The sequence below is a fragment of the Microtus oregoni genome, unplaced genomic scaffold, assembly GCF_018167655.1.
Source record: "Microtus oregoni isolate MIOR12 unplaced genomic scaffold, Mior012 000079F_000, whole genome shotgun sequence".
NCBI lineage: Eukaryota > Metazoa > Chordata > Mammalia > Rodentia > Cricetidae > Microtus > Microtus oregoni.
In genome coordinates this window covers 2,022,771-2,094,859 of record NW_024544152.1, presented here as the reverse complement: position 1 = coordinate 2,094,859, position 72,089 = coordinate 2,022,771, and positions in this window count along the sequence as shown.

The window sequence follows — 72,089 nt, the reverse complement described above, 5'->3', positions numbered from 1 at the left end:
TGTTTGATTTCTTTTGTTTGTTGTGTATTATATCTATTAATCTTCTGTCAATGGTATAGCTTGGAAACATTTTGCCCACTTTTCTCATTATGTGGGATCCATTTTTATTCAGCTAATGATTTCCTTTGATACACTAAAGCTTTTGAGTTTGATGATATCCTATTTATCAAGCAACAGTCTTATTATCTATGCTACTAGAGTCTTCTTCAAAATCTTCTTTTCGGTGTCTGTCTATATTAGGGAATTAATGTGATTTGTTTTCCTCTAGCAATTTTAAAGTAGCTAATTGTACTTTGAGCTTCTTGGTCCATTTGGAGTAATATTTTATTCAGTATAAGATAGATGGTTTTTTTCTACTAGATGTTGATATGCTGTTTTCCTAGAATGATTGTTTGAATATGTTTTTTTTTCTTTCATTGTGTATTTTTGGCATCTTTATAAAAAATCATATCAAGTTGTGAGTGAACTTCTGGTTGGAGTCTCCATTCTATTCCTCTGCTCTATGTGACTGTCTTCTGCAGTATCATGCTATCCTGTAACTCTGTAGTGTAACTCGATGTTAGATATGGAGATGCATTTTGTGGTATTTTTTATTAAGTATTATTTTGACTGTTCTTAGACTTTTGTGAGTCTAAATAAATTTTAAGTTATTCTCTTCATATATAAAAAATTTCCTTAGTATTTTGAATGGGGATCACACTGAACTTGTAAATTGATTTTAATAGAATAACAATTTAATCAAGATTAATTCTATAAATCCATGAGAATGATATCTGCATTTTATGTCCTGGCATTTAACATAGAATGTTGTTGAATGCCTATAACTGTAGCAACTTTAAGGTCTCCATAGGGAGCATATGGAAATCAAGGAAGGTTGGGTTATATAGGTAGAGTATATTCAATTTAAACAATAATGATATGGTTTAATAATGATATAGCCATCTATCTCAATGGCACATAATGCATTTAGCATGTGCAAGGTGCAAGGTCCTAAGTTCAGTAAAAGTGTGAATATTTACACATAGATATAATAATTGCATTTTGTGAAGTTGCTCCAAATATCATGAAGATTATTCTCTTTGGAAGTATATTTTTAGAAAATGGAGACTTCCAAAATGTACCTTTTACTTTGAGGAGAACACATTTATCTAATCAATAATAATAATTTAAGATACTATCTCTGGGGGGCTGGAGAGATGGCTCAGAGGTTAAGAGCATTGGCTGCTCTTCCAGAGGTCCTGAGTTCAATTCCCAGCAACCACATGGTGGCTAACAACCATCTATACTGAGATCTGGCGCCCTCTTCTGGCGTGTGGGCATGCATCAAGGCAGAATGTTGTATACATAATAAATAAATAATAAATCTTAAAAAAAAATACTATCTCTGTTGTACTTGAAATTATAGAAAATAAATATGAGAATATTATAGTAAATTACTTAAAATGGTCATGTACAGGTTAGAAATCCATTAATCATATTTCTTTTTTGTCAGTAAGCTACTGTAACACTATTTTGTCATTGCCATTCCTGCTCTATCATTTCTTTATATGTATAATCATTCTGTCTTCCTTATTCTTAATATTTCTACATTTCCCCACCATTTTCCTCTTCTTTCTATTTGTGAATCTGGTTTTTAAGTGTTATTCCACTCCTAGTTTCCTCTAAGTTGTTCTATCATTATCTTTCATCCTACAATAATATCATGAACTAGAGTTTAACATATTGGCACTAAGAATATGGATCTATGGTAAAGTACTTGTATATGCAAAGCCCTAGTGTTCATACTATTTTCTAATATTTAGTTCACAACTATTTTTAGTTCATTTTTTCTTCTTTCATGCAGTGAGGGTTACATGACCGAGATATTTGTTACCCCATTGTTCACCAGGGTTCTATTCACTAATCTGGCTACCCAGATGGATGTCCACTTCTACCATCACCATCCCATATGAGTCTCTCCTGAAGCTCTGTGCTTTGAGGAAGAGGAAATAGTTTCCTGAAGAGAAGAGAACTGGTCTCTGATCAAGAGTATGTAAGTAGCTCTGTTCTCCAGTTAGAACCTTCAAACAAGATCTCAAGATCCTTTTGTTCACATATTAAAGTACATTTCTCCATGTTTCCAACTCTGAACCTAAAGTATAAATTTGAGAAAACATTTGTGATTTTTGATATGCAGTCTAGGTTTAGCTATATAATGCTCCTGGAGTGTTATCTGCTTTAAAAATCTTCATTTGTTTCTTATTATGGTAGTTTGAAAAAAAAATACTCCCAAAGATAATGCCATTAATAGGAGTTGTAGCATTATGAGAATAGGTGTGATCTTGTTGGAGAAAGTGTGTCACTGTGGAGATGGGGTTTGAGATCTCATATAGGCTCAAGCCACACACACTGTCTCAGATTATTTTCTGTTGCCTATAATTCAAGATATAAAAACTCTCAGCTCCTTCTCTAGCACCATATCTGCCAGTATTCTGCCTTGCTTCCCACTATGACTATTATGGACTAAACTTCTGAAATATCAGTAAGTCACCACAATAAAATGTTTTCTTTTAAAAGAGTTGTCAAAGTTATTGTGTATCTTTACAGCAATAGAAACCCTAAAAAAAAAAACCACAAAATTGGTACCAGGGACTGGAGTATTGCTATAAAACGACTGACTGTGCTTTTGTTTAGTGGAATTTTAACTTTGGTACTTTGGGTTAGAAAAAGAGTGGAACACTTTAAGCACTGATTAGTGTGTCATACCAGTAGGAGCATGAAAGACATTGGTGCCAAGTGATTTGAATTAGGGGAGGGAAGTTGGCTCATGGGTTTGGCTCATAATCTTAGTATGGTCCTAGAAATCATTCTTGTGATATTTTGGTGAATAAAGTTGCTAATTTTTTTTGCCCTTGTCTTAAGTTTGAATTAATTCACTTGGTAGAGGAAATCTCCACATAGCCTAGTATAGACTCTGTTATGTGGTTACTAGTTTTAACTCGAATCAAGGTACATAATAAAAATGAGTAAGCTCAGCAAGCAAAATATTTGAGAAGAAAAGGAACACCATAATGTGAAATGGAGCCAAATCATGTATGCAAGGGAATAACAAGATTAAGTAATGGGATAAAGTAGTGGTGACACCAGGGCAAGATCCCACCCAGCTAAGTTTACAATTTGTGAGGAATTAAAGAAAAACTTAGAGTTAGTTAGGTATTATGATTTACAACTTTAATCTCACTACTGGGACAGTAGAGGATGATGGATCTTTGAGATTGAGACGTGCATGGTCTGCAGAGCAAGTAATAGAACAGTCAAGCTTAAGCAGTGAAGAAAATTATTGAAAATAAACAGCTGTTGAAGATTCAATTAAAGATATTTTATTTCAAAACCAGTCTGGTCTACAGAGCCAGTTTAATGACAGTCAAGCTAACTGTCTTGGGAGTGAAGTTAACCATCCAAAGCAGAAAGTTGGTGAAAATATAATTGAGTGAGGGGACCATGTTCCAGCACCAGCAAGCTACAGTACATGGCAGCTTTGGCCATGTGGTTCTGATTTAGGATAGAAGAAAAGGGGTAAGGATTTTCCTCTCTGATCAAGCAAAGCTTCTTAGGGCAGGCATATGTCAGTAGTGTTCCTGAATGACCTAGAAAGGTCATTGCATGTGGTTTCAAGTTGAAGACTAGATTATCTTGAAGCCCCCAAATGTTGGAGATTCCAGAACTTTGAGAAACTTGTTGATGAAAGAGGCTAACAGGAAGCAGAACCAGTCCAAGAAAAAAAAAGTATGTTGCAGTCAACAAAGCTGAATGGAGTTGGATATCTGAAGAGCACTTTGACATCAGACATGGTGATGCAGAGTTTGGTGTTTCCTACTTGAATTTTGGTCTTGATTTGTTCTATTTTTTCCTCTCTATGCTCCCTTCCATATGTTTTGGAATGATAGATTATATCCTATGCCATTATATGATGGAGGCATGTAATTTGCTTTTTTATTTTAATTTTATAGGGGATTACAGTTAAGAGACTGCATGAATCTCAAGAGACCAAACTTTAGACTTTGAAACAAGGTTGAGACTGTGGTAGAGTATCAGAACTTTTGACATTAGAATAAATGTACTTTGCATTATCATATTGTTACAAGCTTTGCAGAGGCAGGGAGTGGAATGTGGTGTTTTGAAGGAAAATGCCCCTAAACGTGAATGGAATTATTAGGAGGTGTGGCATTGTTGTAGTATGTATGGTCTTGTTGGAGGAAGTGAGTCACTGTGGAGGTAGGCTTTGAGATCTTATATATCCTCAAGACATGTTCAATATCTCAGACCACTTACTACTGTCTATGAGTCAGGATATAAGAACTCTCTTTTCCTCCTCTAGCTCCATGTCTGCCCACATGATACTTGCTTCCTACCCTAAGGATAATGGACTTAACCTCTGCAATGTAAGTGAGCGCACAAAATTAAATGTTTTCCTTTATGAGTTGCCATGGTCATAGTGTCTCTTCACAGCAATAGAAATGCTAACTATGACACTCTTACTCAAATTTATTCCCATCATATTCAATATATACCACAAAAATACTGGGTATATACATTAACTCAAATTGCTAGGCACAAAATTAATATAAGAAGCCACAGACATGAGGAATGGAATATTATGTCTTTTTTTTGCTACCTATTAGTTTAAACTCTGCTTTATATGGACATTTCATCTTGAAAATGTTCTGTTTTTTTTTTTCTGGACAAAGATGGTATCAAAAGAAGTTAGTTAAAGCATACTTTTTATTTTTTTATTTTTGCCACATCCTCTTTTACTTTAAATAATTCATGCAAAATATCTTAATCATATTCTTTCCTTTTCCCAAAGTCCTCCCAGATCCTTTCCATCTCCCTACTCACACAACTTCCTGTACTTAATTATCTCTATCTCTCTGGCTATCTCTGTCTCTCTGCCTCTTTCAAAAAATGAAGCAAAACAAACAAAAATACTCCAATAAGACAAAAAATAGCAAAAAGAAACCACTCAAAAAGTATGGGGTATATTTTTTGTTGGGCAACTATTCTTGGGCCTGAGACTTGTCCTGGAATGTAGCTGATAAATCCAATGGCAGTTCATTGCAGAAAATTGATTGTCCCTTTTTAAGTAGGTATCAGTTGCAAACAACTTCCTTTGAAGTGGGACTTTTGTCCTCTTTTTCGCTATGCTGGACTTTTGTCTCATTTAAATTTGCACAAGTCTTGTGCATGATGTCACAGTGTCTGTGAGTTCATATGTGCATCAGTTCTGCTGTACCTGAAGGATGCTATTTCCTTAGAGTCATCCACAGTCTCTCACTCTCAGAATCTCTCCACTTCCTTATCTGAGTCTTGAGGAGAGGAATTTGGTAAAGACATAATTAAGGTAAAAAGTGCCAAAATTTTCTCACCCTTTATACATTTTTCAGTCGTGAATTTATGTGCTAATGACAAACAATGACAAGAAAAAGCTTTTCTGATGAGGGTTGAGTGATATACTGATCTTTGAGTATAGCAGCATATATTCAGGACTCATTTTCTGTGTCCCTTGCTTCTATATATGTATTTCCAATTTTTTGTATTGGGATTTCCATTTATAAGTTCAATAATAATACTACTCACATATTCCCACCCCAAATAAAACTATAAATCTATATTATATTTAACTAAAATAATATATATAATTTTAGTTGTCTATATAATTACTATTGTAAATATCAATAGCATTTTATGTTATTAATGATATTAGTGTTATTAATATTTTCTATTTATATAATTACATGTGATATATAGGTGAAATTAACAGGAAGTACAGAGGTAAAAATAAAAATCACTAAGTTCAGACCCTTATTTCTCACAAATAGAATGGATAACAGCATATAAATTTTGTGAGAAGTCCAGAAATGTTGTCGCTTCTTCACCTATGAATAGTATGCACCCAGGCAATCATTGTTTCCCCCCTTTGTTATGGCTCCATGTGACAGAAATCTCAGCTACAATGCTTTCCTTAGGGAAATAAAATGTTGTCCTAAATCCAGGAAGATTATTCATGAGTTTGATATCCTCCTAATCTCTAGTGTAGTATTCATGAGAGCAGGGATATTCGACATGCCTAGAGGTTTGTAACAGCCAAAAGTGACCAGATGACATGTTGTTGTTCCAGAGTAATCATGTTGTGACAGGCTAAAGTATATAGAGTTCAGTGAATTTTTTCTTTGTGGGGAAATAAGAGTGGAATATATACATATAAATGTGTGTGTGTGCCCAGTGTTTGATTTTTTCGCAGACTTGTTGATGGATAGGATTCTGTGTTGTCTGTCTCAGAATACAATCGGGTTCTGGCATATTTCCCCCTTAGGAACTGCTGAGAACATAGTGTGCTTTTGTCCCAGTGAACCTGCAATGCAGCAAAAAAGCACCAGAGGGAGGTAGAGATCACAGGTGTAAGATGAAAAGAAACAAACAAATGCTTGAGACTAGGAATCAATGTGCCTATATGTGAAAATGATTCACTCACAGGAAAGTTTAGATGACAAATTTGTAAAGGATTTTATTTTATGCAGTGAGTATCTAAAGATTGTTAGGGGATGAGATTTTCCCAAAGATACAGGAAAAATTAGCTCATGATGAATACAAAAAATACCCACAGAAACTGAATCTAAAAGACTGGTTAAATTATTATATCTTCCCTTTATCCAATCAATAGTCACTCAAAATATTTATCCCAATGCTTTGTTGAACTAAATCAGATGGAAAGAATTGCAACAAATTAAAAATAACATAGTAAGCTTAAACAAAATATTATCAAGTCACATGAACAAAATAAAACTATAAACAAAATTATAGTTTATAAAATAATCTAACAAAACTCTCAAGATGTATTATTTGCTTTATGAACTGAAAAAAACCCATTAAGAATTTGAACAGCAAATCTGATTAAGCACAGTTATAAAACAGTAGACTTATAACAAAGAAATATAATCTATAAGAAAGAAAAAGTATTTAAGATAACACAAGACTCAGAATACTAAAAACACAATCACAAAAGTCAACATAAGACTTAACGGAAGTCTCAGGAGAAGAAGACAAAAAGAAAGGGTGAGAAGCTTATATAATATGAGAATGAACAAATCTACAAATGTGGAGTGGATAGAGAAAGAAGAAAACCAAAGGATCTTTTATAACATGGAACTGCAAGAAGTTCAAATTAAGATGCATTATAATAAAATAATCAAGTTAAAGACAGAAGGAATTTTGAACAATGAATAAGAGAGGTGATATCCCATACAGGGGCATTCCATGATACAGTTAGAGAATTTCGCAGAGAATCTTTTAGGACAGAAGAAAAGAATATTTAATACTTGAAGAAATAAAGGACAACAATTGCCCACAAATAATAAATATCATCTTTTAGAAGATATTTTAAGATGAAGAAAAGGTAAAAATTTTACCTATCAACAAAAGTCAAAAGCAATATTAACCATTAAAATAAACAGATTTTTCAAGTTAAAAGGGAAAAGTATTAATCAACATGTTGAAAGCATAGAAAATATTAAACAGCATATGATTGAGGCAAATGAAAGTATAAAACTTACATTTAAAAATGGAAAGACGGATGGATGTATAAATGAGTACAAAATATGCTAATACTGGGTCACCAGAAAATAAATCACAATTGCTTCTAATATAGATAAAATACAAAACAACAGAAATAGCAATTATAAAATATGGTAATAAATACATGATAATAATATGAAATTAAAATATTTGTACACAAATGAAGTTATCAGTTATGAATTATTTAATATTTCCTCTATTTCTTATCTTATGTTTGATATTATGAAATAATTACAACATTTCTTTCCTCCTTTTCCCCTCACCAAATTCTCCATATACCCCATCCCACTCTCCTTCAAATTCATGGCCTCTTTTTTTTTTTTTGGTTAATTGTTACTTTATACAAATATCAATGAATGAAAACTTTTTTTTGTAATGTGGGGATGAAATTTTGATTTCTACACATATTAGCCAGTTGGGCTGCTCCCTGAAAGCAGGAATGGGGGTTGTCATTCATTGGATATGGTTTCATTTTAAGAAAATGAAAAAGTTATAGACATCTACTATATAGCAATGTGGTGATAGAATTCTCTACTGTACGTGCAAGTTTAAAAATAGACTTCATTTTGTGTATGTAGCAGAGAAAAAGGAAAATGAAATAATAAAAGAAACTAGTAATAAAAATAGTAATGTGTCTATGACTCCTAGTGCCCTGACCTGAGTTAGTACAAACATTTTACACTATTAAGGTACTAGCTCTTGCTCTGAAATTAAAATTAAACACATTTGCTCCCAAATCTCCCTGACAGTGGTCTCTTTAGTTTGCTGATACTTCAGTAAAGATAGATAAAACAGTCCTTAAAATAGCAGGTGGGCTGAAATACAATTTATAATAAAACTCACATAATACAATAGTAAAAAACACAAAGGACCACAATTTTACCTAAAAATAATCATTTATTTCTGCATAAGCTATGGAAGTTTAAACCCAAGGGGCTCTTCATGTCACATTAGTGTAATTAGTTACTTTCTTTATTTTCCTGTGTAAATGGTTGGAAAAATCAGATACTAACTCTAGAATAACGTTATTATGTAAATAAAAATCAACAGTAAAATATTACAATCCAATCACATTAAAAAATCAAAATTTTTAATTTTTAATTAATTTATTATAGAAGCATGTTTTGTCTTAAAATTGTGATATAGGAGTTTAATAAGATTATTAACACAAAGAATAGTGAAAATAATTTGAAGAATAAGATAATTTAAGGAAGAGAACAAAATTAAGGAAATATGAGAAAAGAAAAGAACAAAACAATGAAAATGTGACCTTTAAATTTCTGTTATTTTCCTTCTATCATATCTTTAATAAAAAACTGTATTTAATTTTTATTATATCAATTTTTGGTAAGAACCTTGCAAATATATTTGAAATTAGAACTTTTAAAAATTAAAGTTGAGACCTTTACTGTTCTCTCACAAAACATAGTGTATAACATTGAAATCCATAATAAAAAATATTTATTTCTATTACAGACTTTTGTTTGTAAATCCACATCAGTACATATGCATTAGTTTTCTCTTTATATTCCAAAACTTCCATGTAGAGAAAACTTTTCTCATATTTGTTTAGCTATTTTTCTGGAATATCTTTAAATGATCTTTAGGGTAGTCAGAAGAAGAATCATCTGTAGAACAAAGGGAATTCTGGATATAAGAGACATCAGGTCAGACTGAGTCCTGGGTTTACAGATACATTGGTCTGAAAGTGGTCATCGAATCCCTTTTTCAAGAGAAAGTATAATTCTTCAGTTGGGTATCTTGTATTTTTTGACAAAATAAAATGTAATAAGATAAAGCAAAAGGCAACATATAGATGTTGGACAAGGCAATTCAGCAGACGTAAAAGAGGCCACAAGCAGATATAGGAAGCAGAGGTCCCCTCATTCTTACACTCAGGAGTCCTATAAAAATGTTAAGTTAAAAGATATACTATGTAGTCAGAGGAACTGGTACAGACCTAGGTAGGCCCTGTGCTTGCTGATTCATTCTCTGTGAATTCATATGCACCACCTTAGTTGTTGTGCCTGTGTGCCCCAACTTCTCTGGCTCTTTCACTCTTTCTGACTCTTCTTCCATGGGAATTCCCTGAGTTCTGAGGGGAGGGGTATAAATTAGATATCTCTTTTAGATTCTCACCCTGCATAATGTCTGACTATGGGATTCTACATCTCTTCCCATCTACTGCCAGAGGATGCTTTTCTGAAGATAACTCATGAAGGCAGTGATCATAATGGCTATTTCATAGGTATTATGGATCTGGACTACCTCACTTAGGATTATTTTTATCTAGTTCCATCCATTTGCCTTAAAATTTCATGATGTCATAGTTTTAACAGCTGAGTAATATTCCAATATGTAAATTTGCCAAACTTTTCCATTCATTCATCTGTTGAGGTCTATCTAGGTTATTTCCTGTTTCTGGCCATTATGAGTTCATAAGTTCACAATAAATATGTTTGAGCAAGTGTTCTTGGGATAGGATGGAATATTTGATTATATAGCCAAGACTGATAAAACTGGATCCTGAAGAAAATAAATTCCTAACTTTCTGAGGAAACACCATATTGATTTCTTAGTGACTGTAAAAGTTTGCACTTCCACAACCAATAGATGAGTATATCCCTCATGACCCCTCTTTACCAGCATGAGCTGTCACTTATGTTATTGATCTTAGCCATTCTGACAAATGTACGATAGAATCTCAGGTTAGTTTTGATTTTTTGTTTCCCTGATGACTACGGATATTGAAAATTTATTTAAGTGTGTGTCATTTGTTTATGGGAGGGATTGTCATTTTGTATAAAGGAGAGATACTGTTATTTATTGCCTTTATTAAGCTATATATTTTTCTCTGCTCTCCGCCATTCCTTCCCCTCCTCTTCTACCCTTTCCCATGAACCTCATGTTCCCAATTTACTCAGGAGATCTTGTCTTTTTCTACTTCCCGTGTAGATTAGATCTGTGTATGTCTCTTTTAGGGTCCTCTTTGTTGTCTAGATTCTCTGGAATGGTGAATTGTTGGCTTTTTTTCTGTTTTATGTCTAAAAGCTACTTATGAGAGAGTACATATGATATTTGTATTTCTGAGTCTGGATTCCCTCACTCAATATGATGTTTTCTAGATCCATCCATTTTACTACAAATTTCAAGATGTCATTATTGTTTTCTGCTGTGTAGTACTCCATTGTGTAAATGTACCATATCGTCTTTACATTCTTCAGTTCAGGGCATTTAGATTGTTTCCAGGTTCTGGATGTGATAAATAATGCTCCTATGAACATAGTTGAGCACATGTCCTTGTGGTATGATTACGCATCCCTTGGGTATATACCCAAATGTAATTATTCTGGGTCTTGAAGTACGTTGCTTCCTAATTTTTTTGAGAACTCACCATACTGATTTCCAAAGCAACTGTATCAGTTTGCATTCCCCCCAGCAATGGAGGGGAGTTCCCTTTATGCCACATCCTCTCCAGAATAATGTCATCAGAGCTTTTTATCTTGGCCATTCTGACAGGTGTAAGATGGAATCTCAGAGTTGTTTTTATTTGCATTTCTCTAATGGCTAAGGATGCGGAGCATTTCCTTAAGTGTCTTTCAGTCATTTTTGATTCATTGTTGGGAGTTTCCTCTTTAGGTCTGTACCCTATTTCATTATTGGATTACTTGTTCTTTTGATGAACAATTTTTTGAGTTTGTATATTTTTGAGATCAGCCCTCTGTCTGATGTGGGGTTGGTGAAAATCTTTTATTAAATTGATTTTTATTGAGCTCTACATTTTTTTCTCTGCGCCTCTCCCTGTCTCTTCCCTCTCCTTCAACCCTCTCCCAAGGTCTTTTCCCATTCAGTATGCTGCCATTTTGTCTTGTTCACAAAGTCCCTAGCTTTACAGAAGCTTCTCAGTTTCAGGAGGTTCCATTTATTAATTATTCAGTGTCTGTGCTATGAGGGTTACATTTAGTAAGTAGTATCCTGTGCCAATATGTTCAAGAGTACTTACTACTTTCTCTTCTATAATGTTCAGTATGGTTGGTTTTATGGTGATGTCTTCGATCCATTTGGACATGAATTTTATGTATGGTGATAGATGTTGATATGTTTTCACTCTTCTACATGTTGATATCCAGTTATACCAGCACCACATGTTGAATAAACTTTCTTTTTTCAATTTATATTTTTTGCTTCTTTGTCAAAAATCAGGTGTTCATTGTTGCGGGAGGTTCTCCCACTCCTCCAGCCTATAACCGCTGAGATACCAGCCCATTGGGGCGTAGTCTCTCTCCCTTTAAAGAAGCGGCCACTTCCCTTTCCTCTCTCTCTTCACTTCCTGCTCCACCGGCAACTAGACTCCCTTCCTGGTTGCACAGAGGGCTGTGATCTGTAAGTTTTTCCCCTTTAAATAAATACCACCCTATTAATCATAATTCCAAACTGGTGTGGCATTGTTTGTGACTTACGCCTTCAGTTCATCAGTGTGTGGAATGATATTTGGTTCTTCTATTTGCTTCCATTTGTCCTCTAGTCTCCTTTTTATGCCAATACAAGGCTGTTATCAGTACTATAGCTCTGTAGGAGTATTTGAACTCAGGTACAGTGATGCCTCCAGAAGTTCCTTTATTGTACAGGATTGTTTTGGCTATTGTGAATTATTTTTGCTTTTCCATATGAAGTTAAGGATTGTTCTTTCATGGTCTGTGAAGAATTTTGCTGGGAAATTGATGGGCACTGCATTGAATCTGTAGATTGCTTTTGGTAAGATTGCCATTTTTTTCCTATTTTAGTTCTACCTACCTAAGAACATGGGCAATCTTTCCATTTTCTGGTATTTTCTTCAATATCTTTCTTCAAAGATTTAAAGTTCTTTTCATACAGGACGTCCACTTGTTTGGTTAGCATTACTCCAAATATTTAATATATTTTGTGGCTATTTTGAAGGGTGATGTTTCTCTGATTTATTTCTCAGCCCATTTATCATCCTTGATTTTTATTGTTGTTTGTTTTGTTTTGTTTTTCAAAACAAGGTTTCTCTGTAGACTTGGAGCCTGTCCTGGAACTAGCTCTTACAGACCAGGCTGGTCTCGAAGTCACAGAAATCCTCCTGCCTCTGCCTCCCAAGAGTTGGGATTAAAGGTGTGCGCCACCACTGCCTGGCTATTTATCATCTTTTAAGAGGAGGGCTACTGGTTTTTTTGACTTAATCTTATATCCTTCTACTGTACTGAAGGTGTTTATGAGTTGTAGAAGTCCCTTGGTAGAGTTTTGGGGGTCACATATCATTAGCAAATAGTGAGAGTTTGACTTCCTTTATGATTTGGATCCTCTTGATCTCCTGTTGTTTTCTTATTGTTCTAGCTAAAACCTCAACTACTATACTGAAGATATGTGGAGAGAGTGGATCACCTTGTTTCTGATTTCAGTGGGGTCACTTTGAACTTCCCTGCATTTAATTTGATGTGGTTGCTGCCTTGATGTATATTGCCTTTTTTATGTTTATGTGTGTTCTTTATATCACTTCTCTTTCCAAGACTTTTATCATGAAGTGAGGTTGTATTTTGTCAAAGGCTTTTTTGGCATCTAATGAGATGATCATGTATCATTTTTTTTCAATTTGTTTACATGGTGCATTACACTGATAGATTTTTTTTTTTTATGTTCAACCATCCCTGCATCTCTGAGATAAAGCCTAGTTTATCGTGGTGGATGATTTCTCTCATGTGTTCTTGGATTCTGTTTGCCAATATTATATTGAGCATTTTTGCATCAATGTTCATGAAGGAGACTGGTCTGTAATCTCTTTCTTAGTAATGTCTTGGTGTGGTTTGGGTATCAGGGTAATTGTAGCCTCGTCAAGAGTTTGGTAATGTTCCTTCTCTTTCTATCATGTGGAGCAATTTGAAGAGCATTTGGTATTCTTTGAAAATCTTTTAGAATTCTACACTGAAACTATCTGGTCGTGGGCATTTTTTGGGTGGAAGACTTTTGATGAATGTTTCTATTTCTTTAGCAGTATGTGTTCATTGAGAATTCAGGTGATATTCTGATAGGATTGCCTTTATATGTTACTTATTATTTTTCCTTTGCAGCTATTAATATTCTTTCTTTATACCGAATGTTTAGTGTTTTTATTACTATGTAGTGAAGAGACATTTTTTTTGTTCTCTTTGGTCTTCTGTAACCTTCTTGTATCTTCATATGCATATCTTTCTTTTGGGAAAGTTTTCTTCTATGATTTTGTTGAATATATTTTATGTGCTTTTGAGTTGGACTTCTTTTATGCCTATTATTCTTAGTTTGCTCTTTTCATAGTGCCCCATATTTCCTGGTATTTTGTGTTAAGGTTTTGTTAGATTTAACATGTTTTTCACCATTGAATCTATTTCCTCTATAGTGCTTTCAACATGTAAGATTCTCTCTTCTATCTTGTATTCTGCAGTTTTTGCATGCAGTTGTGGTTTCTGATCATTTTCTCATATTTTCCATTTCCAGTATTTCTTCAATTTCTGTTTTCTTTATTGTCTCTAGTTTGGTTTTCACATCTTGAATCATTTCTTTAAACTGTTTGATTATTTTGTCTTGGTTTTCTTTAAGGGACTTGTTCATTTCTTTCAATTATTTTTGTTTGCCTTTTCCTCCATTTCTTTGAGAGAATTTTCTATTTCCCCTCTAAAGGTCTCAAGCGTTCTCCTAATATTACTTTTTAGGTCATTTTCTTCTGCCTCATCTGTATTGGGGTGTTCAAGTCTTGCTGTTTTAGAGCGACTAGCTTTTGTTGGTGTTGTGTTACTCTTTGTGGTGTTGAGTGTGTTCTTACCTTATTTATCCATCTTTTCCTCTAATTGATATTGCTGTGGCCATGTCTCTGGTGATCTCTCCTCCAGGTGCCATTGGATCCAAGGCTCAGATAGCTTATCCTTATGGTGGAGTTGAGGTCCCCGGTTCTAGTCACACTGGAGGTCACTCAGCTTTTCCGGGTTCTTTTTTCCCCACTGTCTTTTTTTTTATTGATTTTTATTGAGCTCTACATTTTCTCTGCTCCCCTCCCTGCCTCTCTCCTCCCCACTTCTGCCATCCCCCAGTTCCCTATGCTCTCAATTCTAGAGGTTTTTAGGTACTCCTGGATGTCTCTCTTTAATCCTGGGGTTTGTTCGGGCCTGTTTCCATGAAGATTTCTTGCTTGGACCTACACTCACAGAGTTTGCTGTCTTGGGCCTGTTCCCATGGAGGTCACTGGCTTAGGCTAGGTCCCACAGAGGTAGATGGCTCAGGCTTGTTCCTGTGGAGGTAGGTGGCTCTGGCCTGTTTTTGTGGAGATAGGTGGCTCCTTTCTGCTCAGGAGGAGGTCACTGATTGGTCCTGCTCACTCAGGCCTGCTTCAGAGAAGGTCGCTGGCTCTTGTCTGCTCTGACAGAGGTTGCTAGCCTGGGTATGGTCCCATGGAGGTTGCTGGCTAAGGCCTGTTCCCACTGGGGCCTCTGACTTGGCCCAGTCCCACAGAGATCCTATTTTATTTTTAGTTAATCTTGTATCCAGCTTCTTTGCTGAAATTCCCAGTGAAATTTTTATGTTCATTTGTGTATATCATCTGCAAATAGTGATACTTTGACTTTTTCCTTTCCAAATTGTATCTACTGGTTCTCCTTTAGTTGTTTTTATTGTGCTAAGTCTTCAAGTACAATATTTAGTAGACATCAAGAGAGTGGACAACCTTGTCTTGCTCCTGAATTTATTAGAATTTCTTTGAGTTTCTTTCCATTTAATTTGATTCTGGCTATGGGCTTGCTGCAAACTGAATTTTTGTGTTTAGGTTCATTTGGTGTATCCCTAATATCTCTAGAACTTTTATCATGAGGGGTGTAGGATTTTGTTAAAGGCTTTATTTTGCATCTAAGGAGAATATCATGTTGTTTTCATCTTTCAGTTTGGTTATATGGTGGATTAAATTTATTGACTTTTGTATATTGAGCTATCCCTGCATCTCGGAATAAAGCCAACTTGCTTATGGTGGATGATAATTTTAATGTTTTGGATTAAGATTGCTGAATATTTTTGCATCTATGTTCATAAGGGAAATTACTTTACAATTCCATTTCTCTGTTGGTCTTATGTGGTCTGTGTATCATGTTAACCATGGCATCATAAAATGAATTGGGCAATGTTCTTTCTGTTAATATTTTGTGGAATAATTTGAAGAACATTGGTATTAACTCTTTTTTGACTGTTCCATAGAATTCTATGTTAAAATCATCTGGCCCAGGATCTTTTTACTTATTTATTTGTTGGTTAGGAGACTTTTAGTTACTATTCACATTGCACTAGGGATTATGGGTCTATTTGCATTTTTCAAATGTTATTGATTTAACTTTAGTAAGTGATACTTATTGAGGAGTTATCCACTTCTTTTAGCTTTTCCAATTTGGTGGAGTACAGGTCTGTAATATATGCATTAATGACTCTCAGGATTTCCTTAGAGTATGTTATTATGTTAGCCTTTTTTTTCTGATTTTGTTATTCTTTATCTGCTTTTTAGTTGGTTTTGCTAAGTTTTGTTATCATGTTCATTTTTCCAAAGAATAAACTCTTTGTTTCATTCATTCTTTTATTGATCTCTTTGTTTCTATTTTACTGATTTCAGCCCTCAGTTTGATTATTTCTTGTGATCTACTCTTCTTTCATATACTTACTATTTTTATTCTAGAGCTTTCAGCATGTTAACATGTTAGTATGAGATCTCCCTATTTTTTTACATAGGCACTAAGTGCTGTGTACTTGACTGATAGAACCACTTTTGTTGTGTCCAATAATCTTGGGTATGCTATGCACTCAATTTCATTGAATCTAGGAAGTCTCTATTTTCTTTCTTTATGTCTTGACTCATTTTTTTTCCATTCAGTAGAGAGTTGTTCAGTTTCTATGACTTTGTAAGCTTCCTGTTGCTTTTGTTTTTGTTGACATCCAACTTTAGTCTATGGTGGTGTGATACAATTTTCTTGTATATGTTGAGACTTGCTTTGTGGCAGAATATGTGGCCAATTTTGAAGAATGTTCTGTGAGTTGCAGAGAAGAAATAATATTTTTTTATGTTGGGAGTGTGAAATGTTCTGTCAATATCTATTTGGTCCATTTGATTTGTAATATCTATTTGCTTCAGTATTTCTCTTCTTAGTTTTTGTCTGGATGACCTCCCTGTTGGAGAGAGTGGTTTACTGAAGTATTCCACTATCAGTGTGTGAAAGTAATATGTTATTTGAGCTGTAATAGTATTTCTTATATAAAATTTTATGCCCTTGTGTTTGGGGCTCAGATATTAATAATTAAAAATCATCTTTGTGAATTTTTCCTTTGATTAATATGCAGTGTCTTATACTATCTCTTCTTGTTAATTTTTATATGAAGTCTTTTGTTATATATTAAAATGGCTATACCAGCTTGCTTCTTAGGTCTATTTGTTGGAAATATTTTTTCCAACAATTTTCCTTGAAATAATGACATTTTTGATGATGAGATGTGTTTCTTGGATACAGCACTATGATGGACCCCATTTTCACATCCACTCAGTTAGTCCTTGTATTTTTATTGGAGAATTGACCAATAATTGTTCATTCCTGTTATTTTGGTGGGGTTTATCTTAGTGGTGGTTGTGGATGGTTGTGGTGGTTGTATTGTGTGAGTCTCCATGTGTGTATGTGTGCTAGTGTGTTTCTGAGTGTTTGTCCCTTCTTTTGATATTACTAATCTGAGAGTATATGTTCCCTGTGTCTTCATGGGTATACTTATATTCTTTACGTAGTAATTTTCCTTCTAAAACCTTTTGTTGGACTGTATTTGTGGAGAGATAATGTTTAAATTTGGCATTACCATGGAATGTCTTATTTTATCCATTATGGTGACTAAAAGATCTTCTGGGTATAGTAGTATGACCTACCACCTGTTGTCTCTAAGAGTCTGTAGCACATCTGTCTGGGTTCTTCTGGATTTTTGTGTCTTCGTTGAGAATTCAGGAGTAATTCCAATAGTTTTGCATTTATATGCTAGTCTTTTTCCTTTGAAGATTTTAATATCCTTTCTTTGTTCTATAAATTCAGTGTTTAGATTATTATGTGCTGACAAAATTTTCTTAACATTGTCCAATCTATTTGATATTGTGAGTTTCTTGTACATTTACAGGCAGCTCCTATTTTATGTTAGATAAATTTTCTTATAAGATTTTGTGAAATATATTTTCTAGGCTTTTGAGCTAGATTTATTCTACTTCCTTGATTCCTATTATTCTTATATTTGATCTTTTTAACATTTCCTAGATTTTTTGTATGTTTCATGTAAGGAGATTTTTAGATTCAACATTTTCTTTTACTCACATGTCCATTTCTTCTATAGTATCTGCAATACTTGATATGAAATTTTTCATCACTTGTATTATGTTGGAGTAACTTGCCTCTACAGTTCCTGTTTGAATTCCTCAGTGCCCTCTCTTTTTGTTTTTTGTCTGTTTAGTTTTGGTTTTGGTTTTGGAGTTTTGTAGCCAGAGATTATCTCTATAGCCTTGGATGTCCTGGAACTAGACCATCCTGGCCTTAGACTCAGAGATCTGCCTATTTCTGCTTCCCGAGTTCTGAAATTAAAGGAATACACCACCACCATCCAGCTAATTTGTAGTTTCTTTATTATTTATTGTTTTTTTCTTATTTTGGCCTCAAACAGTTTTATTCTTTTCTTTCCACATTTATTTTGTGCCTTCTTCAATTTCTTTAAGAATTTTTTGCATTTCTTTAAATTATTTATTTATTTATTCATCTTTAAAGACCTCTGTCATTTTCATATATTTGGATTTAGTGTCATTTTCCCTGACTATTCCAACATAGCAGAAGGAAAGGAAAATGACAATAAATAATAAAGAAACTACAAACTAGCTCGATGGTGTGTGATTCCTATCTTTCTGGCCTACTCATCTGGTATGTTCACAAGAAATGCCTGTTTGCCTATTTGACTCAGCTGGTATATTCTCAGTGAATGCCTGCTGGTGTTGGAGGATCAGATGATGGAATGAATTTGGCAAGCAAGCTGAAATAGAAGATCCTTGTGGTCTGATGTGTGATTCCCCTCTGTATGCTGTGAATACCATTGGTTAATAAAGAAACTGGCTTGGCATGATAGGGTAGAACAAAGCTAGGTGGGGAAAACTAAACTGAATGCTGGGAGGAAGAAGACAGAGTCAGAGAAACCATGGAGCTGCCACCAGAGACAGATGCACTGAAAATTTGCCGGTATGCCACAACCTTGTTATGCTGCACAGATCAATAGAGATGGGTTAAATTAAGATGTAAGAGTTAGAAAATAAGAATCTAGAGCTAATGGGCCAAGCACTGATTTATATAATATAGTTTCTGGGTGATTATTCTGGGAGTCTGAGCAACTGGGAAACAAACAAGCAGCCTCCTTAAAACAAATTTTCACTGCAACAAGGTCGACTAAATCCACATAAAACCCGAAAAAGCTTAAAAAGAAATCCTAGACACTGAAGAACAGAGATAAGCATAGTTTGGTAGCAGTATTTTCTTGAGTGGGCTCCATTAGCTAGACGCAAGCAGAGGCATGGCTCCTTAAAGAGAGGTTTTCCTGATTCATTGGTAGCAGAAAAAGTCACTGTTTTGAAACTGCAGCTTCCTGGGTCATGCTGCCAGTGCGAACTCTGAAGGAGGTCTGGTTATGGACCATTTAAATGGGTTTTATGAGCAGAGTGCTATAACTTGCTTAAAGACAACATAGACCTTCTGTGTGCCTGAAAATGGGGCAGGGTGCATGGCTCTCAGAAACAGCAAACATGTCTCCACCATGTTAGAGTGCCTGGAACAAGCAGGCAGGACTGTGGAGTTGGTCTTAGCCATGCCCACTTAGCATTAAAAAAAGTTCTTCTGATCAAAAGATAATTACAGATATGCAATAAAAACAAACTCAAATATAAAAGACTTCTAAGTGGGTCACAGTGTTGAATAAATGTACATAGGCTTGGGAGAGAAGAAAAGGAGTATAGATAGTTGGCAAAGAAGTAAATGTTTTTTTTTTAAATAAAACAAAGTCTTAAAAGAGACAGAGTACAGACAGCCATATATTAAAAAATAAAAAAAAATCATGTAAATATTAAAAATACATAGAGAGTCTGGATTATGTATATTATTATATTTTCTTTGATTCTTTGACTGCAAACAGACATTTGATTCTAGGGATTGCTAATCTAAACCAACATATATACCTCAAAGGTATCTTGATTTGAAAATATGGATCTAAGGCTATGTTGCTTTGGAAAAGCAGATCTTTTTTTTTGTTTCCATAGAGGATGAGAACCTATGGAATCCCTCCATACTTATGTGGTTTGATAGACGAAGACCCCAGGACAGGTCACCTTAAACATGCCTAAAAAATTACTTCACCCAAAAACAGCAAGTTTATAGAGAACTAAGCCCATATTCCCAAATATTTCTTGTAAATATTTGTTTACATTTAAAGGGGAATATGCTATAGAGATTTGCTGTGGTATGGATCTTGGTTTATTTATACAAATTAAAGGACAATTTTGTTACATCATATATATATATATATATATATATATATATATATATATATATATGCTCTTGATTAAGATATTGAAATTTATGCAGCTCATTTAAAAACTATATTGTGCCAGGCGATGGTGACACATGCCTTTAATCCCAGCACTCGGGAGGCAGAGGCAGGAGGATCTCTATGAGTTCGAGACCAGCCTGGTCTACAGAGCTAGTTCCAGGACAGGGTCCAAAGCCTGTCTCGAAAAGACCAAAAACAAAAAAAAATAAAAACTGTAATGTATAATTAATAAATATAGGTTAGTAGATAATCATCTATAATAGTAAAGCTTATAGTTATGTTACTTAAGTTTCCTAGATATATAGACGTATATTTCAGTTAGATAGGTATTTTTTCAAATCTTTCAGAGACCTTCAGAATATGGCATTTAAAATGTTTCAATAAATTAGAACTTTTCATGACAGTGAGACACATCTGCTCCTGGCAGCACCAATAACTTCAAGAGGAAGATGGGCATCGAAGAGATTTCTTATGGAGTTGGTTAGTCATTTGAGCAAGAAACTGCTGTTGCCTGAACAGTTTGATGAACTGGACATGCAGGACCCAGAGAGAAATGACTGTTGAACTTGCCTAGAGGTGAGACAATCCTTCAGGGTTCCTGCTTCATGAAAGAGTATGCTAGATATTCTGAAGGACACAGAAGAAGGTGACTGCTCATATAGGTGGAAATGTCTTCAAAATTTCCTACTTCATGGAAAAGTCTGCCAGATGCTATGGGCCTGAAGGTTGATGATGGATTCCCCAATATTACAGAGCTTTGGATGACTGAACAGGCAGAGAGATGTCTCTGACAATTGTAGAGCTTTGGAAGTTGCTTAAAATGTATTTCCTGTTTACTTAGGTAATATTATATGGTGCTGGAGTCCTTGATAGAGATGAAGAATATATAGTTATAGTTTTCCTTTTATGATTAAAGATGATGTAGATATAAATATTGTACCTGTAATTCTTGTTTGATACCTGTTTTGTTATATGTAATTTTACTATGTTAAACTTAAAACCTTCCTTTTTATTTAAACATAAAAGGGGAGGTGATGTAGGATTCCCCTCTCTATGCTGTGAATATCATTGGTTAATAAAGAAACGGGCTTGGCATGATACGGTAGAGCAGAGATAGGCAGGAAAAACTAAACTGAATGCTAGGAGGAAAAAGGCAGCATCAGAAAGAAGCCATGGAACCACCACCAAAGACAGATTCTGAAACCTTGCCAGTTGGCCATAATCCTCATGATAAATATAAAGTAATGGAGATGGGATAATTCTAGATGTAAGAGCTAGCTAGAAATACTGTCAAGTAATTGACCATGCAGTGATTTAAATAATATAGTTTCTGTGTAGTTATCTCAGGGCTGAGAAGCCAGGAAACAACAAGCGGTCTCCTTACAACTGTGGTCCACTGGTACTGATGACATAGAGAAGAGGAAGACTTGTAACAAGTGTTCTGCCACAGGGAGGCTCTAGAATTATTTTGGAAAGCTGATGTGCACACCAAAAAAGTCTATAAAATAATTTGTCAATTAATTATATGACAAACGCCATTTTCTCTTCAACTCTACCTAAATAATCTGATATTTTATACAATGCCAAATTATTCATTATTTCCTAAAAATAATAGATAGATAACAGACTATTCATACATCTTCTAGCAAAAATTTCAATTCATGGAGTAAGATGATATAATTCACACTGGGTGTGTTATTAAAGATGTACATAGAATTTTTGAAAAATATGTGAGACCACTTTGACTCTAGTTTCTCCTATTCTACAAGTGATTCTACATTCTCATTCAACTAATGGTGCTAATTAAAAAGTCAAATATATGACACATTCACTTTGTCAACATAAGAATAACTACACAGAATCCATTTAGAAAATCTAAAATATAGATAAAATATATGCCCATCAATGGATAAATAGATAAAGAAAATATTAAGCATATTTTCAATTGGATCTCAATCAGTTGGCAAAGAAAAACAAGTTTATACTATTGGTTGGATATATGGACAGAAATGGATGTTTATTTAATTTCATACTTCCTGGTTTCAGACTGATTCTCATGAACGGAAGTAGCTTCCCTGTATACTCAATTCAAGAGAGCAGACCTATGAAAATCTAATCCTTGGTAATCAGGTAGTATTGATACTTTTAATTGGTTACATGAGTTAATCAATTGCATATTGACTGAAAGCAAAATGTTGGATGTGATTGTATATCCCATTTTGTAAGTGAAAACCATGAAGGATGTAGAAAATCATGTCCAAAGTCATGAAGCATTTGGTTAATAGTAGAGTCATCTTTATAGTGTAAGCCCAGGAAGGATCAGACTCCAGATCCTGTAATCAGTAACTAAGTTATACTTAAATAAGAATATAAAAGTAATTGACAAAACACATTTGAAGAGGAGCCAAAAACTACACAAAAAAATATAAATGAAGAATTCTTTATTTTGTTAATGTATATATGGAAATGATTTGGAATGATAACATGGCAAGAAAATAAGAGGACTGAGGATAGATTAAGTGATGAACCAAGTCAAAGGTCAGGATATCTATATTTTACTGTGGTCAGACAAACACATTGAGCTTTCCAGGTACATCTGTGCTTTTCTGGTTTCAGATGGCATCAGGTAGCTCTCAGCATAGGGAGTCAATTATTTTTGACACATCACCTTGTTATATCTCTGATTTCAGCTACTATTTTTATTTTACTTCTCTTCTTCTAATAATCTCAAACTTCTAAATGTATTGTCCAAATATCTCACTTTAACTTGTGTTTGTAAATGGAATAAACATAGAAGGGGTGAGAAGTTTTAAGATATGTGTCAGGTTTAGGTGTCTAATTCATCTTTAATGTTCACTTATAACCTTGATGTGGGAGTGATTTCTTATTAATAAAGAAACTGCCTAGACCCATTTGATAGGCCAACCCTTAGGTAGACAGAGTAAACAGAATGGAATGCTGGGAGAAAGAAGCTGAGTCAGGGAGTCGCCATGATTCTTCCACTCCAGGCAGATGCAGGTTAAGATCATTCCTGGTAAGCCAGCTCATGGGCTACATAGATTATTAGAAATGGGCTAGTCCAGGTGCGAGAGTTAGCCAAGAAAAGGCTGGAACTAATGGGCCAAGCGGTGTTTAAAAGAATATAGTTTCCGTGTAATTATTTCGGGTAAAGCTAGCCGGTGGTGGGACACAGCCCGCTGCTGCTCCTATTTCAACAGAGTGGCACCCAACATGCTAATGAACTCCACGTAAAACCTGAGAGGGCTTAAAAAGGAGAGAGAGAGAACTTAAGACAGCTTTTTGCTGTTTGTGGGTTGCATGCCGCAAAGAAATTGTCCTGACTCAGCAGCAGGAAAAAACTGGCTATTTTAAAATGCCGGCTTTCTGGGCTGTGCCGCCATTGCGATCTCTGTTTGGCTCCTGTGGGAGACAGAGCTTTTGAAAGGAGCATTTGGAGTAAAGCTCTACGGCTTGCTTGATAGCAATGTGGACTGCTGTGTGCCTGGAACTGTGTGTGGCTCAGGGGCACCAAATGGCTCTGAGGCAGGAGCGGCTTGGCTCAGCTCTGCCATGCTGAACTGTGCTGGTTTCAGGCAGGAATTACCGTAATTACCATAAAAACAGCGCAGTTAAGGTTTCAACTGGGCAGGACACAGGTGGTACCGTATTACCTGTACATGGCGCAACTTAAGTTTTTAAGAACTGCTTAACATTTTAAGAAATGCTCCTGGATAGTAAAAAAATGTTACAGATTCAAACATAAAAGACCACACTGTTGGATGAATGTACATAGGCTTGAGAGAGAGAAGAAAAAAATATAGAGAATAAAGTTAATGGTTTAAAAAAAAGGTAAAGTCTTTAAAAAGACAGAATACAGATAGTTAAGAGATTAAAAGAAATAAAGAAAAATAAGCCACGTAAAAATGGAAAATTCACAGAGAGTCTGGATTATGTACATTGTGTTTTCTTTAAAATTTTTGACTGTGAAGGAGCTAAGTACAGAGAGACATTTCATTCTATGGGCTGCCAAGTGGAACCAAAACGGATATCATGAGGGTATGACTTCAGAATTTGGGTCTAAGGATATGATGCTTTGGAAAGGGTCTTCTTTTGTTTTCACAGAGGACCAGACCCTGTGGATTGCATCTATCCCGATATGGTATGATAGACCACGACCTCCGGAAAAGTTCCTGTGAACACCCTCAAAAAAATTACTTCACTCAACTGGCAACTGAGATAAACCTGGCACACAGGTTACACCCTAAATGATCTGGTTAACAGCGCCCCCATTCAGCAGGAAGCAGTTTGGAGAGAAAAAACTGTGCCCATGTTCCCAAAATATTGTTTGTAAATGTTCCTTCACATTTAAAGGGGGAAATGATATAGGTATGAGTAATTTGCATTGGTGTGGATTTTACAGTCAATTTTATTATATGTATATGTATTTCTGATCTTGATTAAGGTATTGCGATTGTGTAGTTCATTTAAAAATGTAATGTATAATTAAGAAATATAGGTTAATGGTTAATCATCAATAATAGTCAAGCTTGTAGTCATGTTAGTTAGATTTTCTAGATATATAGAGATACATTTCAGTTAGATAGACATTCTTCATATCTTTCAAAGACTGCAGAATATGGCATTTAATGTTTTAATAACTTAGGACTTTTCATGACAATGAGACATATCTGCTCCTGGTGGCACCAATCTACTTCGAGAGGAAGATGGGCATCGAAGAGGATCCTTATGGAGTTGGATAGCCATTTGGGCAAGAAACTGCTCTTGCCTGGACTGTTGCATAAAATGGACACAGAGAACCCACAGAGAGAGGACTGCTGAACTTGCCTAAAGGTGAGACGGTCTTTTGGGGTTCATGACTCATGAAAGAGTCTGCAAGACATTCTGCAGGACACAGCAGATAGTGACTGAACTGTCTTTGAAATTTCCTACTTCATGGAAATGTCTGCTGGATACTATGGGCCTGAAGGCTAAAGATGGATGCCCCAACGGTACAGAGGAACTTTGGGTGACTGTCCAGGCAGCAAGATGTCTCTGTCATTTCTAGAGTTTTCTTATTTCTTGTTTACTTAGGTAGTATTATATCCTTCTGGAGTCTTTGATGGAGTTGAAGAATGAATAGTTATAGTTTTCCTTAGTTATGATAAAAGATAAAATAGATATAAATATTGTAACTGTAATTCTTGCTTGATAACTGTTTTGCTATATGTAATTTTACTATGTTAAAGTTAAAGCCTTTCTTTTTTGTTTAAACAGAAAAAGGGGAAATGATGTGGAATTGATTTCTTATTAATAAAGAAACTGCCTAGACCCAATTGATAGGCCAACCCTTAGGTAGGCGGAGTAAACAGAACGGAATGCTGGGAGAAATAATCTGAGTCAGGGAGTCACCATGATTCTCCCACTCCAGACAGACGCAGGTTAAGATCATTCCTGGTAAGCCAGCTCTTGGGCTACACAGATTAATAGAAATGGGTTAGATCAATATGTAAAAGCTAGCCAATAAGAAACTGAAACTAATGGGTCAGGCAGTGTTTAAAAGAATACAGTTTCCGTGTAATTATTTTGGGTAAAGCTAGCCGGGTGGCGGGACACAGCCCGCCGCTCCTTATTTCAACATAACCTGATGTTGATTTCCTTCTCAGATCTTTCCAAGAAAGCCCTTCTTTATGAAGTCAAACCACAGAATTGCTCAGTAAGGTATTTAAAAACAATGAGTCAAAATAGAGAAGGAGTTATGCCCGAAACTGTCAATAGTCATAAGACGGAGCACCATTCATACACCAACAGCCATAGAACCAAAGAGAATCAAATATTAGAAGCCAGAGAGTCAGTTACAGAATTGTATATGGTGTTTGTTTTCATTTAAAATTCTTATTCATATATCATAAACACCCTTTTGTTTGTAGTATATTTTTAGAGATATACAAGAATCATCAACTCTCATCTTCTAACATATGTATACATCCAAAGCAATCTCCTATCTACTACCAGTAAGTCTTTTGTCTTTCCCAATTCTGAGGCTTAGGAAGCTACTAGTTCCTCTCTGTGTAGTAGGAGGCTGTTTAAGCATATTGCTAGCTAGCTCTTATATCCTTAGTTAACCCATTTCTATTATTTTATATTTTACCACAATGGCTTACTGGCAAGGTTGCACCTGGCAGTTCATGTCTTTCCCCTCTGGCAGGTCCATTGCATCTCCTTGACTCCACTTTCTTTCTCCCAGCATTCAGTTTAGTTTTGCCTGTTTAGCTCTATTCTGCTCTATGCAGTCCCAAAACAACTTCTTTATTAACCAATGGTATTTACAACATGCAGAAGGGTATCTCTCATCATTTCTTTATGGAATTACTGACCTGTATAAAATTACCTAACTTAGACATTCCAAATAACAAAAGAAATTGCTCAATGTGAGGTCATTTGTGATCAACTTCATTAAACATGTGTTCACTGGTGACCTATATATTGATGTGCTGGCTTTCTGGGCTGTCCTGCCAGGGCAAACTCTGACTCTTTTACGCAGGCGGTTCGTGCGGTTTGCAAGCACACGCTGCTGAAGCTCGCTTGCTGGCAGGGACCTTGAAATGCCATAGAGTTGTGGCAGTAAACATGGCTACAGCCAGTACCTCAGCCATGAGGCTGGAAAGCTAAGGAATGGGCTGGATCCAGCCATCAAAGCCACGGCTTTAGTCCTACTGATATTGCTTGGTAAATTAAAGACTCATGCGGTCAGAAAAAGAGAGATATACAGTAAAGAGAGATTCAAAGACAAAGAAAATTTCTAAATGGTTTACTGTGTGTTAAAAAATATATGCAGGCTAAAAGTTAAAAGTTCTTAAAAGTAAAAAAAAGGAAGAAAGAGGGTAGTTGGGTGTGGTAGTACACACCTTTAATTCCACCACTTGGGAGGCAGAGGGAGATTGACCTCTGTGACTTCAAGGTGTGGTAGCACATGCCTTTAATCCCAGTGCCTAGAAGGCAGAGACAAACAGATCTCTGTGAGTTCAAGGTGTAGTAGCTTACACCTTTAATCCCAATGCCTGGGAGGCAGAGACAGGCGGATATCTGAGAGTTCAAGGACAGCCTGCTCTACAGAGTTATTCCAGGACAAAGATATACAGAAAATATAAAATCAAAGAAAAAATAAACAAAATTGAGGTTAAAATAAAACGCACAAAGATGAAAAATACACAGAGATTTTGATACTGTATGCTATTATGCTCTGTTTGAATTGTTTGAATGCTGAGAAAAGAGCAACAGCTGCTAAAAGATATTTGTTTATAAATGCTGCTGAATTAATCCAACATAGATATTTTGAAAATGCCTTGACTTTGAAATTTGGATCTAAGGACATGATGCTTTGGAAAGGAGTTTCTTATTTTGTTTTCACAAAGGGTGAGAGTCTGTGGATTGTTTCTATTCCAATATGGTATGATGTACCACACCCTCCTGAAGGGTTGCTGTGAACACCTTCAGAAAATTGCTTCGCTCAACTGCCAACTGAGATGAAACTAGCACACAGGTTATACCATGAAAGACCTAATTAACGACAGCTCCATTCAGCAGGAAGCAGTTTGGAGAGAAATAACTGCGCCCATATTCCCAAAAATTGTTTATAAATGTTCTTTTACATTTAAAGGGGTATAAGATATAGGTATGAATAATTTGCATTAGTATAGATTTTGCTTTATTGATAGAGATTTAAGGTCAATTTTGTTATATGTATATGTATTTCTGATCTTTATTAAGGTATTGTGATTGTGTAGTTCACTTAAAAATGTAATGTATATAGGTTGTTAATAGATAATCATAATAGTCAAGTTTGTAGTCACGTTAGTTAAGATTTTCTAGATGTGCATAGATATATTTTAGATAGGCATTCTTCATATTTTTCAAAGATTATAGAATATGGCATTTTAAATGTTTTAATAACTTAGCAATTTTCATGACAATGAGACCCTCTGCTCCTGGCAGCACCAATCTACTTCAAGAGGAAGACTGGCATCGAAGAGGATCCTTATGGAGTTTGATAGCCATTTGGCCAAGAAACTGCTCTTGCCTGGACTATTGCATAAACTGGACACAGAGAACCCACAGAGAGAGGACTACTGAACTTGTCTAAAGGTGATATGATCTTTCGGGGTTCCTGATTCATGAAAGAGTCTGCGAGACATTCTGCAGGACACAACATATAGTGACTGAACTGACTTTGAAATGTCCTGCTTCATGGAAATGTCTCTGGATACCATGGGCCTGTAGGCCGAAGATGGATGCCCCAACGGTACAGAGGAACTTTGGGTGACTGTCCAGGCAGCAAAATGTCTCTGTCATTTCTAGAGTTTGAAAGTTGCTTATTTCTTATTTGCTTAGGTAATATTGTATCTTTCTGTAGTCTTTGATGGAGTTGAAGAATAGTTAGTTATAGTTATAGTTTTCCTTGGTTATGATAAAGATAAAATAGATGTAAATATTGTAATTTTTACTTGATAACTGTTTTATTATATGTAATTTTGCTATGTTAAAGTTAAAGCCTTCCTTTTTTTTTTTGTTTAAACAGAAAAAGTGGAAATGATGGAGGAAGGTCATTGGTTAATTATAAATAAGAAACTGCTTGGCCTCATAGGTTAAAACATAGGTGGGTGGAATAAACAGAACAGAATACTGGGAAAAAGAGGAAGTGAGCTCAGACTCGACAGCTCTGCTCTCTGGAGTAGAGGCCATGCTCCCTTCTCCCGGGCAGACACACGCGATGAAGCAAGCCACCAGGTCAGACATGCTGAATATTTCCCGGTAAGACTGGTGCTACACAGTTTATTAGAGATGGGTTGATTGGGATTTCAGAATTAGCCAGTAAGGGCTTGAGCTAGTGGGCCAAGCAGTGTTTAAAAGAATACAGTGTCCATGTAATTATTTTTGGGGCATAAGCTAGCAGGCGTCCGGGGTGCTGGGGTCGCAGCCCCGCCACTCTTACCACTACAAACATATATATTATTTATATTATGTATATATATATTTATTTATATATTATATATATATATATATATAAATGTATAAGAGTGTTTTGCCCTCAGGTATATATGTGAAATGAGTGTGTGCTTGGTGATGACAAAGGCCAGAAGACAAGGTCAGATCTTCAAGCAATGTAGTTACAGACAGAGAGTTATGAGCCACTATGGGAGTTGAGAATTCAACACTGGTCCTTTGTAAGTGCAGCAAGTAATCTTAAATGCTGAGCCATCATTCTAGACCCCAAATTCAATATTTTATTAGGGATATTACCAAATCTATGTACTTATTGGAAAGTACTGTAATTTTAGTTAAACTAATCTAGTATATAAATAAGGATTTTCCTTTATTTATTTATCTTTAATTTAAATTTATTTATAACAAAAATTTTCACTCTTTAATGCTCAAGTATGACACTTAGTGGCTAAATTAATTCATCTATAGTGTTTTTTCTGAGATGAAGTATGATGATATGGCCTAGGATTACCTTTAAATTATAATGTTCTTGCCTCTGCTTCCTTAGTGCTGGGATTACAGAAATATGCTATCATTCATAATATTTAAATTCAATAAATTTGTAAATTAAAAGTTTGTTGAAGCTTTTTTTTTGTTTTTTCTTGATTATTATCTTCTTTATTTATCAATGTTGTCTGATGGACTGAGTAGACTGCAACATGAACAGCCATACAGCATCACATTGATTGTTTCATAAAGTAGTTCCTCATACCGAGGTTTTGAACTTAATTTTGCATGTCTTTTTTTTATTGCGAAAAGAAGAAAAAAAAAACATAAACAAAAAACAAGTTTCCACCTCCTCCCAGCCTCCCATTGTCCTTCCCCTCCTCCCACCCTTCTCCCCCTCCTCCCAACCTTCTCCCCCTCCTCCCACCTTTCTCCACCTCCCCCCACTCCTCTCCCCCTCCCTCTCCAGTCCACAGAGCAGTCCGGGTTCCATGCCCAGTGTTAAGTCCTAGGACCTCCCCCCTCCGTCCATATCTAGGAAGGTGAACATTCAAACTGGCTAGGCTCCCACAAAGCCAGCACATTAAGTAGGATCAAAACCCCGCGCCATTACCCTTGGCAACTCATCAGCCCTCATTGTTCGCCATGTTCAGAGAGTCCGGTTTTATCCCATGCTTTTTCGGTCACAGTCCAGCTGGCCTTGGTGAGCTCCCCGTAGATCAGCTCCACTGTCTCAGTGGGTGGATGCACGCCTCGTGGTCCCGAATTCTTTGCTCATGTTCTCCCTCCTTCTGCTCCTCCTTGGGACCTTGGGAGCTCAGTCCAGTGCTCCTGTGTGGGTCTCTGTCTCTATCTCTATCCATCACCAGATGAAGATTCTATGATGATATGCAAGATATTCGTCAGTATTTCTCAAGGATAGGTTCATTTCAGGTTCCCAATCCTCAGCTTACCAAGGAACTAACTGGGAACCTCATCTTGGGCACTAGGGAACCCCTCTAGGGTCAAGACTCTTGCCCACCCTAAAGTGGCTGCCTTAACTAAGAAATGTGGTTCCGTGCTCCCCTATCCACCTTTCCTTTATCCCAATTCTCCTGTTTCCCCAGGTCCCCCCTCCTTCCCTTCTACCTTTTATCTCCCCATCTCCCCTTACCCCCATCCCACCCCACCCCAAGATCCCATTTTCTCCCCGGAAATTTGGTCTACTTCCCTTAGCCAAGAGGATAACTATATGTTTTTCCTTGGGTTCACCTTCTTCCTTAGCTTCTTTAGGTTCACCAATTGTAGACTCCGTGACCCTAATTTATGGCTAGAAACCAATTATGAGTGAGTACATTCCATATTCATCTTTTTGGGTCTGGGACACCTCACTCAGGATAGTGTTTTCTATTTCCATCCATTTGCATGCAAAATTTGAGAAGTCATTGTTTTTTACCGCAGCGTAGTACTCTAGCGTGTATATATTCCATACTTTCTTCATCCATTCTTCCATTGAAGGGCATCTAGGTTGTTTCAAGGTTCTGGCAATTACAAATAATACTGCTATGAACATAGTTGAACAAATGCTTTTGTCATTTGAAAGAGCATCTCTTGGGTATATTCCCAAGAGTGGTATTGCTGGGTCCAGGGGTAAGTTGATCCCGACTTTCCTGAGAAACCGAAACACTGACTTCCACAGTGGTTGCACAAGATTGCATTCCCACCAGCAATGGGTGAGGGTACCCGTTCCTCCACAGCCTCTCCAGCAAAGGTTATCCTTGGTGTTTTTGACTTTAGCCATTCTCACAGGTGTAAGATGATATCTCAAAGTTGTTTTGATTTGCATTTCCCTGATTGCTAAGGAAGTTGAGCATGACCTTAAGTGTCTTTTGGCCATTTGAACTTCTGTTGAGAACTCTCTGTTCAGTTCAGTGCCCCATTTTTTAATTGGGTTAATTAGCATTTTAAAGTCTAGTTTCTTGAATTCTCTATATATTTTGGAGATCAGACCTTTGTCTGTTGCGGGGTTGGTGAAGATCTTCTCCCAGTCAGTAGGTTGCCTTTGTGTCTTAGTGACCATGTCCTTTGCTTTACAGAAGCGTCTCAGTTAAAGTAGGTCCCATTTATTCAATGTTGCCCTTAATGTCTGTGCTTCTGGGGTTATACATAGGAAGCGATCTCCTGTGCCCATCTGTTGTAGGGTATTTCCCACTTTCTCTTCTATCCTTTTCAGTGTGTTCGGGCTGATATTGAGGTCTTTAATCCATTTGGACTTGAGTTTTGTGCATGGTGAGAGATATGGGTCTATTTTCATTCTTCTACAGGTTGACATCCAGTTGTGCCAGCACCATTTGTTGAAGATGCTTTCTTTCTTCCATTGTATACTTTTAGCTCCTTTATCGAAAATGAGGTGTTCATAGGTTTGTGGGATAAAATTCGGGTCTTCTATACGATTCCATTAGTCGACTTCTCTTTTTTTATGCCAGTACCACACTGTTTTCATCACTGTAGCTCTGTAATAGAGTTTGAAGTCAGGGATGGTAATGCCTCCAGAAGATCCTTTATTGTATAGGATTGTTTTGGCTATCCTGGGTTTTTTGTTTTTCCATATAAAGTTGATTATTATCTTCTCCAGATCTGTGAAGAATTTTGATGGGATCTTGATGGGGATTGCATTGAATCTATAAATTGCCTTTGGTAGAATTGCCATTTTTACTATGTTGATCCTCCCAATCCAAGAGCAAGGGAGATCCTTCCATTTTCTGGTATCCTCCTCAATTTCTTTCTCGAATGCCTTAAAGTTCTTGTCAAATAGATCTTTCACTTCCTTGGTTAGATTTATCCCAAGATATTTTATGCTGTTTGTGGCTATCGTGAAAGGTGAAGCTTCCCTGATTTCCCTCTCTGCTTCCATATCCTTTGTGTATAAGAGGGCGACTGATTTTTTGGAGGTGATCTTGTATCCTGCCACATTACTAAAGCTGTTTATCAGCTGTATAAGTTCTTTGGTGGAGTTTTGGCGGTCGCCTATGTACACTATCATATCATCTGCAAATAACGAAAGTTTAACTTCTTCCTTTCCAATTCGAATCCCCTTGATCCCACTATGTTGTCTTGTTGCTATTGCTAGAATTTCAAGCACTATATTGAAGAGGTATGGCGAGAGTGGACAGCCTTGCCGTGTTCCTAAGTTAAGTGGGATGGCTTTGAGTTTCTCTCCGTTTAATTTGATGTTAGCTGGTGACTTGCTGTATATAGCTTTTATTATATTTACGTATGACCCTTGTATCCCTAATCTCTCCAAGACTTTTAACATAAATGGATGTTGAATTTTGTCAAATGCTTTTTCAGCATCTAATGAAATGATCATTTTTTTTCTTTCAGTTTATTTATATGCTGGATTACATTGATAGATTTTCGTATGTTGAACCAGCCCTGCATCTCAGGAATGAAGCCTACTTGATCTTAATGGATAATTTTCCTAATGTGTTCTTGGATTCGGTTTGCCAGTATTTTGTTGAGGATTTTTGTGTCGATATTCATGAGTGAGATTGGCCTGTAGTTCTCTTTCCTGGTTGAGTCTTTAAGTGGTTTTGGTATCAGAGTAACTGTGGCTTCATAAAAGGATTTTGGTAATGACCCCCCTGTTTCTATATTGTGGAATACATTAAGGAGTATAGGTATTAGGTCTTCTTGGAAGTTCTGGTAGAATTCTGCATTGAAACCATCTGGTCCTGGGCTTTCTTTTGGTAGGGAGGTTTTTGATAACAGCTTCTAATTCTTCGCGATTTACAGGTCTGTTTAGATTGTTCACCTGGTCCTGGTTTAGTTTTGGTAAATGGTATTTATCTAAAAAAGCGTCCATTTCTTTTACATTTTCCAGTTTTGTGGCATATATGCTTTTGTAGTAAGATCTAATGACTCTCTGAATTTCCTCTGTGTCTGTGGTTGTGTCCCCCTTTTCATTTCTGATCTTATTAATTTGCATGTTCTCTCTCTGTCGTTTGATTAGTTTGGATAGGGGTTTATCATTCTTGTTGATTTTCTCCAGGAACCAGCTTTCTGTTTCATTGATTCTTTGGATTGTTTTCTGTGTTTCTATTTTGTTGATTTCAGCCCTCAATTTGATTATTTCCAGTCTTCTACTCCTCCTAGGTGAGTCTACTTCTTTTTTTTTTTCTAGAGCTTTCAGGTGGGCTGTTAAGTCTCCAATATGTGCTTTCTCTGTTTTCTTTAGGTGGGCACTTAGTGCTATGAACTTTCTTCTCAGGACTGCTTTCATAGTGTCCCATAAGTTCGAGTATGTTGCTTCTTTATTTTCATTGAATTCAAGGAAGACTTTAATTTCTTTCTTTATTTCTTCCTTAATCCAGGTATGGTTCAGTAGTTGACTGTTCAGTTTCCATGAGTTTGTAGGCTTTCTGGGGGTAGCATTGTTGTTGAATTCTAACTTTAATCCATGGTGATCTGATAAGACACAGGTGGTTACTAATATTTTTTGTAACTGTGTAAGTTAGCTTTGTTACCAAGTATGTGGTCAATTTTCGAGACGGATCCATGAGCTGCAGAGAATAAGGTATATTCTTTCCTCTTTGGGTGGAATAATCTATAGATGTCTGTTAAGTCCATTTGCTTCATTACCTCCATTAATTCTCTAATTTCTCTGTTAGGTTTCTGATTGACCTGTCCATTGGTGAGAGAGGAGTGTTGAAGTCTCCTACTATTAGTGTGTGTGGTTTGATTGCTGCCTTGAGTTTTAGTAATGTTTCTTTTACGTACATGGGTGCTTTTATATTAGGGGCATAGATATTCAGGATTGAAACTTCTTCCTGATGAATTGTTCCTGTTATGAGTATAAAATGTCCCTCTCCATCTCTTCTGATTGATTTAAATTTGAAGTCAACTTTGTTATAAATTAGTATGGCCACACCTGCTTGTTTCTTAGGTCCATTTGCCTGATAAGCCTTTTCCCAGCCCTTTACTCTGAGTAGGTGCCTGTCTTTGTAGTTGAGGTGTGTTTCTTGTAGACAGCAGAATGTTGGATCCTGTTTTTGTATCCAATCTCTTAGCCTGTGCCTTTTTATAGGTGACTTGAGCCCATTGACCAGTGGTTGTTAACTCCGGTCACTTTTTTAGTAGTAGGGTTTGTGTGTTTTCCTTCTTTGATTTGTGCTGGTGAAGAGTCTCTTGATGTCTGAGTTATTGTGGTCATTGTTGGACTCCTTCGTTAGTGATTTTCCTTCTATTATTTTCTGTAAGGCTGGATTTGTGGCTACGTATTGTTTAAATTTGTTTTTATCCTGGAAAATTTTGTTTTCTCCATTTATAGTGAATGAAATTTTGGCTGGATATAGTAGTCTGGGCCTGCATCCGTGGTCTCTTAGTTTTTGGAGAACATCTATCCAGGACCTTCTGGCTTTCATGGTTTCCATAGAGAAGTCAGGTGTAAGTCTGATAGGTTTACCTTTATAAGAAACTTGGCCTTTTTCCTTTGCGGCTCTTAATATTCTTTCTTTATTCTGTATATTTTGTGTGTTGATTATTATATGGCGAGGGGATGTTTTCTTTTGATCCAGCCTATTTGGTGTTCTGTATGCTTCTTGAACCTTCATAGGTACATCTGTCTTCAGGTTGGGAAAGTTTTCTTCTATAATTTTATTAAGTATATTTTCTGTACCATTGAGCTGCACTTCTTCTCCTTCTTCTACTCCAATTATTCTTAGGTTTGGTCTTTTTATTGTGTCCCATATTTCCTGAATGTTTTGTGATGAGAGTTTGTTGGACTTGCTGTTTTCTTTGATCAGAGTGTTTATTTTCTCTATGTTATCCTCAGAATCTGAGATTCTTTCTTCTATCTCTTGTATTCTGCTGGTTATACTTGATTCTGTAGTCTCTATTCGTTTACCTAGATTTTCCATGTCCAGCCGGCCCTCTGTTTGTGTTTTCTTCTTTGCCTCCATTTCAGTTTTCAAGTCATGAACTGTTTCCTTTATCTGCTTGATTGTTTTTCCTTGGTTTCCTAGGGTATCATTCACTGATTTACTCAATTCCTCGAACTTTCTATTATTCTTCTCTTCCATTTCTATAAGGGCGTTTTTTATATGCTGTTTAAGGGTGTCAATCACTTTCATGAAGTCAGTTTTTTCTACTTCTTCTTGATTAAGGTGTTCATGTCCTCCTGTTGTGGGGTCACTGGCTTCTGGTGGTTTCGTGTTGTTTTTCAGATTGTTGGGAGAATTCCTGCATTGGCATCTGCCCATCTCTTCCTCCCAATACTCCCCTTTGGATCTTCTTTTACAGGATCAGGTCTTCTTGCCCACTGATGTACCTTCCCAGTGATGTCACTCCCCAGAGATGTTTCTCCACAATGATGTTTCACTCGTTGCCCAGATCGAAACTCCGCGCTGCTTGGTTAGCTCGCAAACAAAGGGCCCACCCCGTTCGCTGCGGGCAGGCTATGGGAACAAAGGAGCTACTGGCCACCCCTTTGTCCTCCCGGTTCGGATTCGGTCCCAGCGCCCTAGCAGGCTGGGCATGTTGAAGCTTTTCTTTCACCCACTTCCATGGTCAAGGCAATAATTAGAGTATTAGATGTGGAACTGGGTGCCACATCAACTCCAGTGTCGTCTGTGTGACATGACATGTCATTATGCCGGACGGGAGCTATGTGTCCCATGGTACTAGGCTGCCTGAAGGTCAATGGCAGACAGCCTGGAATTAGCCACAGCTGAGGCATAGACGGGTTTCTCAATTAGATGGCTATGCGGGATATGAGCTTTGCACAATCTCTTTTATAATAATGATATTCTATGTTTATATACAAGACAAGGATCATTCTCTTCAGAAACACCTCTGGGATAAGGAAGCACAGTATGGAAATGTATAAGACTACAGCAGAACCTTTGTCATATACAGGGTGTATGATGAGCAAGGGAATAGATGGGTTAATGTCGATGGACAAAGACTGTTATATTATACTTTATACTTTATGGATAGGCTTGCTAGACCCCAACCCCTATGATGTCTGCTGCATAAGAAGGTACTAAAAAGTATAGTTCAACAAGTGCAGAGAACTGATTGGGTATATTTGGTCACTAGATGAAATAAAAGGTTAGGAAGAGGAAGGGCCATGATAGCGATAATGAGACAGAAACTTTCTATTCATAAGATGAAACCACTTGCCTGAGGTTTACATTCCCAAGGACAAGATTTCCTCTTCTAAGGATGTTTTATGTCTAACACCTGTTCCTGATAATGTACTTTTCTTAAATATTGCTGATGTGACTAAAAGAAGCTTTCATACTGTGCCAACTAATGATGCATGACCTTCTGATTTGTTCTTTGTTTGAATACTATATAATGAAAACATAAATTCAGTAAAATTACAGGAGATTCCAACAACTCTCTTATGTGTTGTGTCTGTCTGTCATTCGCTAAACTTGTGCCTTCCTGTTACCAAGACTCTGCTTCTCCCACGGTCTAAGTGGTTCCCCTGAGCCAGTCCGTGGCAACTGGGTGTCATACAGCTTCTGCTAAACATATAGTATAACATTTATGTAGCACATATATGTAAATATTGTATTCCCCAGTTATTGAAATTACTCTGAAAGGCTAAATCATTCCCATGTGCTGGGGGAGATTGTAACTGCTACCAATCCACCAGACCTGCTGTAACAGTAAAGAATTTGGCAAGAAAAATTAAATTCTAGAACCTCCACACTTCTTAGCCATTTTCTATGGATTTTCTTACTAAAATTCTTCAATTTTTTGTCATAATTTTGTTGAATCTCCAAAGATACTGACTGATTAATTTTGTTGCTATTGAATTTATATGTATATTCCCTAAGCTGCTTTTGCCATTACAGAAATTTTACTCAAAACTTATTTTAAAATACATATGTATGTATATTTATGTGTATATATGCATATACATAAACTATTTATATTTCTTGGTTGTTTGTTGTTGATGTTTATGTATCAAATCTGTAAATCTTTATTGAGAAAGGTTAAAAATCATGTTGCATTTGCCAAAGCAGGTTTATCCATACATTTTAAAAACTACATATACTATTCCATAATCACTAGGTTCATGAAATATATCTTCTTAAATAAAATCTAGGCAAAATATATTCGTAACATTGCTTCAAAATCATACCCTGAGTTACCTTTTGCAACAATCATATGAAATGCCAGAATTCATTAAAATTATATCATTCTTTATTCTTTATAAATATTTTCTCATCCATTACAACAAAGGGCAGAGTAGCAGTCTTCTTTTCTCCCAAAGAAAAAAAAATAAAGAAAATAAAGAAGAAAGGAAGGAAGAAACGAAAGAAGGATGGAAGAAAAAAGAACAGAAAAGAAAAAGGAAAAAGGAAAGACAGCAAATGAAGGAAAGGGGAGGTAGGAGAGGTGAAGACAGGAGTGAGAGCGAAGAGAAAGGAAGAAGGGAGAAATGTAAAGTGAAGGTATGAGAGAACGGTGAGAATGGAGGCAGAGGGGAAGAAGAAAGGGAAGGGGAAGGGGAGAGGATATAGAGATAGCTGAGAAGGGAGAGAGAAAAAAGAGGGAAGCTTTTGAAAATTCCTTTAGATATAAATTTCATGCAATCCTTCATTATATGCTATGGCTTTTTCTTAATTTGTAAGCACATTTTTTTTCTATACAGCTGTTCGCCAGTTTAAAAGGAATCAAATTTTTTCCTTAAACCTAACATTTTATTAAGTCATTCACAACTTTGTATGATGAATTTCGATCATATTCACCATCCACTTTTGCCTGTAACTCTTCCTAAAATTACCTGCTTCTGTACTTTTTAATCTTTTTTAAAACAAACAAATGAAACAATGGAATCAAATTTGTGCTGACCATATAAACTCATGGGTTTTGGGCCATCTGTCAGAGAATTATATCTCAGAGCTGCATCAATCTCTGGATAAGGAAATATGAATTTAGAGAGCAGACTGTTACTATGTCTATTTAGAAAAATATTAGGTTTATTTCTGGGGCAAGTGAACTCTCCTACCTTGTGTTCTTGGGCAGTTTTATAGTACTAGGCATGTGTTCCTTTCTGTGAAGCAGAAAGCTCTTTGATACTTTCTCAATAATTTTGCCATTATCTCAACCATGGACATATTTTTCCAAGGAAATTATAATTGTTGCAAACACCTGGGTTAAACTATAAATTACTTTTCTACAAAAAGCATAGTACTAACTAGCAGAGAGAAAGTTATTGGTCAGTACTAACTTGTTTTTTTTTTCCTATTTCCTGTGATCCAAGTATGTGGTGTCTTCACCAGTATGTACTTACTATCTTCTTTTGGACAATCAAGAGCAATTGGTTCATCTTGTATTGTTTACGGGCTCTATAACAGCTGTGGCCAGAATCCTACATCCATCATCTGGCTTTTCATTTGACAATCTATGATTTCTGGAAGAGCACTATGCTTTGTGAAAAGTAACTCCAATTAAACTCATACACATACATACATACATGCTAGGAATATTTTCCTAAAGTGAGCTCTCCACCAATGCATAATTCCCAATCAAACCAAATCAAAACAAGCCAAATTAAGAAATATCTAGGTTTAATGGGAGCTCTGCACTCTCAGGTGGTCCTCAGGAGCCATGAACACTACCACAGGGAGGAAGGAAAAGGGACCACGTGTTCCTCTTTTGGGAGTTCACTTAATGTTCCGTGAGAGTGATCCTGAGCCACCCCCAGGGATGGGTTAGGACCTGGCCTGCTAGGATTTTGAGTTCAGAGTGCTAACTCTCAGGGTCAGGGGGCTAGGATAGATGCAAGAGGCTGGGGCCTAAGCTCCCAACTTAACACTCCAGACTCTTTGGATAAAGGGGTGACAGAAAATTGAGTGATAATTCTGACAAACATTTAGGCTCTCTTTGGAAAAAAAGGGCATAGAATCAAATCTGACTACTTCCTGTGGGCATGGGGCGATGTGTGGAAGGGGAAAGCTAGGTGTCCATGTTCAGCAAGAGGTGTGACTGGAAAGGCGTCCCATGTACTATCATCCCAGAGACAGCAGGCATCTGTTCCTTGGGGGATATGAGAAGGCAGGTGTCTAGGGAAAAAATGTTATCACCAAAGATGAGTGTGCTAGAATGAGGGGCAGGTAGGCCCTTCTTCATTGTGACATCCTGGAAAACAAGAGGGTGGAAGGTCCTGAATGCTGGGCAGACCAAGTATCTTGAATAGGCACCCACTTGATCCTGGAGAGATGGTAACAGCATGGGTGTCCCAAGAGCTTGGCAGCTGAGGGGGTGGTGAGGATTACCATGTGAGGTCCTGTCCATCAAGGTTTGAGAGACCTAGGAGTTAACTGTTTGAGGAGTACTCTGTCCCCTGGTGTGGTTGCAGGGAGACAACTGTCGGCATGTGAATGGAGAATGGACCTTAAAAAGGAGAGGTAGGGTAGTTACCTCCCAGTGGAGGAATTTGAACTGGGAGGTGATGGTTAAGGAGAAAGGTCCTGCCATAAAAGCGGCTCAAAAGGGCTCAGGACCATAGGGAAATGTGGGGTGGCCCCGAGGCAAGTCAGGGCAATTGGGAGAAGGGAGAGCCAAGATAACTGAGTTCAATGGAGAGCATGGTTAGTTGTTGTTTGATGAGTCTATTGTTGGTCTGGATGGTTTTTGGGACACCAAACTGAGGAATGATATGGTTCAAGAGTACCTGAGCCACCACATCTGCTCTTTCCTTGGAGGCCTGAAACACTTCTATCCATCCTGTAAAAGTGCCCAAAAGTGTTAAGAGATAACAGAGTTTTTTATGAGTAGGAATATGGGTAAAATTAACCTGCCAATCTTTGCCCAGAAACAATCTTTTGTCCAGGAGACTGGTGTAGAGATTGACGTATGTAGAGAGCCCCTTGTGGGTTGGCCTGGCACACGTCTGGCAGGAGGATTGAACCTGTAAAATAGAATCTTGGAGATGGGTGGGGTCAAAAGGGGGCTCCAAGAAGCTGAAGAAAGATTTGGTGTAGCTACTAAGGATATCTCTACCCAGTAAAGGTGCTGGGCAAGCCAGCATCACTAAGAAAGAATGAGAGAAATAATTGTCCTGCAAGAATGCAGGAAGTGGCAGAATTTTAAGTGGGGAGGAATGGGTTCTGCCTACCCCCCATAGCTGAAATTGGTGAGGGAAGCTGAAGGACTGTGTGAGAATAAAAGTAATGGACTTACCCGCTACCTGCAGCTTTACCTTAGGCTTGGATAGGGTTACGGGATAAACCAAGTCTGGGCAGTAAAAATCTTCTGCAAGGCTCTCACAGTTTCACTTGCTGATGGTGATGAGGCCAGAGCTTCATGGCTTGGCATAGAGGACAAGCCCGCAAGGGGACATTGTGATTTCCAGTGTCTAGGCTGCTGACAGATAGGGCATAACCTCAGAGGAGGCATAGTGCAATATAGTGGCACATGACCATTTAGGCCACACTTGAAACAGTTTGCCTGTGAGGCTGACATAGGCTGGGCTCTATCAGGGTAGAGCCTTGTGACTGGTTTCCCTTGTCTCCATTCCTGTGACAGCTGCTAAGGCCTGGGCCTGTAGATTGTTGTAGCTTTGTCTGTCAGGAAGAGTCAGCTGACTTTTTGGGGGCATTAAAAACTTTAATGGCCATTTTCACCAATTCCTGCATAGAGGTTTGGGGACCATTCTCACCCCTTCTTAACTCATTCATAATATCTGATACTGAGGAAAAAAAAAATGGGTAAGTAGAAGGATTAGTAGAAAAGGAGCCTAGCTGTTTTTCTATCTGAGAGAGATCTGGAAGAGAAAAGAGAACACTTGGGAGGATTGGGAGGGCTAGCCTAGTGCTCATAGAGGGTCCAGGAGTGGAGAGATGAGGTAGGAGGGGTGGGGAATGTGGGTAAGTTGGGAGCTGACCTTGAACCTCTGTATTGGGAAGGGAGGGGGAGGAATGTTGCTCCACAGGAGGGGGTTGGGTAGTGTAGGCTTGAGGGAGTTGGGGAGGGGCCAGTTCCTCTGCCAGCATGGTGCCCTGAGACACTGGCTACTAAGGGTGGGGGCTAGAGCACAGAGCCTAAAAACCATGGACATATCTAAGCTCTGTCTGTGTGTCCTTAAGGCAACAAAATTTTTTTAGGTCCTAGAGGATGGTAAGCTCAAGACTTAGTACATAGTGAAATTAGTCATTTGAGACAGATTGTATTTAGGACGGGCTCAGTTTAAACGATTTGGTAAGGGGAATTACAATGGCAACAGCGGATCTGGCTTTGAACTGTAAGGGCCCATTTTAATGTCTATGCCCAATCATGTGACCTAAGTCCACTCCAGTGCATTGGCCAAAATGGCTCTAAGGTCCAAATGGGGCTGTGGTAATTGCATGCCTGGTGTCCCAAAACAAACAGATCTCCATCTCAGCCAAGACCGTCCAGCCAGTCTCACCACTGCTGGGGATCCAACCCCGGGCACGGGCCACGATTTCAACAGGAATCCAAAAAAAGACAAAAATAAGTATAAATGGGTTCCCCCAAAACCCTATAGCATAAACAAGAAAAGGGACTCACCAAGACGCAGCCGCTGTAGCCCAGAAGCTGGTTTTAGTGTGGCATAGAGAACTCAGAATGTAGACTAGGGAGCTTTCAACTTGTGGCCTGCCACATGGAAAGGGTCTGCCCTATCTCGGTGGGACCTCCAAGATGTTAGGTATATTTTCCTAAGGTAAGCTCTCTGTCAATGCAAAATTCCCAATCAAACAATGCTGCTATGAATATAGTTGAGCATATACTTTTGTTGTATGATAGGGCAATGGCACTGGATTTTGATCCTACTGCACATACTGGCTTTGTGGGAGCCTAGGCTGTTTGGATGCTCACCTTACTAGACCTGGAAGGAGGTGGGAGGGCCTTGGACTTCTCACAGGGCAGGGAACCCTGACTGCTCTTCGGGCTGATGAGGGAGGGGGAGATGTTTGGGGGAGAGGGAGGGAAATCTTTAATAAATAAATAAATAAATAAAAAAGACAATAAAAAAAAATCTCCATCAAGCCAAATCAAAACAAGCCAAATTAAGAGATGTCCAGGTTTAATGGGAGTTCTGCACTCTCAGGTGGCCCCAAGGAGTCGTGAATGCCACCACTGGGAGGAAGAAAAAGAGACCACATGTTCCTCTTTTGGGAGTTCACTTAAATATTCTTTGGGAGTGGTCCTGAGCGCCCCCCCCCCCATGGAGGGGTCAGAAGGACCAGGACTGCAGGGATTTTGAGTCCAGAGTGCTAACTCTCAGGGTCAGGCGGGGCTAAGATAGATGCAAAGAGCTGGGGCTTAAGCTCCCAACTTAACAATACACACACATACATATATATGTATGTGAATCTTATAAAATAAATTTTCATATGGGATTATAAAAATTGACTTTTACCATGCAAAGTCCACTTTAGTAGGAAATAATTAAAATATTGAACTTGAATGAAAATCTTTATAAATATTTTTAAATAACCTTGATAATCTCAACTTAAGTAGGAGAATAGAACATCACAAAACTTCCTTTGGGTAATTCTGATGCTAATGGTATTTGCTGAAACTAGTAAAGATTCTATGTATCTACTTGTTAAATAAAATTTCTGCACTGTGGATATGGTTTATGTTTTTCTGACTTTACAGTTGACAACTAAGTTAAATGGAGAATTTGCTGTTCTGGTATAAGTGATGTCACTAGAAAGTAAGGAATATACTTTTGATTTTAAGGAAGAGTAAGTCTTTTTTTCACATTTGGAATTTGATTTTGAGATGACTTGTTTTCTTGACTATATAGCAGTACTAACAAGGAAAAATGTTCTTCAGTGTATCTGGATCAGTCTAGTCATAGCTGCACATGGGCAAGTATTAGAAATGGTATACTTCTAAATGTGGATAATCATAATTAAATCATGTAATGAAAGGGAGCCCAAACTATGATAACTCTGTGTTGAATCAAATATTATTGTTTTTCAAATTTTCCTTGAACAACATTATGAAAGATCTTTTTAAACTGAAAAACAAAAGCATAATTCAATGGCTATTTACATAAGAATCACTGAAGAAAGAAAGAAATTTTTTTGTAAATTATGGCTTTTGTGGTTGCTACAAAGCATCTTTTTTCTCCTCTTTACATCCTGCACTTTTTCATATTAAATTTTTCTCGTAAAACAATTATTTCATAAAATGCAGTTAGTAATTGTGATTAGTAAAATATAAGTTGCATGAAACACATTTAAATAAGTGTTATGAAATATTCTATTTGTAAAAAAGCATATACATTTTAAAAATAAATTTTATTAATTCTTTGCAAATTTCATAAAACATATTTTGGTCATATTCTCCCCTGATCCTTACTTAAACACCTCTTCAACCCAACCCTCATCTCACTATTCACTTCAAACTTGGTGTCCTCTTTGTTTTGTTCTATTTTTCTTCATAATACGACTAGGCCAGCTTGTACTACCCATATACTCATAAGGGTGGGGTTTTCTACTGGATCATGGTCTTCCTAAGAGAGGCCAAACCCTTAAAAATTAACTATCCTTTTCTTTGAATCCATCAGCTGTCAATATCTCTTTAGTTTCTGAGGTCTTCTAAGGCCTTTTACAGCCATGTTAGAATGTTGACTAGCTTGATCTTATTTAGGTCTTGGACTGACAATCACTGTTGCTGTGAATTCATGAGTATACCAGATATAACAGGTCCAGAAAACATTGTTCTGCTCCAGTCTTTCCTGATGTCTATCTCTCATTCTTTCTGCCACCCTTTCTAAAATGATATCTGAACCTTGGGTGCATCTCTTCCAGCCATATAACTATCACCCACATTCAGAGGGACTAGCTTGGTCTTATGTTCGTTCCTTTCCTGTCAGGACAGAGTTGGTAGGCTCCCAATAGCTCAAATAAGCTGTTTCAATGGGTATCCCCTTGATGGTTATAACCTCCTTGCTCATATTCTCATTCCTCCCACTCTTCAACTGGACTTTGGAAGCTCAACCCAGGGTTTGGCTGTGATTCTGCCACTGCTTAAATCAGTTGATGGATGAAGATTCTACGGCAACAGTTAAAATAGTAATCAATCTGAATACAGGAAAAAGCCAGTACAGACACCCTCTCCACTATTATTTAGGGTCTTAGTTGGGGTCATCCTTGTGAATTCCTGGGTATTTTTCTAGTGGTGGTTTTCTTGCTAACCCCATAATGCCTCTCAATAAAGATATCTCTTTTCTTGCTCTCTGTCTCTGTCCTTCCCCATCTTGAATATTCAGTTCCTTCAAGTTGATCATGTATCCTGCCACATTACTGAAGGTAATTATCAGCTTTAGGAGTTCTCTGGTAGATTTTTTTGGATCACTTATTTATAGTATCATATCATCTGCAAGTAGCAAACATTTGACTTCTTCCTTTCCAATTGAATCCTATTGATCTCCTTTTGTTGTTTTATTGCTCTAGCTAAAACTTCAAGAACTATGTTGAACAGGTATGAGAGAGTTAACAGCCTTGTCTTGTTCCTGCTTTTAGTGGAATTGCTTTGAGTCTCTCTCCATTTAATTTGATGATGGCTGTCGGCTTGCTGTAAGTTGATTTTATTATTTTTAGATATGTTCCTTGTATCCTTGATATCTTCACGACCTTTACAAGAAAAGGTGTTGGATTTTGTCAAATGCTTTTTCAGCATCTAATGAGATGATTCTATTTTTTCTTGTAGTTTATACAGATGATTACATTGATAGATTTTTCATATGTTGAACCACCCCTGAATTTCTAGGATGAAGCCAACTTGATCATGGTGGATAATTTTTTTTTGTGTGCTTTGATTCAGTTTGCCAATATTTTATTGCGTATATTTGTATCAATGTTCATGAGGGAAATTGGTTAGTAATTCTCTTTCTTGGTTGAATCTTTATGTGACTTCAGTATCATGGTAACTGTAGCCTCATAAAAAAGAGTATGGCAATGTTCCTTCTCTTTCTATATGTGGAACAATTTGAGCTGTACAGGTGTTAGCTCTTCTTTGAAGTTGTGGTAGAATTCTGCACTGAAACCATCCGTCTTTGGGCTTTTTTTGGTTGGGAAGCTTTTGATGACTGCTTCTATTTCCTTGCATCTTATAGTTCTATTTAAATTGTTCACCTAGTCTTGATTTAATTTTTGTATGTGGTATCTATCCAGAAAAATGTCCATTTCTTTTACATTTTCCAATTTCGTGTAGTACAGGTTTTTGTAGTATGAGCTCATTACTCTCTGAGTTTCCTGGATATCTGTTCTTATGCCGCCCTTTTCATTGCTGATTTTGTTCATTTGTATGTTCTCTCTCTGTCTTTTGATTAGTGTGGATAAGGGTTTATATATCTTGTTGATTTTCCAAGAACAAGCTCTTTTTTTTTTTTTTGAGACAGGGTTTCTCCATAGCTTTTGGTTCCTGTCCTGGAACTAGCTTTTGTAGACCAGGCTGGCCTTGAACTCACAGAGATCTGCCTGCCTCTGCCTCCCCAGTGCTGGGATTAAAGGTGTGTGCCACCTCTGCCTGGCGAGCTCTTTGTTTCATTGTTTATTTGTATTGTTTTCTTTGTTTTTATTTTATTAAGTTCAGCTTTCAATTTATTTCCTGTCCTCTACTACTCCTGGGTGAGTCTGCTTCCTTTTGTTCTAGAGCTTGCAAGTGTACTGCTAAGTCACTAGTGTGAGATTTCTCCACTTTCTTTATGTAGGCACTTAGTGCTATAAACTTTCGGGTTAGCACTGAACCCATCGTGTCCTGTAGGTTTGGGTATGATGTGCCTTCATTTTTGTTGAGTTCTACAAAGTCATTTATTTCTTTATTTCTTCTTTGACCCACGGGTGATTCAGCTGAGTATGTTCAATTTCCATAAGTTTGTAGGTTTTCTGCAAATAGTGTTGTTGTTGAATTCTACCTTTAAAACATGTTGATACATAAGATACAGGGAGTTTTCCCAGTTTTTTTTTTTTTAGTATCTGTTGAAGATTGTTTTGTTACCAAGTATGTGGTCAATTTTAGAGAAGGTTACATGAAGTGTTGAGAAGAAGGTATATTCTTTTGGTTTGGGGTGAAATGTTCTATAAATGTCTGTAAAGTCCATTTGAGTCATGACATATGTTAGATCTCTTATTTCTCTGTCAAAAGTGGGTAGGGTGTTGAAGTCTCCTACTATTAGTGTGTGGAGTTAGGTGTACAATTTAAGCTTTAGAAATGTTTCTTTAACATATGAGGGTGTTCTTTTATTTGGGGCATAGATACTCAGGATTGAGACTTCATCTTGATGGATTGTTCCTGTGATGAGTATGACGTGTACTTCTCCATCTTTTCTGATTAATTTTAGTTTCAAGTCTATTATAGGTCCATTTGATTGAAAAATCTTTTTTCAACCCTTCAATGTTTGTCTTTGAGATTGAGGTGTGTTTCTTATATACAACAGAAGGCTTTCATATCTATTCTCCTCATCTGTGTCTTTTTATAGGTGAATTGATTCCACTAATATTATGAGATATTAATGAACAGTGATTGTTAATTTCTGCCATTTTTTGGTGGTAGTATTTGTGTGTTTCCCTTCATTGGGATTTGTGGGGTGAGATTATCTTTCTGTAGGTCTGGATTAGTGTATATAGGTATTGTTTAAATCTGATTTTGTACTGAAGTAACTTGTTTTCTCCACCAATGGTGATTGAAAGCTTTGCTGGGTATAGTCTGGACTTGCTTCTGTGGTCTCTTAGTTAGTATCTGCAGCAATCTGACCAGGACCTTTTGGCTCCCATGGCTTCCATTGAGAAGATGGGTATGATTCTGCTAGGTCTGCATTTATATGTTACTTGGCCTTTTTCCTTTGCAGTCTTTAGTATTCTTCCTTATTCTGTATGTTTTGCATTTTGATTATTATAATCAAATGGTGGTGAGGGACATTTTGAGGGGCAGTCTATCGGGTGCTCTGTAAGCTTCTTGTACCTTCATAGGAATTTCCTTTAGGTTGGGAAGGTTTTCTTCTATGATTTTGTTGAATATATTTTCTGTGCTTTAAGATGGAGTTCTTCTCCTTCTTCCACCCCTATTTTTCTTAGGTTGGTCTTTTCATTGTTTCCCAGATTTCCTGAGTGTTTTGTGTTAAGAATTTGTTGTATTTATTGTTTTCTTTGACTGATGAATCTATTTTCTCTATAGTATCTTCAACACCTGATATTCTCTCCTCCATCTCTTATATTATGTTGGTTATGCTCATCTCCTTAGTTCCCATTCATTTACCTAGATTTTCCATTTTCAGCATCTCCTCGCTTTGTGATTTCTTTATTGCCTCTATTTCAGTTTTCATGTCTTGAGCTGTTTGACCTGTTTGCTTCACCTCTTTGATTGTTTTTCTTAATTCTTGGGTTTATTTAAGATATTTAATTTTTTTTCCAATTTTTTATTTGTCTTTTCCTCCAATTCTTTGAGAGATTTTTTTTTAATTTCCTCTTTAAATGTATCTATCGTCTTCATAAAGTTACATTTAAAATCATTTTCTTCTGTTTCTTCTGGGTTAGGATAATCAAGTCTTTCTGTTGTATGACCACTGGGTTCTGTTGCTACCATGCAGTTTTTTAGGTTGTTGAATGAATTCCTGCATTGGCACCTACTCATCCTCCATTTGGTGCCTGCAGTGTCTTTGCATCTTGGTCCAATCCTTGCAGTTGCTGTCTGTATCTCAGGTCTCTCTTGGCCCACTGTCTTTGTCCATTTACTTTGTTTGCCCTATTGGTCCTCTCTGTGCAGTTGCAGTCATACTTCAGAGTTCCTATGAGGTCTCTGTGGACAGGCAGGTGTGGGAGAGCAAAGTGGGACTTGTAGCTTACAGGGTCCAATCGATGGGGATGTTGGACCAGCCTACCTGTAGTAAGATTGCTTGCTAGCTGGCTAGGTAAGGGACGGACCCAGGTTTTTTGCCTCAGTATGGATGGCCTAGAGAGTGGGGTTCTAAGCTGTGTGGGTAATTACTCACCTCTTGGTCCACTCTGTACAATCCAGTTTGTAGACTTTTAAGAGTGTTTATTTTTAAAATTACTGAATAGATTATAAATAATTAGTTTAATGACTCTAAAGTATCATGTATTCTTTGTAGTTGAAACAATTTTTAAAGAAATAATTTTTAATTAGATTTTTCAACAATGACCACATTATAAAATTATATTGCTACTTGATATTTCTAAACATCAAGGAGAGTATAGCAGGATATACATATTTATTCCTTCAGTTCTGTCACTTAAAAACAAAAGTCTCTATGTCCTCCAAGTTTGACTATTCTCATCTAGGAGTTAATCTTGCTTCAATTTTAATGTACTTACCAAGATATAAATCAAAATGTGTCACTGTACTACTCTTATTTCTTCCATATCAGTATTTCTTCTCTGTATAATTCCTTTTGCAGGTTGACATGAGACATAAAGCTTTTCTCAAGTGCCAGTGCTGTAGTCTTGAATTTGGCATGTTCCAGAACTGCAATAAATAAACCACTTTTTTAAAGGCATCTAGTAAGATTCTAATAATAACTTAAAAGGAACCAAGTGAATATCAATTCCCAAATAAGTGTGTGAATTCATGCAATAAATATGCTTTCTTTCAATATCGTGTATATACAAAGAAATTAATTTAAAATGTTTTTTTTTGATTTTATAAATAGGAACTTAATTTGATATAAGGGGACTGGAGAGATAGAGCCATAGGTAATATCACTGGATGTCCTTTCAGAGAATCAAAGTTCAATTCACACCCCACTCAGCAGCTAACAACCACTTCCTTTCATTAGTTTTTATATATTTTGTACTGGTGAGGATCAACTTAAGAGCCTCTTGCATGTTTCATGCATCCTCTACCTTTGAACTACATCCCCAATATAAGATTTTTAATTACATTTTTATTATTTCTAAAATTTTTCATACAGCATATTTTGATTATTTTCCTTCTTCCTGAGGTCCTCACAGACCCACCCCACCTCTCTATCCATTCACATAAAAAGGAAAGAAAGAAAACCAAATCGACAAAAACACCAAACAGTAATACAATAAAAATTCAAACACACACACACACACACACACACAAACACACACACACACACACACACACACACAGAGAGAGAGAGAGAGAGAGAGAGAGAGAGAGAGAGAGAGAGAGAATATGTTTCTTTTGTTGATGTTGTTGTTGGTCAACTACTTCTGAGTATGAGATTTACCCTGGAATGTGATCATTCTAATAGAGACGACTCATTTTGCCTATCCCATCAGGTACCCATTATAAATAGCTTCTCTCTAAGGAGTACAACATTGTACCCGTTTCTCATTATCCATGCTGGGCATTGATCTGTTTTAAACATGTACAGGACTTGTGCATGTCCTCCTAGTCTCTGTGATTTCATATGGGCTTTTTGCACTGTTGTGTATGGAAGATGTATTATCTTTTTTTTTTAATTTTTTATTGAGAAAAAAATTTTCTGCCTCCTCCCTACCTCCCATTTACCTCCCCCTCCTCCCACCCTTCTCCACCTCCCCTCACTCCTCTCCCCCTCCCTCTACAGTCCAAAGAGCAGTCAGGGTTCCCTGCCCTGTGGAAAGTCCAAGGTCCTCCCCGCTCCATCCAGGTCTAGGAAGGTGAACATCCATACTGGCTAGGCGCCCACAAAGCCAGAACATGAAGTAGGATCAAAACCCCATGCCATTGTCCTTGGATTCTCATCAGCCCTCATTGTTCGCCATGTTCAGAGAGTCCAGTTTTATCCCATGCATTTTCAGTCACAGTCCAGCTGGCCTTGGTGAGCTCCCAATAGATCAGCCCCACTGTCTCAGTGGGTGGGTGCACCCCTCATGGTCCTGACTTCATTGCTCATGTTCTCCCTCCTTCTGCTCCTCATTGGGACCTTGGGAGCTCAGGCCGGTGCTCCAGTGTGGGTCTATGTCTCTATCTCCATCCATCACCAGATGAAGGTTCTATGGTGATATGCATGATATTTGTCAGTATGGCTATAGGATAGGGTCATTTCAGGTTCCCTATCCTCAGCTGCCCAAGGAACTAACTGGGGATATCACCTTGGGCACCTGGGAGCCATTCTAGGTTCAAGTCTCTTGCCAACCCTCAGGTGGCTCCCTTAACTAAGAATTGTGCTTTCGTGCTCCCCTATCCAACCTTCCTTTATCCCAATCATCCTGTTTCCCCAAGTTCCCCCCATCCTCCCCTTCTCACTTTTCTCTCCCCATCTCCCCTTACCCCCATCCCACCCCACCCCCAAGACCCCAATTTTCTACCCGGCAATTCTATCTACTTCCAATAGCCAGGAGGATAACTATGTTTTCCTTTGGGTTCACCTTCTTATTTAGCTTCTTTAGGATCACAAATTATAGACTCCGTGACCTTTATTTATGGCTAGAACCCAATTATGAGTGAGTACATCCCATGTTCAACTTTTTGGGTCTGGGTTACCTCACTCAGGATAGTGTTTTCTATTTCCATCCATTTGCATGCAAAATTCGAGAAGTCATTGTTTTTTACCGCTGAGTAGTACTCTAATGTGTAGATATTCCATACTTTCTTCATCCATTCTTCCACTGAAGGACATCTCGGTTGTTTCCAGGTTCTGGCTATTACAAATAATACTGCTATGAACATAGTTGAACAAATGCTTTTGTCATATGATAGGGCATCTCTTGGGTATATTCCCAAGAGTGGTATTGCTGGGTCCAGGGGTAGGTTGATCCCGAATTTCCTGAGAAACTGAAACACTGCTTTCCAGAGTGGTTGCACAAGATTGCATTCCCACCAGCAATGGATGAGGGTACCCCTTCCTCCACAGCCTCTCCAGCAAAGGCTATCCTTGGTGTTTTTGACTTTAGCCATTCTGACAGGTGTAAGATGATATCTCAAAGTTGTTTTGATTTGCATTTCCCTGATTGCTAAGGAAGTTGAGCACTACCTTAAGTGTCTTTTGGCCATTTGAACTTCTTCTGTTGAGAATTCTCTGTTCAGTTCAGTGCCCCATTTTTTAATTGGGTTAATTAGCATTTTAAAGTCTAGTTTCTTGAGTTCTCTATATATTTTGGAGATCAGACCTTTGTCTGTTGCGGGGTTGCGGTTTTTTTTTTCGTGGTTCAACTTAATGATGTTGGCAATGTATGAAATTTAACCTCTTAATTCTATCTCACATATATCAAGGAGGGAGGACAATAAAGTATAACATGTATATAACAAGATAACATGTATAATAATTTAAGTGGATGTGTGCTCCTATAAAGTTGGAACATAGGGTTTTTGTTTCAGAAAAGAAAATATTTGTTTTCATAATCTGATGAAGTATATTTTGTTAAGATAGAATGAGAAAAAATAATTAGCTGTTATATTTGTAATAATAGAAAATACATGAGCTTGTGTTTGCTTATGTGAGTCTTGTGTGTGTACATGCATGATTTTGGAAAATTGAAGAGCTTATGATAGCAGGCAACAGGGGAGTCATGTACAAGTCAGAGAAGCTACCAAAATAATTACTGTCATTACTCTACCTTGGCTACTGAAGGAGATCCAAACTGACATACATCTTTGAGAACACCAAAATGAGACTATAAATATTCCCAATATGAGTACAGAAACTATGATTCTAGATAAAAAATAAACATAAATGCCAGGACAGAATGCAAGGAAAGAGGAATTCTGCACAGAGAAAAACACTGGAGATTATTACAGTATTATTTATGTATTCTCTTGAAACCTGAACAACAGAAAAAATAATGCAGCCATTAGAAAGAGTACCCCAAAAACTATCAGAGAAAATAATTCTCATTTTTTTATTGAGCTAGAAATAACTCCTGTTCTTGCCAAGTAAAGTATAAAATCTCAGAAATGACAGGCATCAAGCAGAGTACTCAGCAGGATTTTGCATGGCTTATGAAGCAAAATCAGCCATTGACAAAAGGCTGCTCTAGTCTTCTATAGCAATGATTGGTATCTGTACAAAAGGGATGAAGCAGAAACAATTTGTCTGTGATATAGTAAACAGCTAAGAAAATCTGTATGTGTCTTTGTCAGTTTGGATTGTGCCTTAGTCTATCTTGTATTTTTGTAATAGAATACTAACAAATGAAGCATAATTAACGTGTTTTTCATGTTCTGGAGCCTAAAAGAAAAAGTTTATAAAACTTAATATGGTGAAGTCCCTAATGATGAATCATATCATGGCAATGTCATCGTAAGTTAAGTGAACATGCAAGAGACAGATAGTGAGCAAGAGGGAGAAATATTCATTTTTATAACTAGCATAGTTCCCTTAGAATTATATTAGCAAATTTCTAGACAAAAATATTTATCTATTAATTGCCCTGCTTATCAACAATATTAAAATGACTCTTTAATGTTAATATCATTTTGAAGGATGCAGTTAAATGCTAGCAGATTGCTATAACAAATCTGCCATATTGAGTGTCCCAATCAATTTTTCAACTGTCCCAATTTCTTTCTCATAGTCTAGAACTTTGCAATGCTGAGATATAGGTGCCAATATGAGATATTTCTTTTCTGTTTTCTTCTCCCTTCCCCCGTATTGAAAATAGGCTATTTTCTCATACACTATATCTTGATTACAGTTTTCCCTCCCTCTACTTTTTCCAATTCTTCCCAATCTCCATTCCCATCCAGGTGCATTCCACTTCTGTTTCTAATTAGAAAAGAAGAAGACTCTAAGAATAATAACCAAGCATAATAAAATAAAATATAGTAAAATAAAATAAGAATCATCACATCAAGACTGGACAAGGCAACCCAACAGAAGTAAAAAAGTCCCAAGATTGTGCATGAGAATCAGAGACCTTGTTTACACACTTGGAATTCCCACCAAGTACTAAGCTAAAAGCTGTAAGATATACACAGAAGACCAGGTGCAGATCCGTGTAGGTCTTATGCTTGATGCTTCAGTCTCTGTGAGTTCGAATGAGCCTTGCTCCATTGATTTAGAGAGCCTTATTCTCCTGGGTTCTTCCATTCCTTCTGGCTCTTACATTCTTTCTACCTCCTTTTACATGGGGTTTCGTGAACTCTTAAAGGAGGAATTTGATAGCAAGATTCCTTTTATGGTTATGTGTTCCAAGGCCTTATGTCTGTCTGTGGGTCTCTGTGTCTGTTCTCACCTGCTACACAAAGAAGTTTTTCTGATGATGAAGAAAGTATGGAATATATACATATTAGAGTACTACTCAGCAGTAAAAAACAAGGACTTCTTGAATTTTGCATACAAATGGATGGAAATAGAAAACACTATCCTGAGTGAGGTAAGTCAGACCCAAAAAGAGGAACATGGGATGTACTCACTCATATTTGGTTTCTAGCCATAAATAAAGGACATTGAGCCTATTGTTAGAGATCCTAGAGAAGCTAAATAAAAAGGAGAACCCAAAGAAAAACATATAGGCATCCTCCTGAATATTAACCTTCATCAGGCGATGAAAGGAGACAGAGACAGAGACCCACATTGGAGCACCAGATAGAAATCTCAAGGTCCAAATCAGGAGCAGAAGGAGAGAGAGCACGAGCAAGGAACTCAGGGCTGCGACGGGTGCACCCACACACTGAGACAATGGGGATGTTCTATCGGGAACTCACCAAGGCCAGCTGGCCTGGGTCTGAAAAAACCTGGGATAAAACCGGACTCGCTGAACATAGCGGACAATGAGGACTACTGAGAACTCAAGAACAATGGCAATGGGTTTTTGATCCTACTGCACGTACTGGCTTTGTGGGAGCCTAGGCAGTTTGGATGCTCATTTACTAGACCTGGATGGAGGTTGGTGGTCCTCGGACTTCTCACAGGGCAAGGAACCATGATTGCTCTTTGGGCTGACGAGGGAGGGGGACTTGATTGGGGGGGGGGTAGAGGCGGGGAAGAGACAGAAATCTTTAATAAATAAAAAAAAAAGTCTGGAAGACATCTGCCTAGGCCCGTCTGCCTATTAGGCTATCCATGGAGAAGTCAGGTGTAAGTCCTGTAGATCTGACTTTATATTCTAGTTTCCCTGGAAATTTTTGACATTCTTTGTTCTTTACATTGAATATTGTAATTATTATGTGCTTAAGGGATGTTTTTTCTTGTCCAAACAATTTGGTGTTCTGTAAGCTTCTTCTACTTTAATAGGCATCTCCTTTCTTAGGTTATAAAATTTTCTTCTATGATTTTGTTGAATAAATTTTATGGATCTTTGAGCTTGGTTTCATCTCCTTATATTCTTATTGTTCTTAGGTTTGGTCTCATCATAGTGTTCAAGATGTACTGGATATTTTGTGCCTGGAAATTTTTTTTTGATTTAAATTTTTCTTTGACCAGTTTATCCATTTCTTTTATCATGTCTTCAATGCCTGTGATTCCCTCATCCATCTCTTGTGTTTTGCCTCCGAAGTTACTGTTTGAATTAATAAGTTTTTATTTCCAGAATTCCCCTAGTTTGAATTTTCTATTGATTCTATCTCTAATTTCACATTTTAAACAGTTTTACTTATTTCCTGTCACTGTTTGTTTCTACCTCCCTACATTTCTTTAAGAGATTTATTTATTTCCCTTTTAAGGATCCTATCATATTCATAAATGTTGTTTTAAGGTCTTTTTCTAGTGGTTCAGTTATGTTGAAATATTCAGAGCTTTCTCTTGTAAGGTAGCTAGACTGAAGAAGATATATTTTGCTCCAACTGTTTTGATTGTCTTTATAAGCTGACCTCTGGGTTTCTTAGCTTCAGATGATTAAAATTCTAGATGTTGATTCTGGATTTGTCTTGTTGAGTGAGTATTTTGTTCTTTGATTTACCTTTTCTCCTTTTATTTTCATAGGGTGTGTTGGCTGTTTGTCTGACCTATTCAGCTTGTGTGTTCACAGGGAATGAATACCTGCTTGTGTTGGATGCTGGGTTTATGTGATGAGCTGGGAGAAGGAAGACTGGGGGAGATCTTTGTGATCCTTTACTGGTAGGTTCAGAGAAGAAAGAAAGACCATAGTATGTTTTCTGTTTCCGAGCTGGTGAAAAGACATGGGGGTCTTGAGGAGAAAAAGAGTGTGAATCCACCTTTAGCCTATTTGTTTTCCTAAAGGAGAGGTCCTTGAGTTAGTAGGGAGTGCCTGTTAGCACTGGGACTAGGGCAAAGTGATGGATTGGGAAAGGGAGGTTGGGAAGGGAACAACAGTGAGATCCACAGAAGATGGGACCAGCATGGCAGGGCAGGGTTCCATAGTTGTTCTACTGCAGAACTGGGAATAAGACTGGAGGATTGATTGGGGGAACACTGGGAGAAGAGATCTGCACAGAGCTTACCTGATTTCCTGGCAGGTGTGGCCTGAAGTTGGGGGCTGGAATAAATCATCAAATAGGAAGAGTGAGGTTAGGAAGTGATGTTTCTGGATAAAGAGGAAATGTGGGAAGGGAGAGAGAGGCTGCAGCCAGTGTTCCGTTGCAGTCTGAGAATGACTCTGGGGTGTTGGATTTTGAAGGAGAAGGGAGTTAGTTGTGAAGGTCTTCAGTTAACTTGCCTGTTTTCCTGGCATTCTCAGTTTATATGTTCCCAGGTAATTCCTACTGTTTTTAGAGGCTGGAATAGTGGGATAATTTGCAGATGGGAAGTTTAGGAGAGAACTTATTTGTGATACTTTGGGCATAGATTCATAGAGGAAAGAGAGACTACAGCAGGATTTCTGCTATATGGCTGGAGATGAGACTGGGAGAATTGGATCTGCTGAAGCAGAAAGAGAGTTGTGGATCTCCAGGCAACCTACCTGTTTTTTGGCAAAAGTGGTCTGTGAGTTACTGTTTGGTACCTGCTGGAGTCAGGGATGAGTGGGAGGAGGAAGATTAGGAAGTTAAGATCTATGTGATCCACAGGAGATGGGAACAGTGGTGATGGAGGAAGGTCATTGGCTAATAAAGGAACTGCCCTGGCCCATTTTATTGGTTAGAAGATAGGTGGGAGGAGAAAAGAGAACAGGATACTGGGAGGAAGAGGAAGTGAGCTCAGAGACTCCACAGCTCTCTCGGGAGCAGACGCCTCAGAGAGAGACGCCATGCCCCGCTCCCGGGATGAAGCTCCGACCCAGGATGGACTAGGCTAGAATCTCCCCGGTAAGCGCACCTTGGGGTGCTACACACAGATTATTAGAGATGGGTTAATCGGGATGTGAGAATTAGCCTGTAAGTGCTAGAGCTAAAGGGCCAAGCAGTGCTTAAAAGAATACAGTGTCTGTGTAATTATTTCGGGGCATAAGCTAGCCGGGCAGGCGGCTGGGGTGTTGGGGACGCAGCCCCGCCGCCGCCCCTTATTACTTCAACAGTGGGGCTGATAAGGCTGCCACAGGTGTTCTTCTGTGGCAGATCTGTGGTAAGGCTGAGCATGGGCTCTTTCAAGTGAGAACTCTACTTTTGATGTCCTCACATGAACAAAATAGAGGAAACAAAGTCTTTGGTATCTTTTCTTAAAAGAACAGTAATACCATCATGACATTTCCACCCTCGTTATTCCAAGATCCTCCCTCTTTATATACTGCCACATTAAGGATTAATGTTTGAATTTTGACTATTGAGAGAAAACATTTTGCCTTGGCAACCTGAACACAAAAGTATATGGCATCCAACATGATGAAAATGACCTATATGTTAAAACCAATTAAAAATTTAAAAGTCAAGCCTTGAAAGAGGTAAGAATTATGTCAAGAGAAAATGGGATTGATTACAACTAAGGAGAAATAACACAGGTGATGAAATACTTAATCAATATATCAAGATATTAACTAACAAAAAACTAAAAATAGGCATCGTACAATTTAGCTATACCACTCCTAGGAATATATATATAAAAGAATCTGTGTCAGTGTGTTACAAAGATAATGCACATTCATTTTAATTCTACCACTATTTATAATTCTCAAGTTACAGGATCATCAATCAACACATAAATTTTTAAAGAAAATGTGAGACACATACAAAGGGAGTTTTTTTTTAGTCATAAATACAATATGTCATTTACAGAAAAAATATATAAAATTGGAGATCCTCATAGGAAGCTAAACCTCAGACAAACAATAGAAGGCTACTGGTCAGAAGAAATGGTAAGTAAAGTGGGTAAGGCGGGAGAATGAATCTAATCAAATCATATGATATTTTTTTCATGGAAAAGTCACAGTGGAACTCAACTGGCACAGTAAATAGACTCTAATATTAACTTTTAAAAATGTAGCTAGAATGACTGCCATTAAAGTGCATGGAGATTTAAAACTTAAATTGAGAGTGAGAGGAAAATTAATAAAATTGCACTTGAACCACACCAATAAAATGTATCAAGATGAAGAAAACAGTTCATTAGAAAAGGACATGGTTTGGGGACTCCTTAGCAGAATATGATTAAATGTACAAAATATTTGGAAAAACGTGAAAGTCAAAGTAGAAAATAAAATTGACAAATACAATTAATGCATTACCTTTATCAAAACTAAGCGCAAGAAACAAAGAATAGCTAAAACAACAAATATCCAAAGTGGGGTGCATCTTAATGGATCCCAATGACTTAAAATAATGATAAAGAGAAATATTTTCTCTGTGCTCATTGATTTATTGTGTGGATGTGTTTGAGGTGTGCATGCTGGAGAACAAACTCCAGTAATCGGGTCTTTCCCTTTACCATGGGAGTTGAAACTTCAGATGGTCAGGCTTGGTTGAAAGCATTTTTATCCAGTGACCCATTTTTGATGGCATAGGATAATAGTTAGCCTGAAGTGATGGTGCAAGCCTTTAATCCCAGCAATGGTGGAGTCAGAGACAGGTGGATCTCTGAATTCAAGGCAAGTATGGGCTACAGAAAACGTTCCAGGACATTTGGGGCTAAACAGAAAAACTCTGTCTCAGGAAAGAAATGTAGAAAGTAAGAAAGCAATTAAGGAAGGAAGGAAGGAAGGAAGGAAGGAAGGAAAAGGAAAGAAGGAAAAAAGGAAGGCAGTTTAAGATTTTTCTTTTTTTATTTGTATATATTTATTTATTATTTATTCATTTTACATACCAACCAGTTTTCCTTCCCTCCCCTCTTCTTGCTCTCCCCCATCTTCCCTCAACCCACTCCCATCCACTCCTCAGAAAAGGTAAAGTCTCCCATGGGGAGTAAACTGACCTGGCACATTCAGTTGAAGAAGGACCGAGCCCCTTCCTACCCATATCAAAGCAGAGCAAGGCATCCCACCATATAGAATACGCTCCAAAAAAACAAGCTTATGCATCAGGGATAGATCCTGGTCCCACTGCCAGGGGTCTCACAAACAGACAAGGATACAAAACTATCGACCACATGCAGAGCGCCAAGTTTGGTGTCAAACAGGCTTCCCAGCTCTTAGTATATAGTCCATGAGTTGTGACAAATTTGGGTCAAATGTCTCTTATCTAAGCAGAGAATACTCAACAGAAAAATCTCAAATGGCTGAAAGACCTTAACGAATTTCTCAACCTCATTAGTCAGCAAGGAAATGCAAATCAAAACAACACTCATATATCATCTTACACCTGTCAGAATGGTTGAGTTAAAGAACATTGACCTCAGCCTATTTTACAGAGAATGTAGAGTAAGGGCAACACGCCTCTACTGCAGATGGGAATGCAAACTTGTACAGTCACTTTGGAAATTAGTATGGTGGTTTCTCAGATAACTGGGAATCAATCTACCTCAAGAGCCAGCACTACTACTCTTGGAATATACCCAAAGGATGCTCAACAAACAGTTTAAAACAAACACCAAACAAATGATATCTTGTAGGTAAGGAAATAATATATGACAAATAAATGCGAAAATTTAAGTGTAACAAGATATTTTTACTGTTCCTAGAAATTCAAAATAGTAAAGAAAATAGTTTTGTAAAAGATAAATGTTGCTGAGATGAAATATGGCTGTAAACAAATAAGAAAACACAAAATAATCATATGTCCAAAATATAAAATAAGTATAATTTGTTATTTTTCAAAAAAGTTTAGTCTTTGATATTAAAATATTTAATTATAATATTTTAATGTTGATCTTAGACATTTGTAAAGACATGTGCACTTACCCTCTTTTACATACACAGACACACACACACACAGACACACACACACACACACACACAGACATAGTCACACCAAAACATGAAAAAGTCAAGTAAGACTAAAAAGACAATAGAAAATGTATACTGTATAAAATCTTTTAGAATCTTGATTAAGTAATGGCAAAAATATGATGGAATAATTTTCCTCCTCTGAAGAAAATAAAGAACAGAAAATTGTACCAAATACTAGTTAATATTTTTGAATGATTGAACAATAATGTAGTTGTCGTAACTTTACTTCAATGAAGAAAAAAAAAACATAGTTACCGAAAAGAAAAAAGACAAATTAAAGTCGAAAATCTAGAACCAAATAATACAGTAATTTTTATTGAAAATTTTTATTAACTAATCAAGAAGATGTCAGAAAAAATACAAGTAAAGTTTGAAGATCAATGCCAATTATAATTATTTACATATAATCATAAACTATATAAATAATATATCTTAATACAAAACGTTGAAAATAAAGAAAAAATAGACATATAGTTTAACCTAAAGTAATATAATTGCAATTACAGAAGAAAATAAATAAATAAGGTATAAAAACCTGGAGTAATACTTTCCTAAAGTTTTGTACACTTGATTAAAAATAAAGATTTGCAAACATGCAATGTATAAAGAACACAAAACTTATTTTAAAAGATGTAGTAGGAACAACCAATCTTGAAATCAAAAAAAAAAAAAGACAGTCTACTGATATACTTGAGAATCTGCCTTGTAATGTGGACCAGGGGCTCTCGTAGTTCTCCCTTGTTATCCCACTTCAGCCCATCCTCCTAGCTCATTTCCACTCCTTTGTGACTCCCTACTGACCCAATGAACTGTGTTCTACTGGGGACTCCATAACCTCCACACATGGCTGGGACTCAGGTAGAATATGAGTGCCCTCCTTTGCCTTATCCCTTTTCTACTCTCTAGGTTACTCTTACTTTGATATGACTGATATTCTCAAACCCTTCTCCTAGTTCATCTCCATTCCCTCCAGACCATACCATTCACATATGAACACAGGGTACCCCTAGTTCTGTCTCTTGTTCCCTTTGTGGAGCTGAATACCACTTCCTACTTATGAGACTTTCCAGAACCTTTTTCAGGCCCGCTTGCCTGTTACCAACTACATCTACTGTATTGATCTGGTAGTGTTTGTAGTCTGAACCGAAATCTGGAACTATTCAGAGTCTAAACCTTAAAACCAAGTAATGCCTCAAGACTGAAATACAAGCATCTGTATTCTCATTCACAATCTTTCATTCTTGGATAACAGTATATAAAGAACTGGAGATATACTTAACAATGGTGAGACCAGAAATTCACAAGAAACACCACATGCCTAGATCCATTCACAAAACCATAAACAAGAACAAATAAGAAAGTGTTCATCCTTAAGAAGCCAGTAATCCTATTTTAGCATGTCTTGAGAAAAAAACAATTTACCTGAATTGAAGGACTTCAAAACAGGAATTGTGATATGTTCAAGTACCTAGAAGAGGATGCGAATATATGTGTTATTGAAGATCATAATATGTCATGGTGAAGTCAAATGAAAACAGAATTTAACACAGATATGATATAACAAAGAAGAAGAAGAATCACTAAAAAAATGCAAACTGAGCATGGGCACCTGGGGGAAGGTTGAAGGGGAGGGGAGAGGCAGGGAGGGGAGCAGACAAAAATGTAGAGCTCAATGAAAATCAATAAAAAACAAACAAACATAGGCAAAGCAAGGCATCAAAAAATTGAAACTATAGAAAATATTCAAACTCATGGATGCTGAACAACACACTAGTAAATAAAAAGTGGTTCAAGTCAGAAATCGAGAATTTTTTTTTAATTGGGTGAACATAAAAAAAAAAAACAGCATAGCCAAACCTATTTAACAGAATGAAGGCAACTTCATAGAACTAAGTGCCTACAACAAAAAGCTGGAGAGACCTCATACTGTTAACAATACACTATAAATATATATATACAAAAGAAATAACAACCCAAAGAAATTGATGGAAAGAAATATTAAGACTTGGATCTGGAATAAATGAAATGGAAAACACAACAACAAAAAAATCAAATAATTAATGAATCACGGAACTAAGTATTTGAAAAATAACAAGACATTGAAGAAAACATTAGAAAAATGGAAAGACCAATCATGCTTCTTGATCAGATTAGTATTGTAAAATCACCATCCTACCAAAAACAATCTACAGATTCAATGCAATCCCTATCAAAATTCCAACACAATTTCTTATTAAAAAAAAAACTTAAAATGCCATTATATCCACACATACATATGCACAATAAGAACAACAATAAAAAAGACAAATGAGGAGCAGAAGGAGGGAGAACATGAGCAAGGAAGTCAGGACCACGAGGGATGCGTCCACCCACTGAGACTAATGGGAGATCACCAAGGCCAGTTGGACTGGAACTGATGGAGCATATGGTCAAACCAGACTCTCTGAACATGTTGGATGAGGAGGGATGACTGAGAAGCCAAGGACAATGGCACTGGGTTTTGATTGTACTTCATGGACGCGCTTTGTGGGAGCCTAGTCTGTTTGAATGCTCACCTTCCTGGACCTGGGGTGAGCGAGGAGGACCTTGGACTTCCCATAGGGTAGGGAACCCTGACTGCTCCTTGGACTGGAGAGGGAGGGGGAGTGGAGGAAGGGGAGGGAAGTGGGAGGAGGGGAAGAGGTGGAAATTTTCAATAAAAAAATAAAGTAAAAAAAAAATATATAAAGACCAGGTAGCTAAAACAACCCTGAATAAAACAACTTTCCGAGGTCTACCACCCCAGATTTCAAGCTGTATTATAGTACCGTAAAAATAAACAATCAAGGTATTGGCTAAAAATGAAAATGTTAATCAAAATAGTTCACCTGAAGATCTAGCAATCACTTTACACATCTACATACATCTAATATTTTAAAAAGAAGCCAAAAATACACAAAGAAAAGAGAACTTCTTGAATAAAAGGTGCTGGTCATACTGGATGGCTGCATGCAAAGGAATGAAAATGTATCTGTAACTATGACCCTTCAGAAAACTCAACTCCATACAAATCAAGGACCTCAATATAAGACCATATTATTCTTTTTCTCATAGGAGAGAAAATACAGAATGGGCTAAAATTCATTGGCACAAGAAAGGACTTTCTGAACATAATGCATTAAGACATTAGGAACAAAAATTAATAAATGTGATATTATGAAGCTAAATAGCTTCTGTAGAGCAAAGAACACCATCATCCAGGTAAAATGTCAGTCGGTATAAAGATATTTTACAAAATTACATATAAAATAGTGTTATTATCTAGAATAAACAGTAAGAGAATTGAACATCAGAAAAAGCAATTAAAAATGGGGTGTAGAACCAAACAGTGTGTTCTCAAAAGATGAAACACAAATGACTGGGAAACACTTAGCCGTTAGGGAAATGAAGATTAAATCTACTTTGAGATTCCATCTAACTCCAATTAGAAAGAAATCGAAAGAAATTGCAGCATTCTGGCAAGGGGAAGGAGAATGCATATTTATTGCTGGTGGGAGTGTAACCTAGTACAATCACTATGGAGAACAGTGTTCTCAAAAGGATGTTCCTCAAAAGGATGAAAATAGATGTATGACAAGATCCAATGGAATTACTCTTGAACATATATCCAAAGGACTCCAAAGATATTTGCCCATCCATGTTCATTGCTATTCTATTCAAAATAGCTAGAAATTTAAAATGCCCTAAACATCAACTGAAGAGTGGGTCATAAGAATGAGGTAATTGTTCACCTATTTATTAAAAATGAAATTGTGGAATTTGTTAGTAAATGGAGAAAACTAGAAATAGTCATCATGAGTAAAGTAACCCAGATCCAGAAAGTTTTGTGTTTTCTCGTAAATGTCTAATGGAATAAGGGATCAGGAGCAATGCAATTTATTTCTGTGTACCTCAGTAATATGGTTAATAATCTTCTTCCCTCCCTTATTTACTTTCTCCTGCCCACATCCAGACTTCCTTCTTCACTTATTCAATATTCAATTTTTCTATTTTTTAAAAACATATTGATGTATAATGTATAATACATATTATGTATAACAAATTATATATATATACATATATATATATATATATATATATATATATATATATATATATATATATATATCTTTCCCAAGTTTAATGCATAGTGTTTGATGAATTTTAAGGTATGTACACAAACCTGTGATATAATCATAATAATCAAGATGTCAAATATTCCTATCATTTGCAAAATTTTCCTGACAAATTTATTGATCAAAATAATGAGTTTCACGGTTACATTTTCATATAGATTGTATACTTCGATCAGGTTTACCTGTGATGTACTCTCCCTCTTTTTTTTTTTGTTCCTTTCCTCTTCTCATATTATCCCCTTTGAATTTAGCTGTCTTAATTGTTTTTGAAATCTAACTTCTAAGGACAAGAAAATATATGTGTTATTTGTCTTTGTGTTTTTGGATTATCCTTTCTTGTATGTTTTTGCTTATCTGTTTGCTTGAGTAAGTGTGGTTAGGAACAATGAACATGAGGTGTATGATTTTAACATGTTATAGTATACAATATTTTTATTATTAACTGTATATACCGTGCCATAGAATAAACTTCTAGAATGTATTCACTTGATACAACTGAAATTTTTATAATTACCGAGGGTCATTTTCTTATATCCTCCCCACAACTGCAGACAATGCCATAATAACTGAAACAATGAGAAAAATAAATGTTTCTTTTCTTAACTTGCTTTTGTGGAATATTTCAAAGCACTGAGAAAAGTAATTTATATAATGTCCCAATGTAAAGGTGATATTACAATATATTACAAAAGTTACTTACACAGAAAATAAACTAATAGTATTACAAAAATCAAATATCCAAATGATACATCAAATAATAGAAATTGTATAATACCTCCTCAGAGCGTTTAGACTTGAATAGAGCTAGACAATATTCAATAGTGCTTTCAGATTGATTAACTGAGTCTCTCTGGCTAAGCATGAATTAGTAACTATTTTTCCCACTATATTACACCTCTATGAAGAAATATCTCCACAGCTCATCAACTGAGCAATAAAAATTTTCAAATACTCATTTAGACATAATACTAAATATGTAGTGGGGTACAAAATGCCTAGGACCTGAAACAGTTTATTCTGTTTTCAATCAAGTACATGTTAATCACTAATTTGGGCATTTGTTAGGAATTTTTGCCATAACTCGAAGACAACAAAACTTGCTAATGCCTTCCTGTCAGCATCTGTTAGTTATAAGAGACCTTTGACTATTCATTAAGTACTAGTTATGTACGAAGTCAATTTAAAAAACATAGGTCTTGCTAAGATTGTAAATATGTTTGAATGAAAGAAATAAAAATGAAATGTTATGTAGAATGACAAAGAATGTAACAAAGATGACCTTATAAAATTGTGCTCTAAATGTCTGTTGGAAGTTTAATTTGAATTAGATTTATTTAAATTATTTATTCCATTTAATTTATTTTAGTTAGTCATATATATTTAAAATTCATCAGTTACTTTAAGATATTCCAGTTTTGTGGACTATGGAATTTAAAACAATGTTCCTATGATTCCCCAAATTTCTTCAGTATCTGTTGGAATGTTTTTGATTTTGTCTTTGATTTTATATAGTTTGGGTCCTCTCTCTCTTATGGTTAATATAGTTAAATGCTTGTCAGATCTCTTAATTTTTCCAAGGAACCAAGTCTTCTTTTCATTGATTTGTTGTATTTTTCATGAATTTTTTTCATTCCTGTTTCATTAATTTCAGTCATAATTTCAATTACCCTTTCCCATCTATTCTTTTCAGTTGTTCCTTTTGATTTTTGCCAAGGCCTTCAGGATCATCATTAAGTTATGTATTTCAGATCATTACAATTTTTTTTTATGTGGGTACTTAGTGCTACAAAGATTCCTCTTATATCTGCCTTCATTGCATCCCATAGATTTATGATATATTTGTTTTAATTTTTATTTCTCCCTTGATGCAATTTTTTTTATTAGTGTGTTCTTTGGCCTTTATATTTTATGTGCTCTCTGCCTTTTCTATTGTTGTTGGTATCTAACTTTATTCCTTGAGGCCATAAAGAATAAAGGATGTCACTTCAGTTATCCTAAATCTGTTGATACTTGCTTTATGTTCTAACACGTAGGAAATTTTCAAAAAAGTTCATGAAATGCTAAGAAGGAAGTATACTCTTTAGTATTTTGGCAGAATGTTCTGTAAATGCTTATTTAAGCATTTTGATTCATTGTTTCACTTAACTTAAAACGTAGTTCTGTTTAGTTTTTGTCTGTTAGTGATAGTAGAGTACTGAAGTCACCCAAGATGACTTAATTTGATTCAATCTGTGGTTTTTATTTAATAGTGTGCCTCATAAAATTTCATGCACCTGTTTATAGTGCATAAATATTTATAAATTTATGTCCTTCTCTATTGCTTCTGACTAGTTTTTAAGTTCATTTTTACCAAACATTGGAATAGGTTTTGCCTATGTGTTTTTCAAAATGTGGTGGCTAATATTAGTTGTCAACTTGACTACATCAGAAATTATGTAAAATCTAAAAAGCTGGACACATCTATGCAGGGTTTTGTCTTTGATTGGATTACTTGAGGTGGGAAGACTCATTTAAATGTAAACCATTTGAAATCAGAAAACTCATCTTAAATATTGTCCACATTTTCTGGTGGCTGCCTACATTCCTTTATTCTCACTCACTAGTTCATCTATCTTGGTGCTGGGGCATTTCTTCACTGATATTAGGAACTACATCTTCAGTATTACAATAAAAATCAAAAGATGACTAAGACATCCAGCCTCATTGGCTTAACAACTACCAGATATCCGGTGTTCCTTTCAGGAGATATCTATTATTGTAAAAGCTAGACCAGAGCCTGTAAGACAATCTAAAAATCATATATATATATATATATATATATATATATATATATATATGCATTCATTCATTATATTAGTTCTATTCCTCTAGAGCAGTGGTTCTAAACTTTCCTAATGCTGTACCCCTTCCTCATATTGAGCTAACCCCTAGCCACAAAATATTTTGTTGCTACTTCATAACTGTAATTTTGCTACTGTTGTGAATCATAATGTAAATAGATGATATGCAGGATATTTGATATGTGACAACCAAGAGTATTACAATGAAGAGATTGAAAACTGCTACTCTAGAGATTCTTGACTAACATTGACTGTGAAAGCAGAAATGGGTTTAGGTAGTGGTGCTGCTAGTCCAACAATGAAGGATGAGAAATGATATCATTTGTTTTGAATAGTATGCGATATACTGTGTGTAGAATAAAAATTACAAGCACACTTCCCTTTTCACCCAGCATAAATATTAATGTTACAAACAGAAAATCCACAACCATATGTTGAACATTGGAAAAGAATGGCAGAAGTAATTAAAGTAAATACTTGATCATAACTGAAATGATGGGTTCAGTGGAGTAGGACTTTTATCTTAGAAGTTGCCAATTGAGAAAGAGTAGTCCTCAGAGCTAGTTCCAGGACAGTCAGGGATACATAAAGAAACTTTTTTTTTTTGCTAACAAAAGCCAAAATAAAGAATGAGTCAGGCATGGCTGAAAAAGAATAGTGGATAAAAAGCATAATTTAAAATCTTTTGGAAGATATTTTTCACAAATACAAGATATTTTCTTTTCAAAACATGTTCTAAATGATGCTTATTCTTTCATGTGCCATACATGAATGTACAGTCCTGTAAGCTTGGTCAACAGAGGAATAGAGGCAGAAAGAGATTTTCATCACTCTATATTATTTTTACTCATGCAAAGTTAGACATGTGTAAAAAACAACATACGTTGTCCTCAGTCTATGGATAAAGGTAGTATGAATAATAGTTAAGCCAAAGAATTAAAAAAAAATCTTCCAAAATTACATCTGTTGACATTTTAGCAAAACATATGCTAAAATCTGTTCATAAAACTTATAGCTCCTTTCCTCCATTGAATATTCTCTCCTTATCATATTTAGCTTAGTATTGGATTAATATCAATCTTTTGACACTTTCTGTACATGTCCCTTTGTGATGAATATTTATAGATTAAACACTATACACTACATTCTCCCACATTTTGGAGGTCTCATGAAGGCAGTGATAAGAAAGCCTGCCTTTGCCTTGAAAGCCATCTTGTAGTAAAGAAAGCTAGCTTCATTCCTGTTTATGATTAAAACTCCATTTTTCAACCATACCTTTATTTCAAAGGTTATTAGGACCACCTCTTTTTATGAATACCTTCTGACCACCTTGTAATCATGTCTTTGTTTCACAAGGTTGTTATAACAAATTTATGTTTATTTTCTGTTTCTGTAACATTACCTACCTCTTTGCCCCCTAAATATCCTACTTGGAAATACTGTATTCCTGATCTGTAAAAGCCCTTATCATCCCTATGTCCAATACTGACCTCTTGTATCCCTGCTTAGGAGGACATAGCCCATTTACCCAAATAAAAAAGCTTGCTTTAATTAATTGCTCACTTTAATTAAATTGGCCATGATGACTTGGGTCAGTGGTTTTTCTCCTTGCATCTTTGGGATTAACAATAGGAACTGGATACTAATCTTAGAAAGAAAGGCACTGACTTACTATTTCATATTTTTAATGCTAACCACCCATAAATGTTTGTTTATGTGCAATAAAATGCACAGAAAACCAAACATGTATCAATAAAAGTTATTTGTAGAATACAGTAGCTTGTAATAAAGGGGAGTCCATCTCTAAAATTTCACCAGAAGTCAATTTTCATGCTCATTTCTTTCACAAAAATGGAAACTGGGTTCTTCTACTTTTTGTTTCCTTTTGCTGTTACCATTTAGGAAGATAGAAAATGTACATCTGTTCTCACTTATGCTGTCAAAGTGATTTGGCTATTCTCTGTGGAGTTGACAAGAGAAACTATTCTTGTCTTGATTACCATTAATAGCAAAGTTAGTTATGTACATTAACTATGAATGAATCCCAACTGTTCTCAGTAGATCTATGCAAAGGAATGTATGAAACAAAGGATGTAAAGAAAGTGCTTCCAAGGGAAGTAAGGTACCAGTTTTGTGTTGTTAGGTTCTTAAGTACCTATAAATATTCAGATTTTTCATGACTTTTCAAAATGTAGCTAAAACACATCTCTTTAGCATCTGAACTCTTAAATTACTTTAATACTTCATTTGTAATCAGAAAATTTGAAATATACTAAGAATGAAAATTTATATGACTATCTTATTTAATTTATTGTTGGCCATAGGCATTCTATAAATTGAATTTATTATGTTTAGGTATGTCTCCTGCATTGCTAATCTCTCCCAATATTTTTATCGTGAAGGATGTTGGATTTTTTTCAGAGATATTTTTAACATCTAATGAGATGATTGTGTTATTAGTAATCATAACTTTATAAAATTATTCAGAAGTGGTTCTTAACTTCGATGGCATTATCCAAATATCATATTTTCTCTTTCACTTCCATTGATTTCTCTGACTTATACTCTTTCACCATTTCTACATTCTCATCAGGCCCAGTAGAATCAATGTTCTGCTCTGGGCTCATGACATTGTTCTGCTGAATGCTTTTTTGTGATCCATTATTCCATACTTAAAAAATTGAATTTAATATCATGAATAATAATGATTAATTATTTATTTACATCCTGACCACAGCTTCCAGTCCCTCTCTCCTCCTCCCTTCTATGCCCCCTCAATCCTCCCATGGTTATCAATAAAACATAGAATATCAAGTTGCAGTAAGACTAAGCACCTCCTCTTGTGCTTAGTCTGGACAGGCTGGACAAGGCAACCCTGTATGAGAAATAGGGTCCCAAAAGCCAGAAAAAGTTTCAAAGCTAGGACTGGAGAGATGTGTATATAATATATAAATCAATTTTTTTTAATTGAGAAAAGGAGAAAAAAAAAAAGTTTCCACCTCCTCCCAGCCTCCCATTTCTCTCCCCCTCCTCCCCCCCTACGCCCCCTTATCCCACCCTTCTCCACCTCCCCCCACTCCTTTCCCCCTCCCTCTCCAGTCCAAAGAGCAGTCAGGGTTTTCTGCCCTGTGGTAAGACCTAGGAGGACCTCCCACCTCCGTCCATATCTAGGAAGGTGAACATCCAAACTGGCTGGGCTCCCACGAAGCCATCACATTACGTAGGATCAAACCTCCGTGCCATTGTCCTTTGCATCTCATCAGCCCTCATAGTTCGCCATGTTCAGAGAGTCCAGTTTTATCCCATGCTTTTTCAGTCACAGTCCAGCTGGTCTTGGTGAGCTCTCAATAGATCAGCTCCACTGTCTCAGTGGGTGGGTGCATCCCTCGTGGTCCCGACTTCTTTGCTCATGTTCTCCCTCCTTCTGCTCCTCATTGGGACTTTGGGAGCTCAGTCCAGTGCTCCAGTGTGGGTCTCTGTCTCTATCTCCATCCATCACCAGATGAAGGTTCTATGATGATATGCAAGATATTCGTCAGTATTGCTCAAGGATAGGGTCATTTCAGGTTCCCTATTCTCAACTGCCCAAGGAACTAACTGGGGACCTCAGCTTGGGCACCTGGGAGCGCCACTAGGGTCAGGTCTCTTGCCACCCCTAAAGTGGTTCCCTTAACTAAGAATTGTGGTTCCGTGCTCCCCTGTCCAACCTCCCTTTATCCCAATCCTCCTTCTTTCCCAAGGCCCGACCTCCTTCCCTTCTAACTTTTCTCTCCCCATCTCCCCTTACCCCCAACCCACCCCACCCCAAGATCCCAATTTTCTCCCCAGCAATTTTGTCTACTTCCCTTAGCCAAGAGGATAACTATATGTTTTTCCTTGGGTTCCCCTTCTTACTTAGCTTCTTTAGATTCACCTATTGTAGACTCCGTGACCCTTATTTATGGCTAGAAACCAATTATGAGTGAGTACATCCCATGTTCATCTTTTTGGGTCTGGGATACCTCACTCAGGATAGTGTTTTCTATTTCCATCCATTTGCATGCAAAATTCGAGAAGTCATTGTTTTTTACTGCTGAGTAGTACTCTAATGTGTAGATATTCCATACTTTCTTCATCCATTCTTCCATTGAAGGGCATCTAGGTTGTTTCCAGGTTCTGGCTATTACAAATAATACTGCTATGAACATAGTTGAACAAATGCTTTTGTCATATGATAGGGCATTTCTTGGGTATATTCCCAAGAGTGGTATTGCTGGGTCCAGGGGTAGGTTGATCCCGAATTTCCTAAGAACCCGAAACACTGACTTCCATAGTGGTTGCACAAGATTGCATTCCCACCAGCAATGGATGAGGGTACCCCTTCCTCCACAACCTCTCCAGCAAAGGTTATCGTTGGTGTTTTTGACTTTAGCCATTCTCACAGGTGTAAGATGATATCTCAAAGTTGTTTTGATTTGCATTTCCCTGATTGCTAAGGAAGTTGAGCATGACCTTAAGTGTCTTTTGGCCATTTGAAATTCTTCTGTTGAGAATTCTCTGTTCAGATCAGTGCCCCATTTTTTAATTGGGTTAATTAGCATTTTAAAGTCTAGTTTCTTGAGTTCTCTATATATTTTGGAGATCAGACCTTTGTCTGTTGCGGGGTTGGTGAAGATCTTCTCCCAGTCAGTAGGTTGCCTTTGTGTCTTAGTGACAGTGTCCTTTGCTTTGCAGAAGCTTCTCTGTTTTAGTAGGTCCCATTTATTCAATGTTGCCCTTAATGTCTGTGCTTCTGGAGTTATACATAGGAAGCGATCTCCTGTGCCCATCTGTTGTAGGGTATTTCCCACTTTCTCTTCTATCCTTTTCAGTGTGTTCGGGCTGATATTGAGGTCTTTAATCCATTTGGACTTGAGTTTTGGGCACGGTGAAAGATGTGGGTCTATTTTCATTCTTCTACAGGTTGACATCCAGTTGTGCCAGCACCATTTGTTGAAGATGCTTTCTTTCTTCCATTGTATACTTTTAGCTCCTTTATCAAACAATCAGGTGTTCATAGGTTTGTGGGTTAAAATCCGTGTCTTCTATACGATTCCATTGGTCGACTTCTCTGTTTTTATGCCAGCACAACACTGTTTTCATTATTGTAGCTCTGTAATAGAGTTTGAAGTCAGGGATGGTAATGCCTCCAGAAGATCCTTTATTGTATAGGATTGTTTTGGCTATCCTGGGTTTTTTGTTTTTCCATATAAAGTTGATTATTGTCCTCTCCAGATCTGTGAAGAATTTTGATGGGA